This window comes from Lutra lutra, chromosome 16 (genome assembly GCF_902655055.1).
Source record: "Lutra lutra chromosome 16, mLutLut1.2, whole genome shotgun sequence".
Lineage (NCBI taxonomy): Eukaryota > Metazoa > Chordata > Mammalia > Carnivora > Mustelidae > Lutra > Lutra lutra.
Window position 1 is genome coordinate 21,566,478 of NC_062293.1, and position 53,565 is coordinate 21,620,042.

At 39.3% G+C, this 53,565-nt stretch overlaps 2 protein-coding genes across 6 annotated transcripts; both read left to right on the forward strand.

Moving 5' to 3' along the window:
• The first annotated feature begins 17,319 nt into the window (after nucleotides 1-17,319).
• Nucleotides 17,320-26,310, forward strand: KRT222 (keratin 222). Of its 4 annotated transcripts, none has more exons than XM_047705882.1 (6): nucleotides 17,320-17,497; nucleotides 20,774-20,902; nucleotides 21,630-21,850; nucleotides 23,383-23,459; nucleotides 23,637-23,772; nucleotides 24,166-26,309. In XM_047705882.1, the coding sequence occupies exons 1-6, from the start codon at nucleotides 17,402-17,404 to the stop codon at nucleotides 24,392-24,394; spliced, it is 888 nt and encodes a 295-aa protein (XP_047561838.1). In that variant the 5' UTR covers nucleotides 17,320-17,401; the 3' UTR covers nucleotides 24,395-26,309. The 4 variants fall into 4 exon arrangements, with proteins under 4 accessions (XP_047561838.1, XP_047561839.1, XP_047561840.1 ...); XM_047705883.1 differs by having other exon boundaries at nucleotides 17,398-17,579; nucleotides 24,166-26,310; XM_047705884.1 differs by having other exon boundaries at nucleotides 17,398-17,579; nucleotides 20,778-20,902; nucleotides 24,166-26,310.
• Nucleotides 26,311-31,898: 5,588 nt separating this feature from the next.
• SMARCE1 (SWI/SNF related, matrix associated, actin dependent regulator of chromatin, subfamily e, member 1) lies at nucleotides 31,899-51,714 on the forward strand. 2 transcript variants are annotated; one of them, XM_047707538.1, is made up of 11 exons: nucleotides 31,899-32,114; nucleotides 34,108-34,159; nucleotides 34,330-34,373; nucleotides 37,354-37,458; nucleotides 42,522-42,602; nucleotides 43,492-43,623; nucleotides 43,877-44,048; nucleotides 47,623-47,795; nucleotides 48,322-48,423; nucleotides 49,050-49,260; nucleotides 51,438-51,714. In XM_047707538.1, exons 2-11 carry the CDS (start codon nucleotides 34,153-34,155, stop codon nucleotides 51,644-51,646), a joined length of 1,236 nt encoding a protein of 411 aa, XP_047563494.1. In that variant the 5' UTR covers nucleotides 31,899-32,114; nucleotides 34,108-34,152; the 3' UTR covers nucleotides 51,647-51,714. The 2 variants fall into 2 exon arrangements, with proteins under 2 accessions (XP_047563494.1, XP_047563495.1); XM_047707539.1 differs by lacking the exon at nucleotides 31,899-32,114 and adding an exon at nucleotides 33,308-33,399.
• Nucleotides 51,715-53,565: the final 1,851 nt, after the last annotated feature.

Below are 53,565 nucleotides of genomic sequence, written 5' to 3' on the forward strand. Positions count from 1 at the left end.
GAGCTCCAGTATGTAACAGTCTCCTCCTGGGTGAATATGCCAAAAAACCAATTTGTCCTCACAGGTAATTTCATGATTTCACAACAATAGGTTTCCAAAATATTGAATTCCCTAATGAAATTTATTTTTAAAAGCTCTTGAAATTTTAAGATCTTCGTCTTCTTAATACTAACTCAGACAGGAGAGTGTTCATTGAATATACGAAAAATATCTAAAAGCAAAATTAACTGCACATATCCACCCCTATTTTGAAAATACTCCAGCCTCTGAATCAGTTAAGACACCGCAAATGTCAACATGAGCTCACTGTTAGAGAAACACTGGGCAGGCTCATTTCCAGAATGAGATCACTTGTTTCTATCTCCAGGTAGGTGGTAAGGTAGGACTCCTGTCTGAAAGCTTAAGAGAATTAATCTAGGTAAAATGTCTTCATGAAGATCCAACTACAATTTCCTTCAATATCAAGGCATATATATGTTGTGTTTTAATTAAGAAGATTTTACACATTTACACTTGAATAACAATGTTTTCCATTTTAAAAAATCAATTTTCAGGGCACCTGGGTGGCTCAGTTAGTTAAGCAACTACCTTTGGCTCAGGTCATGATCCTGGAGTCCTGGGATTGAGTCCCACATTGGGCTTCCAGCTCCACAGGGAGTCTGCTTCTCCCTCTGACCTTCTCCCCTCTCATGCTCTCTCTCTCTCTCTCTCACTCTCTCTCTCTCAAATAAATAAATAAAATCTTTTTAAAAAATCAATTTTCAGGGGTACCTGGGTGGCTCAGTCAGTTAAGTGTCTGCCTTTGGGTCAGGTCATAATCCCAGGGTCCTGGGATGGAGCTCCACGTCAGGCTCCCTGCTCAGAAGTGAGTCTGTTTCTTCTCTCCCTCTGCCCCTCTGCCCACTTGTGCACTCTCTCTCTCTCTCTTTCTCCCTCAAATAAATAAACAGAATCTTTTTTAAATACACACACACATACATAAATTTTCACTTGTACTCCCAAAAGACAAGATTATTTGTGATAGCATTTATCAAGTATCTGATGTTTCAGAAGCTGTGAGAGAGGAAACAGGATAGCAGTGGCATTTCTGTCTTCTGGGAAGCACACTTTAACCACAGGGAAGATTTTATTAAAGTAATAATGCATTAGCTAGTTGCTATATTTTGCATCAACCTGGGAGACTTGAGCCCCATTCCTAGGTTATCTCTAAACTCAGACTGTGAGCTTAGATAAGTCACTCTTCCAAATGCATCCATCTCTAGACCTCATTTTTCCTTTATCTATAAAACAGGGGAGTTGGTAATCCGTAAGGTACTTTCCAATTCTAAAATCTATGAAGCTAGGCAACTAAATTTTTAAAACAATAAAAAAAATCAAGGTGGTGAAATGAATTGTTATAGTGAACTAAAGTTAGGTCAGATTCACCCTAATTCAAGGGATTTGCTGAAAATTCTGTAATACACAAAATCCAATGTCAGGTTCTAAGGTAGGGTGTATCAACCTTGACATTCTAGACATTTGAGACTGGATAATTTGGGGGCAGGGGGTGGCTGCCTGTACAACTTTATCAGTTATAGTTTATAACTATATCATCTATAGGTTTTATCCACTAGATACCAGTAGCATCCCCCATCATCCTTTGTGACAACCAAAACATCTCCAAATGTTGCCACGTACCCAGAAGAGGAGCAAAGACATTCTTCTGAGAATCAATGCTCTCATACGCAATCAGCATTTTCATACTCCACAAAAGCAAGTGCTCACCACAGTTTGAAATGCTTGGCTTGGTACAAAACACAAAAGATGAAATACCCTCCTTTCTTCAAATCTGAAGACTTCACCCCCTTGGGGTCCCTGGGTAACACAGTCGGTTAAGCATCTAACTCTTGGTTTCCACTCAGGTCATGATCTCAGGATTTTGAGAACGAGCCCCTTGTTAGGCTCTGAGCTCAACAAGGAGTCTGCTGAGGTTTCACTCACCCTCTTTCTCCGCCCCTCCTTGGGTGCATGCCATCTCTCTCTCTCAAATAAATAAATAAATCTTAAAAAAAAAATTCACCTCCTTAAACATGGTATCCAAGTGGAAAAGTTATCTCTGTTTCACTTGAAAGAGGAAGGGCTAGAATAGAGGAGAAAAAATGGCTATGCATTGTGTCTTCTTTCTTACAACACGAATAGACACACTTTCTGATATTCATCTGCCTGAATAACTCTTTGTTTCATCTTTTGTCTGGGGAAAACCTCAAACTTCACTGTATCCTCAGAAAACATGCATGGAAGCCAGGCTGATGGAATCTGATGCCAACTAGCAGACTCAGCTTTCACAGACCCACATGTGGATACTGACCCTGGAGATACAGGTCCTCAAGTTCACAGGGAGGTAGAGAGCCAGAGTGCAGGCTGTCAGCAGGACATCAAGATGTGCCTGGAGAATGAAAAGGAGACCCACCACCACCTGCTCCAGGGACAGGGCTGGTAGGTGAGAAGCTGTGAGTTTGGTGAAGAAGAGGAGAAGGTGGAGCTGGGGGCCAGTATAGGAATCTGGTGGCTCCTATTTACGTTCTTAATTAAAAGCCACAGTATTATACCACAAGAGCTGAACAAACTTCATAAGGCCCATCCTGTACCATTTTTTTAAAGGTTTGATTTATTTCACACACAGAGAGAGAAATCACAAGTAGGCAGAGAGGCAGGCAGACAGAGAGGGGGAAGCAGGCTCTCCGCTAAGCAGAGAGTCCGATGCGGGACTCGATCCCAGGACCCCGAGATCATGTCCTGAGCCGAAGGCAGAGGCTTAACCCACTGAGTCACCCAGGCGCCCAACCATTTTTAATACCCCCCTCGCCAGCTCTATAAAAGTGGTGACCAAGGCTTTGATTTGCAAACCAACTCCCCTCCCCCACTTTCATGCATTTTGCCATCCCATAGAGGACACTCCAGAAATGTTTGCTCAACTGAATTCAAGTTTAGGGCAGCACTGTGGTTCTACTGTCCCTGCTCAGGAAACAAGAACATTATATCCAACATACTGTATGCTTAATAGTCATTCAGAGCCACGTAATTCAAAAACAGAATGAATAAAAACACAAAAAGTTAAAAGTCAATGTCTTCAACTCAGTCTTTTAAAACAGTCCTGGGTATTACAATTTTTATGACTATCTCAAACAATCAATGTAGAGTATAAGAGATTCTATTTTTCTTTTCAGTCATGAGTTTGAAACTGGATAAGAAAGGGGAAATAAAATCAAGGGTAAGTTCAATGAGAAAGATTTTCCGTTATCCTATTTCATTTTCTTTGAAGGAACAGTATATTCCAGGGCCAAGAGAATTGAGTTTTCATATGAATTTATCATTTATATTAAGCATTTACAGGCATCTGAAACCAAGGATCTGACTTGTGGAATAGTTTCAACTGAGATATTTATCAAAATAGTACTGTAATTTTTTTCTTGGAAATATACACCTATATAAATGATAATAAACGTCCTAGAAGCTTTCACTACATCATATTCAAATGCTTTCCTTTCAACATTGTTCAACTCAAAATGTGGGGAGATATTTTATTTTATTTTATTTTATCTTAATTTTTGAGAGAGAGAGAGAGCGATCATGCAGGTATGGGGGCAGAGGATGAGGGAGACAGGGAATCTTAAGCATGTTCCATACCCAGTGCAGATCCTGACATGATCCTGAGGTCATGACTGGAGCCAAAATCAAGAGACAAAACACTTAACTGACTGAGCCACCCAGACACCCATGGGGGGACATGTTAATGTACATTTACTTTGAAAGGTCAAAGAATATAAAGAAAGAAAGGAGACAGAATAGATAAAGATGCTTCACAGAAGACAAAATGTTATGAAACAAGGTTTAAGCTAATAGGTGAGTTGAAGACCATTTCTCAAACTGCAGATTTTGACCTGTTAGTAGATCTTTAAAAATATTAGGTCCCAGTCAGCATTTTTAAATGGAATGAAACAGAAAACAGTAAAGTCCATGTTAGCTATGAATGATAAATATTATTTTACAGAAGTTTTGTTTTAATTATATACATGTGCGTGTGTGTGTGTTGGTGTTGTGTTGTGTACTGATGTTACAGTATAAAATGCATTTCTTTTGTGGGTTGCCAAAATAAAGTTGGAAAGCTACCCTGTTGTTTTCGTTTGGGGATTTTGAGGGGTTTTTTTGCAACCTGTCTCTACCTCTATCTGTTCATCTTCCATACTGCTGCTAGAACCACCTCCTAAATTGGATCACATCATCAGGCACCGTTCCAAGCATTTCATACGTGTCAACTAATTCAGTTCTCACTATGGCCCTATGAGGTAGACTATTAGTATCCCCATTTTACAGATGAGGAAACTAAGACACAGAATAAGTTAAGTAAGTTGGCCAAGGCAGTCAGTAGGTTACCTTTCCAAGTTTCTGGCACAGGTCCCTCTGTAGATGAATCGACAGTCCAGAAAGAAAAAAGAGTATATGTAAATATATAAATAATAAAGCACTAACCATAATTCTGCTGGACTTTATATCAAATCCACTCCAAATTAGTGAAGCTTTAAAAAGTAAAGATTGAGGGGTACCTGGGTGGTTCAGTTGGTTAAGGTCTGACTTCAGCTTAGGTCACAATATCAGGGTCACAGTATCAAGCCCCTTATAGGGCTCCATGCTCGGTGAGGACTGTGCTTGTCCCTATTCCTCTACCCCTTCCCTGCTTGTGCTCTCTCCCTCTCTCTCAAAAAAATAAATAAAATCTTTTAAAAAAAGTAAAGATTGAAATCAATGAGATTTACATGCTTATCTTTCTATTCAGTAAGTAATCAGTGCCCAATAAAAGAGCTATCTCACTTTTGATTAAAGTAGAATGCTTTATCAATTTCCTTCAAATCCATGAATATAAAATTGATGTTTCATTTTCCATATTTTTTTCACAGAACCAACAAAAATATTCCAGTACAATTGTTGAAGAATTTGTTGATGGCCATCATTGTCTCATCACAAATAAAAGATGTTCACCAAAGACCAGTTTAAGAAGCATCATACAAATCAGCCAACAAGAAGTAAGACAAATCAAAGACCATTTAATCTTGGTCATGAATGTAGGATAAACAGTACAATGTTCAGTCAGACTGAAAGAGATGTGAAGACCATGATACACTCATACAATATTGATCTTTTAACAATAGGAACAAGAAATGTCACCAAGATATTTGGAGACCTTTTTTGGCTTATATACAAGAAAGTCATATGAACAGATTCACTTGATTTTGAAGTTTTTTTTGAATCTTTTTAAATTTTAAATCTTTGTGAATTTAACAAAAACGAGTACACCTCCAATTCAGGAGGTCTAATGTTGAGGTTTTCAATTCTGGTCTGAAGCAGTCAACTTGGGCCAAGTGCCTCGCTAAACACTCAAGATACTAAACAATAAGTATGCCCATCTAGAAGCTAACGTTCAATGGCATCAGAATATCACATAGCACCAAAATTAGTAGTACAGATGATAAGTGCCAAGGGAATTCATAGATGAGAGTTCAATAAGGGCCAGAGAGGCCAAGGAAAAGCTCACAAAGCTCTAAAGTTACCATAATATGACGACAGTCCATACTCATCAGTGAGCAAAAATTAAAAAGACAATATCAAGTGTTGACAAGGATGTGAAGCAATTAGAATATCCTGCAACTGGAATTCAATGTCTACTACTGATGGGAGTATAAATCAGTGCAAACACTTTGGAAAACAGTTGTTATTATCTACTACAGTTGAAGAAGATACACTATGAACCAAAAATGCCTTTAAGTAATTCATTCATTCATTCATTCATTCACCAAAATGAACCCTAAAAGATTAACAGTTAGGATTTCTCAAAGAGAGCTGAAAATGTTTCCCTAATTCTCAAACAATACTGATTTCAATGACCATCCCTTCCAAGGTATGCTCACTAGTTTTTCTGGCTACTTGGAGGAGTTTCAAAGGTAATGATTTTTGAGGGTAACTGAGCTTGTCATACCTGCATGTCAACCTATCACCAAATTTAATTTCATTTCAGGAGTCAGCAATGATAGATGTACTGAGCCACTGGTGAGATGAGATATTTGAAAAAAAAAAAAAAAAAAGCAATTAAGAAGGAGTTGAAGCTTAATGGATTAGTATAATGAATTTTTCCGAAGGCAACAGTGTGAAAATATTCATAAAAGGTGTGGCAGAATGTGGAATCACTGAAGGGCAACTATTCTGGCCCTACAACAGTTTTGTTTTTCATATAGACTGGACTAAATTTCAGAAAGTTCATTAATTTCCAAATGTAATTATTTAAGATTTAAGCCAAAAGACATCTTAAAATGTATTAAACTTTAATTTTTTTTTAACTGAATAGACCAGTGGCGTAAGAAGCCAAAGAAAAACAAACGTCAAATTGAGGGGCCAAAAAATGTAAAGGAAACAAAAAATATTCACTAATTTCAGAACACTTTGTACCACCAAGGAGTACAGTATTACAGAAGACTACAGTCTTTAAGAAGTCAGCAACTGTGTTCAGCACTAAATCAGAAAATGAATCATGCACATTTTTAAAAAATTTTTTAAAGATTTTATTTATTTGACAGAGAGAGATTACAAGCAGACAGACAGACAGACAGAGAGGGGCGGGGAAGCAGGCTCCTTGCTGAGCAGAGAGCCCAATGTGGGGCTGAATCCCAGGACCCTGAGATCATGACCTGAGCCAAAGGCAGAGGCTTAACCCACTGAGCCACCCAGGTGCCCCTGAATCATGCACATTTTTAATACCAGATTATTTTTAATAGATAGCTCCAAACTTATTGATTACTAAAAAATGTGAAGGTATAGTTAAAAGTAAAAAGGTAATATAACTAAACTATCAAAGTTATTGTATAGAATCATATAGTTGAAAAGAAGGGGTTTTGATTTACTCAATCTCTAGATTAACACTGAGAATTTATCAAAGAGAATAGGAAATGTTTCCCGAATTTTCCAACAGTGCTAACTTCAACGAACGTATCATTCAGAGCATGGTGGCTAGTTTTGTGGCTGCTTAGGGGGAGGTTTCAAAGATGATGACTTTCAAAGGTCAAAACTACCGATCCCAGCATTTTCTCTAAATGCATAAAATTATTCATGGAAATAGAAGTACAATTTTCACATAAAATTATATGATCTATAGAGATAATTATGTTGCATTAAACTGGGTAATTGCTGGGTATGCTGGATTAGTGTCTTTAATCTGAACACAGCCCACACCCAAGAGGAAAAGATTCTCATTCTATCCTAAATATACAACAGTAATCCCTAAGAGAGCAATGCTTCTCCTGGTTATACAATAAGAAATCCAAACAAACCTGAACCTTGCAATGAACATTTCTCACCATTTTTGAGAGAAGTTTAACAATCTTCAATTAATTTTTAAGACAAGATATAAAGTCAATAAAAGATTATCTACTCTGATATTCACTCATGTGTCAAAAGCATTAAATGAACATTAAGTCTAAAGGATTAATGGCAAAACACATTAAATTAGTGGGAGTTGGGGCAGGTTCCAAAGAAATATAAAACATGCACTGTGTGCCCTTGAGAATTTCACAGTTTAGTTAAGGAGAAAATAATTACCAAGCATTTTGAACCTCACTTAAAGATTATGGAGAAATAAAATTTTTATTAATCTATATATTTTAAATGCCATTCATTTAATAATCAAGGTTAGATAGTATCTTCTATCTGGGGAAATAAATTAAAAAAAAATTTTTATATGGCTAAAATTTCTTTTGCAAAATGTCTCTTTGTGAAAAGCCTGGATGTATCTCTTCTGAGACTCCATTTTTTTTGTGGGGTTGGGGGGGAGTGTTTGTTTTTATTTATTTAAATTTTGTCTATTTAAAATCAGTTAATTAACATATAGTATATTATTAATTTCAGAAGTATATTTCAGTGATTTATCAGTCTTTTTTTTAAGTTATTTATTTATTTACTTGACAGAGAGAGAGATACAGCAAGAGAGGGAACACAATCAGGGGGAGTAGGAGAGGGGAAAGCAGACTTCCCGCCTAGCAGGGAACCCAATGAGGGGCTCAATTCCAGGACCCTAGGATCATGACCTGAGCCGAAGGCAGACCCTTAACGACTGAGCCACCCAGGTACCCCTGATTTATCAGTCTTATATATTACCCAGTGCCCTCCTTAATGCCTATCACCCAGTTACTCCATCCACCTATCCCCCTTCCCATCCAGCAACCCTCAGTTTGTTTCCAATGATTGAGTCTCTTATGATTTGTCACCCTCTCTAATTTCATCTTGTTTTATTTTTCCCTCCCATCCCCTATGGTCCTCTTTCTTTCTTAAAATTCTTTTTTTTAATGAAATTTTTAAAAATATTTTTATTTATTTATTTGACAGAGAAAGAGAGATCACAAGTAGGCAAAGAGGCAGGCAGAGAGAGAGGGGGAAGCAGGCTCCCCGCTGAGCAGAGAGCCCAATGTGGGGCTCAATCCCAGTACCCTGAGATCATGACCTGAGCCGAAGGCAGAGGCTTAACCCTCCAAGCCACCTAGGTGCCCCTCTTTCTTAAAATTCTGCATATGAGTGATATCATATGATAATTGTCTTTCTCTGATTGATTTATTTTGTTTAACATAATACCCTCTAGTTCCAACCAGTCATTGCAAATGGCAAGATTTCATTGCTTTTGATATACTCCATTGTATATATATACAATATATTTTCTTTATTCATTCATCTGTAGATGGACATCTGGGCTCTTTCCACAGTTTGGCTGGTTGCAATATTATCCTATAGTTTTCTAAGATGGTATCACCGGGGAATCTCAGTATGTGGGATTTCCCTGTAGTATTTCTTCCAACTGAATCTACAATTACCTCAAAATAAAAAATTCAGTAAAAAAGTAAAAAGATCCTGAATAAATAAAAACATGTGTATTATCAACCATCAAACACTAGTCACAGAATACAATAAAAAGAAAAACAGACCAAACTATAGAGAAGAAAAATTCACAGCTGTATGCAGGGAAAGAGTTACGCAGAATTAGGAGACGCCTTTGGGAAACTGTGCAGAAGACCCATCAGGATGCTAGAAACTGCTGGGTACAGTGGAAAACCTGTGAGATGAGCCTAAGTTAAAACAAACAAACAAACAAACAAACAAAAAACCCTGTTAAAAATATTTTTAAGAGAAAAGAAGAAGATAACAGAGATTAATATTCAAGAAAGGATGGATCCAAGTGCAAGAGATTCAGTTGTTTAGAATAAACCAAGATGAGGGGAAAATAACTAAAAGCAGAATATCCAGAACACTAGAAGACAGCAGGGCCAACGCCATCAGTGAAAGAAGGGGAGTTTAGAAAAACCAGTATTTCAAAGACAGAAAGGGAAGCTAAGGGAACACCTGTCTAATTGGTGAGAAAATTGTACTCAGGGCCCAGCAAAGGTCTCTGTCCTAAGGATCAGAAAAGCAAAGCAAATAATGTAGCTCAGGTGGGACCAGTGGAAAGGTGCACAGTTTCAGCCTAAGAACTACACCATCTGGGCGCAGAGGCAGCACAGTGGGTTGAGCATCTGACTCTTGGTTTCAGCTCAGGTTGTGCTCTCAGGGTCGTGAGATCGAGCCCCACATCAGTCTTCACACTCAGCACAGAGTCTGCTTGAGATTCTCTTTCCCTCTGTTCCTCCTGCTCATGTACATGCTGTCTCTCTCTCTCTCTCTCTCTCCCTCTCCTTCTCTCTCAAATAAAAATAAATCTTATGGGTGCCTGGCTCAGTGGGTTAAACCTCTGCCTTCAGCTCAGGTCATGATCTCAGGGTTCGGAGATCCAGCCCCGAATCGGGCTCTCCGCTCAGCAGGGAGCCTGCTCCCCACCCCCCTCCTGCTTCTCTGTCTACTTGTGATCTCTGTCAAATAAATAAATAAAATCTTTTAAAAATTTAAAATAAATAAATCTTAAAAAGAAAAAAAAGAACTATACCTTCCAGTGTTGGAATTTAATGAAGGCACCTCCAGAAGAAAAGGTGATGGGGAAAAGAAAATTGAATTTCCCGAATAGTTTTGCTTAGTGCTTATAGTCTGTAAAGCTACCAGTATAACAGGAGCTGTATTTGCAATACATTGAAACTGGATGTAACGGGGATCTTCAATTTCCCTCACCCCCTGGTGGCACTCATTTTTGAGCATGAAACGTCTGCATGCCAGCACTGTGTGCTGCAGTGAACAAAGTAGGAAGAGGAAGGATTGTAGGAAGATACGAGAGGAGACAGGATCCAAAGGCAGAGTCCTCGACTGGAGAAATGGTCTGGCTTTTCATTCGTGGGTTGCAGCAGCAAAGAATGAAGTCAAGGGCAGACCTGTGTGTGTACCGTAGCCTGCTCACTTACTCTGTACGAAATGTATGTGCAAGATGTATTGTACGTACATATCCGTTGCACATGCACTTTGAAGCATGCTGAGAAAATGCTGACAGATATATTCCAACACAAATCTTTGTCTAATTATATTCCTAACTGACACATGAAACAAGATGAAACCATATCATGTGGAGGCATGCTCCTATGAGCAGGAAAACCAACAATGTAACAAAAAGGGGACAAACCAGGAAAGTAAAGGCCTGTCACATAACATGATTTTTCACAAGTACAACAACAACAACAAAAATATATCTTTATCTGCTGACTAATTATGCATCTTTATATAAAAATATATCTTTTTTTTTTTAAGATTTTTATTTATTTGACAGAGAGAGATCACAAGTAGGCAGAGAGGCAGGCAGAGAGAGAGGAAGGGAAGCAGGCTTCCTGCTGAGCAGCGAGCCCGATGCGGGACTCGATCCCAGGACTCTGGGATCATGACCTGAGCCGAAGGCAGCGGCTTAACCCACTGAGCCACCCAGGCGCCCTAAAAATATATCTTTATCTGCTGCCTAATTATGCATCTATAATCTTATTAAAATGCATGGTTGGTTAAAAAAAAAACAGGATCTTTAGCTACTGAAGAAATTACACTTAATAAATAAAATAATACCCCATCTCTATGGGATTCTCACCCAAATTAAAAGACCAGTTGGACTGATATGTCTTGTCTAAAGAAAAGAGGTTCTTATTTACAACTGCCTGGAGAAGAAATCCATTTAATATAAACATGTGTTGCATCAGTTCTATCTGGCATGCTTGTTAGAATAAAACCTGATCACGTCGATGCGTAGGATAAAACATTAAATGGACTAAGATTTGTGGCTCTTGTATACAACAAAATTAAGTACTTTTTAAAAGATTTTTTATTTATTTATTTGACAGAGATCACAAGTAGGCAGAGAGGCAGGTGGGGGGGCGGGGGGTGTTGGGAGCAGGCTCCCTGCTGAGCAGCGAACCCAATGTGGGGCTTGATCCCAGGACACTGGGATCACAACCTGAGCCAAAGGCAGAGGCTTTGACCCACTGAGCCACCCAGGCGCCCAAAATTAAGTACTTTAAAGGAGGCCCAAGTGCATACATATGTGCCCAAGGGGAATGCATAAAAATAAATTTGCCCATTATTTTCTTTTCCATGTATTTTTTTCCTCCTTAAAGTAAAAATCCAATCTTAAGTAGAAATGGGTCAGGGGAGATGTTATTTCCCACAAAGGTTAATGCAAATCTCTTCATATCACCCAGCAAAAATCCACCAAGATGGTAGGTGGGTGCATGCCTGACCCTTGGATTTACAAACACCAAAACGTGAGGTGTGTAATGTTCTTGAACTGCTTACCTATCTCCTGCTAGTTCCTCACTAGCCCAGCTCCCACCTCCTTGGAGCAAATAAGTGACTCTGTTCATTACCTTTGTGGAGAGTGAATAAAGCCATTTATAAAGTCTTCGATTGAAGAGGACTCAGGACTGAGTCAAAAGGTACAGAAGAAATATCATTCCTTCCACACACATTTTCTGTCAGCTGTCTCAGTGCCAGGCATACAGGATTCACAACCAGACAGACAGGTCTTGGAACCATCCTAGACTAGAACCCTCAAGAAGAGAAGAGCTTCTCTGGACCAGAGGGAGAGAGGAGAAAGGAGACAGGTGGGTCCCTGGGAGAGGAGCCCCAGGCCTTGCTTCTGAGTCCGAGCCCCTGCAAAGCAGTAAAACGGGAGGGAAGTTGGGGACTGGACTGCTTCTTGGATTGTGGCCCCGGGAAAAGGACGAAGGCCAAATAGGGCTGGGTTGAGCAGTGTGTCTGGGCAGATGGGGCCACAACCTACCCACTATTTCCCTGTCACTGGCACCTGGAAGCAGCAGAATGGTTCCCAGGCTCTCGGCCCAGAGCGGAGTCTGCAAGAGGGCAGGCAGCTGGAGGCAGTGAGGGCAAATGCAAATTAGAAAGGAGACCCCTATTGCTCCAGATAGAAAATAAGGGAAGACACACAAACTCCCCCTCTCTTAGAGCATTTACTTCAGAAACTGTATAACTGCAAATACTTTCTCTGTCTCTTTGAAATGTAAGTAAATCTTTTTAAAAGCGAAATGAGCCTTTGACCCATTTACCACCTGGAGGGTCTTGACCTGGAAGGTCTTCCTCAAGGACCTGGGAACAAAACAGTCCTGTCTGTTTCCGTGGGGAGGTAGGAGCCTCTCTCCAAACTACATCCTGTTATAAAGTGTATTTTTCCTTCATGTGAAGCCTCTTAGTGAACACAGATGGTCACCCCATAACCAGGGAAAGTCACCAAATTACCGGATGAATTATGTGTGACTAATGGTGCTGTCAAGTGTGGTGTCTCTCCCCCATCGATCGGATGGGGGCCCCCAGATGTGAGCCAACAATCAAGAGCTGGGGGTTGGGGGTGTGGCCAGTGCCAGGATTCACCTGAGGCAGAACAAAGGAGGTAGTTTATTGAAGGAAGGAAGCAGCAGTCAGGGCAGCAAAGGAAAGGGGGTCTGCAATGAGGCAGTGGGTGGGAGCTGTATTTAGAGGGGAAGGTGAGGAGGTATGGGGACTATGAAATTTTCCCTGCTTGTTGGTAACTGTGCCTGGTTGTAAGTAGCCCATTGGTAGGTTAGGGCCTACGGATCTTTTGAGGTGGGTTGTCTGATAGGCCTGTCTGTATTCAGCTCAGTGATGGGTGGTTGCCATGGACCCTTTCTAATTTCCATTGTTCAAGCCTGTTGCCTAAAAGCAGCTGCTACATCAAGTCCTCCTACTTGAGGACTAGCTATTGTTTATCTTGGGAATGGGGATGCATGGGTTGTATGCGGTTGGTACACAAAACGGTGAGATTTCATTCTGTTTTTTGCAATCTCAGTGGATTACCTGTACTGTGCCTCACATTCTGATTTAATGTTTATCCAATAATAAAAGTGTTTTCATTCTCTTCTCCCTTGGCAGAGAGGTTTTCTGGGTTGGGAGTTACTGTTTTTAATTGTTTCCCCCAACAATGTGAACAGGACAAACGGAAAGAACAGTCATTGACTTAGTGAACACAGACTTGGACGGACGGGATGACATCAAGGACCATCCTGACCAGCCCTGATCCCACCTACCGAAATTCCCTGAAATTTAAATGCAACATTCTGGAGAAAAGGCAGGAAACCCAATTGAGGAGATTCAAGTACTCATCCTCTACAGAATGGGAGCTCAAAGTAAAGATTAATTTGTTACAGAAAAATAATCAAGGCATAATGTCGTATCTACCTGACTCAGATCTGCACCAATCACAGCATGAATAAACCAGCCATTGCTGGTTTAACGACTAGTCTTACTACACCTGTACTAACGACCCATTTCGTCTGGGTGAAGCAGGATGGGGAAGGAGTAGAAGGAAACATTTGTAACACGTATAGCTATAATTGTCAAACTTTGCCACCTGTTAGACTCAGCCGCGGAATTTTAAAAATGCTGATTCCCAGGCAAAACATCCTGAGCTAATAACTCCAACTCTCTGGCAGGAGTTTGGAGCATCAGTATTTCTTAAAGTTCCCCAAGCGAGTTCATTGTACAGCAAGTTTGAGAACCAATGATTTTAAAACAGTACTTCTCAAACTTCAGTGTGCACACAAATCAACTAAGTATCTTGATAATACGAAGATTCTGATCTGGGATGTTAGGACGTGGCCTGAGAGCCTTACGTTTCTAACCAGCACCCACTCTAAGTAGCAAGGATTTAAAGACCTCTATTTTATGCCAGGGTTTTACTTCTGATTATTAAGACGTTAGCAGCTGTGCTGTGAAGGGTAGACTGGGGAGTCGGACTGCCTGGCCTTGAGTCTTGCCTCTGCTGTTGACTGGACTTCAGTGTCTTTATCTGTAAACTGAGGATGACGACAACAGTATCTACAATGTTAGAAGCCGTAGAAGTAGCATGAGAAGTGTATCATTAATCTCAATTCACAGATGAGGATCTTAGAGTTCAAAAAGCATCAGGACTTTACCCAAGCTCACCTTGTTAGTAACTGGCAGGAAGGGACTGAACCATTGGTCTTTTCCCACCATATCCTGCTGCTTAAGGGTCTGGATTGAATTGTCTCATTATCTTCCTGTCTTCCCTGTTTCTGATCACAGGATCCCTGAGGTACTAGGTGCAGAGAGTGCAAACCTGAGTCACCTCTGTCCCTGCCTCCCCTTCCTTTGTAAACAGCTGCCCCTTGTTAAAGCTCTAAGAGGTCATTTCCTCTCCCCTCTGCTCTATTCCTACAGCCTTACTCAGATTCAGCTTCCAGATTCCAGTTATCCTGAACTTCTAAAATAACTTTCCTTCTTGGGCACCTGGGTGGCTCAGTGGGTTAAGCCGCTGCCTTCGGCTCAGGTCATGATCTCAGGGTCCTGGGATTGAGTCCCACATCGGGCTCTCTGCTCAGCAGGAAGCCTGCTTCCCTCTCTCTCTCTCTCTCTCTGCCTGCCTCTCCATCTACTTGTGATCTCTCTCTGTCAAATAAATAAATAAAATCTTTAAAAAAAATAAATAAAAAAATAACTTTCCTTCTTTTTCATTAATACCGCTTCTCTCATAGGTGTCCCTACTCTGAAATCTTTGGCACTATTTCCAAATTAATCCGACCATGGGACTTCCCCTTCCATAAACCGGCAATGACTCCCGTTACTTGCCAAATAAAACCCCACCTTCATCACCTGCTTTTCCATCATCTGACCCCGACTACTTTTCTTTTTAACTGCTTCCTCTATAATGCCTTCTTCATCTTGTCTCCCCATAGAGACTATCAAAAATAAAGAGCGTAAAATAGCTCAGTAATATTTTAGTTTGATTCCAAGTTGAAATAATTATATCGTGGCTATATCAGGTTAAAGAAAAATATAATACTAAAATTCATTTCACTTGTTTCTGTTTATCTCTCTTTATTTGGCCACTAGAAAGTTTAAAATTCTAGTATGCGGATTGCATTTGTGGCTTACCTTACATTTCTATTGGAAAGTACTGCTTTAGGGTACAAAGGAAATATCTGGAGTCCTGCTTAAAATGCAGAGTGACAGGACCAGCCCTCTGTGAAATCTAGTTCAGCTTTCTGTATTTTCCACAGAGATGAGCAGGAGCTACGTAGTGACTGTAATTCCTTACTCTCTTGCTTCTCTTCCCACTACCAAGTGCCTGATTCTCTTCGTATTTCTCTGTTGCAGTAACTGAGAAAGGGGATCAGTTTGGTCTTGAAAATCATAAGTGACCCTCTTCAGTCAGAGCTTTTTTTTTTTTTTAAAGATTTTATTTATTTATTTGACAGACAGAGATCACAAGTAGGCAGAGGCAGGCAGAGAGAGAGAGGGGAAGAAGCAGGCTCCCCAGAGCAGAGAGCCCAATATGGGGGCTTGATCCCAGGATTCTGTGATCATGACCTGGGCCGAAGGCAGAGGCTTAACCCACTGAGCCACCCAGGTGCCCCTAGTCAGAGCTTTTGTACCAGGCTACCACATAGGTCTCTGCCTTATGGATTGGCTATCCTTCGGTCAAGGGTTCATCTCTAGACCAATCATTTGTGGCTGATGGGGAGGGTGGAGGAGGCATGGGTCAGGTTAAACAGAGGACAAGAATGACCCCTCTCTTCTCTGGAGGGTCAATGGATGGCCAGCTTTGTTTACAGGGGACTATAGGAATCCCCAGGACAGACTGGCCTGGCCAGCAGTGAATTAATTCAGAAATTAAAAGAACACAATGCACATTCAAAGGTCCTGTGAGCACTAGAGCCAAGGATTGATTATTTCCTGAACTACTCTTTAGATACAATTCCAGCCAAGCCACTCTACAAATAACGATGACGATAGATCTATTCTCCAAAATATTTCAGTCACTTCCAATAACCAGCTGGCCAGAGTAAGCAAGGAATTTAGGTGGGGAGAGAGAGAATGCAGAGGCCGATGGGGCAATATATGGGATACAGTGAGGCAGTCACTGTTCCAGTCCCAAAGATGCCATGACATAGCCCTAGGACCTTGGGCAAGACGCTCAACCCCCTCCGGCCTCAGGCTTGTCACCTTTTCAGACTACAAAGTGACAGGGATTGTGAAGTTTAGACGGAATGATAGACATAAAGATGCTTTTTAAAGGTAGGAGGGCTGTGCAAATGTTATATGAGTTGTCATTTACTATATGTTTACTAACAAAGGAGTAACCCCTACAGTGAGTCTTCCCCAGTGAAGACCCCCTGAACACAGACCATCTGGTTGTATTTCTTCAACTTTGTTAAAGTACTGGAAATGTTAACTCTCAGCTCTCACTGCCGCTTCCTCTGGGTATGCCTTCAGGAATCCACCTCAAGACATCAAACTGCGCCATGGGACTAGCAGCCACACAGTATGCATTTGAGAGAAATACAGTCAGTCCCATGGCTAATGACAACTGTCAGCTTCATCTGATGGTAGCTTTTCCCAATTCCTGTCCAAATATTCAAGATTTACAACATCTTCTAATGCCCCACCACAACATCTTTGTTTAAATAATCCAAATGGCAAGAAAAACGATAAAATAAAATTTTAGCTATCATGTTTTCAGCCCTCATTAATTGCATGCAGAATCTTGGGGGAAAACAAAATACAATTTTCTTCACCTTATTCCCCATTTCTTTACACCCAAGGTTAAGTGGACATCCCTACCCCCCACCCCCACCTCCACCCCTCAAATGCTCAATTTTACGGAGAACCAATTCAGGAATGCTGAGGAGGTTTTCCTTTTCCTGTTCCTTTATGGAGAGTCTGAGGCTTCTACTCTACCAAGGACAGCAGGAGAAAAGGATCTGCCTATTTGCATAACTAATTGGAAGCACGGGAATTATGGTGCTTCTGAAAAACGGAGCTCTGCGTCTTTAAGGCTCCGCGGAGCTGAGTCTCTGCTCGACGCAGACAGACCAGCTCTGCCGCAGCGACTCATCCTATCGATAAGGTTCACTTAGCCAAGGTGGAGGATGGGAAAAGAATGGAGCTGTCCCAGCTACTCAATGAGATCAGGGCAAACTATGAAAAGCTCCTCACGAGAAATCAGATAGAGACCGTGCTCTCAACAAGGATCCAGGTAATGATTTCATACAGACAGGCACCTTCCAGGATAAGGAGACAATCCCTGTCTATCCAATTCCTGTCCCGGCCTCTCTGAGGTACAGTATTTCCTTTTCAATGCAGCGTCTACTGGGGAAGGAATTTAGGTTTTACTGCGATGTGACTGGGACCACAGGGGGAAACGCTAGGATTATACTGTTATGTGGCCATTTGATTCGTGTCCATTGGTGATTTTTACATCAGTGGTGAGGTTCCTATCATTAACAAAACATGGGGCCAACGTGCAATAAAATGGGGCACTCTAACCTCTTTTAGCCATCCTTCAGGAAGGAGGCATTTCAGATACCCTTCGAAGATATTACAGAGTTATTTATAGAGAATGTTTCAATAACGTCTTTAAAATGGCAAGCTTTATGGTAACATGCATTAGCCTTGCTCACTTCGTAGAGATAAAACAAAGTAAAATATTTCTGAAAGGTTTCTGTCATCAGTTTTATACCAGATTGTTATAAATAGAAATTATCTAAGTATGTGAAGGTGGCATTCAGAAACAGTGATATAAATTGGGAGAATCAAAATCCCCCAAATTGATACTGACTTACAGATTTTGGCTTTTTTACTACAAGATGAGAAATGTTTATTTCCAGTACAAGTCATGAAATATTTAAGTATTAAAAAGAGGGAGAGCCCCGTTGAATAAAGGCTAAATCCTAATTTCATAGACTTACTTGGTTTTAAAGTGACAACACATTTAGCAATTAATTAAGATCTCAAACATTTAAATAAATGCACAAACAAATATTTTAGGAAGAAGATTTAAAAATTCAGGGTTGGTTTTTGGGCTTGGGTGTTGTTTTACCTATTGTATCTAAGTTCAAATTCTATTCCAGGCACCCAAATACAGCAAAGAGTGAACTTAAGAACAATCACCAAAAGTGAAAAAATATTTCTAGGAAATCATAGGACTTTATTTCATTAGCAATTCATTTTTGGTGACCATATAAATTTTACCTCTAGGTAATATTTTCATTCTTCACAAAGAATGATCAATATCCTAGATCAATCAAAGTCACTGGGATATTTAAGTATTGGAACAGTTCACTCACCTTTTGTAAAAAGAAAGGAAAAAATCACTAGATGATAATTTCTGAAAATTATAAACCAAATAAACATTTTATTTGGCCATGGTACCAATGAAAGTTATTTATTGTGTAAGTCACAATGCCAAAATTAGCAAATTAAAGGGAAAAGGCAAGGCTACAGTAAGTTTTGTTTAGGGTCTTTTTAACGTGTATCTACTTTAGAAGTTGTTTTTTTTTTCCAAAGAATTCAGAAAGTCAGAATAAATTCAGGGAAGCCTGATTCATTATTATAAAATAAAGAAACATAAGCTTTTTGTGATTTATTGTTGTAGAACAAACTACCCCCAAATTTACTGGATTAAAACAACCATGACATTCTCTCTCATGATTTTGTGGGTTGACTAGGTTCAGTGGGGGTGATTCTTCCGCTGTGCATGACATTGGCTGAGACTGTAATCATCTTGGGGCACAGCTGGGCTGGGACATCCAAAGTGGCCCACTCCCGTGTCTGGCGCCTCGGCAGGGGATTTTTGGAAGGCCAGCTCAGCCGAGACAATTGGGTCTGTTTCTCTCTCTCTGGGTCCCCTCAGGGTCTCTCTCCATCTGTCCTCTCTGCAGTCTCTCCAGCCCAGTATCCAAACTTCTTAACATGTTGGCCCAAGGCTTCCCAAAAGCACAGGAGTGCAAGCTGTCAGGGCTTCCTGAGGTTTAGGGCTATAGCTGGCGCTTCTGCCACATTCTGCTGGCTAAAGCAAGACAGAAGGGCCACCCAGATTTGGTAAGGAAGGGAACCACACAAGGACATGAATTTGGGGAGGTGTGGGTCATTGGGGACCATCTTCAGCATCTAGCTACCACATAAACATAGCTACTGTTTCCATACACAAAATCCAAAAGACCAGCCGATACAAGCATTCTTATGCTCTCCTATTTCCTACATTCTTGACATTCTCTTTTGTAGTTGTTTTGCTAAGTGTTACTGCTTAACTTTGCCAACTTAACACTAAGAAAAAGTGATACAACAAACCAAAAGAGATGTATGAATTTTGTTCTTTAATGCCTTGCCCTAAACTTTATTTGTGAACTTTCATTTACTGCAGTGCTTTCTTTTTTTTTAAGATTTTATTTATTTATTTGACAGACAGAGATCGCAAGTAGGCAGGGGGGTGGGGAGCAGGCTCCCTGCTGAGTAGAGAACTCCATGCCTGCTCGATCCCAGGACCCTGGGACCATGACCTGAGCTGAAGGCAGAGGCTTAACCCACTGAGCCACCCAGGCGCCCCAACAGTGCTTTAAAAAAAAAATCTATCGTACCATCAAATTAAAATTTGTTATTGCAAAATGCATTTTAATAAAAGCATTAATAAGTTGTAAATTTTGCTACAAAATACTACAATCAATTCCATACATTGCCCCTGCTGCTCTTGGGACCAAATGTTGAGAATTCTGTCAAAGGATACTTTCATTTGATTTGGACATCAGCATAAGAACATTCAAAGCCAAATATAACATATTCCACTTGTTATTTATTATGATGACATTTAGAAAACAATCTTTAAAGATGTAATTTTGGCTACTTCCCCAGATACCCAAGATTAACATGCTTTCCAAAAAGATCATTTAAATAAGGTAAATCGACTGTGGGTTCTCCTTCTACGGAAGTCATTTTAGAGCCTCTAATGCCTATGATAACCTAATTCTCTAAATTATTCATAATATAACTTCCCAGCAGTATTTAATCTCTGTCCATATGCCCAGTTCCAGAATTGATCGGTTTCAGATACATAACTTTATCTGCTTTTACAAAGCAGCCTACAAGAAAATACAGGGGGGAATAATAGCTAAGTTTCAATCCATCTTCCTCATAAGGCCATAAATAATAGAAAGTTAAGAATTAGAGGCCTCAAACTTAGATCCTCCAAAATGTTACTTTTCATTTAATAGAAGTATTTTTCTCTGCATTTCATAGATTGTCATATTAGGAAGAAATGCCTGAGGTTCATTTTATGTCTCAGAACACTGAAGCAATTCACTTGCTCCCACATCTGACTAATGAGTAACTAAGCCCTGGGACGCACTTTTGAAATTTAACAGTTTAAAGAAAAACTGATGAGGTACCTATGCTGTGTTTCTAGGATGACTTTTAAAGGTCTCATTTTCAAGAGCGCTCTTTGTTTCTGTTATTCTTGTGGCTGGTGGCTTTCTTAAAGCTAGAAGAAGATATGAGCAAAAAAATGGACAAAGATGAAGAGGCTTTAAAGGCAGCTCGAGCAGAACTCAAGGAAGCGCGACGCCAGTGGCACCACCTGCAAGTGGAAATTGAGTCTCTCCAGGCGGTGGTGAGAATGAGCTCAAAAGAGACTGGCCCATTGAGTCCCCAGACATTTGTTGATTAAGAGAGAAAGAGAGAAAGGAATAATGCCCATTACCTTACAGCAAGAAACTTGAAAAGCAAGGCCACAGAATTCTATCCCTGGTCCTAGTTCAACTAACCTCCCCCATCATGGCCATGGCTATTCTCAATTCGTTCAAGGTCTAGTTCATGGCTATAAAAAGGAAGTAATCCTTTCTTATCATCCTAGGGTTCTCTAATTGCTGCAGTGGGAGAATATAGCCTTTGTGGGGGAGGGGGCGGAGGGGAGAGGAGGGAGTCTTCTATCTCCAAGCCTAAAATTTCTAATAGTAAAAAATATTAAATACCTTCCTAAAATGCCTTTTCTAAGCAGCCTGCTCTGCTTTAACATTCAATATTCTATATTTCCAATTTTTAAAAAGCCAAATAAATTAGAGTGATAATAAGTCAGTCACACTGCAGATTTTTTTTTTTTTTTTTGGCTATAAGAATTATCACGGGATTCCTTTGAAATAGTAAGCTCTCTAGCTATCTAGATATAAATTTTTTTCATTTGAGTCCTCCACACAGTTGTAAGGAAGCATCTTTTGCCTAAGTGACGTACCATTACGGCAAACTTTGGAAGAACACGATAGAATGGAGACATTGTAAATCAGATCTCAGCAGCACATTTTGTTTCACTGATTTCACTGATGAAGGTCTATATAAAACAGGAAAGGGGCCTTGAAAACTCCCTACACGCCAGTGAGCAACATTACCAGATGCAGCTGCAAGATCTAGAGGCCGTGATTGAAGGACTAGAAAAAGAGCTGCAGGAAGTAAGGCGGGGCATTGAAAAGCAGCTTCAAGAGCACGAGATGCTTCTCAACACGAAGATGAGGCTAGAACAAGAAATCGCCACTTATCGCCGCCTCCTAGAAAAGGAAGAAATCAGGTACCTAATTCCATATACAGTCGTTAGCGGCAAGTGACCAGAAATACAGAACTTCTGTCTTTGTTGAGGTAGAGAAATTACGTCTAAAAAGCCATCATCAGCATGGCATGCTCCCTGGGTTCCTACAGCAAAATAGGATTAGTAGGCATTGTAGAGAATTTGTGGAAGAACTAGTTCCAGCCTCCCAAAATTATGAACAGAATGGCCAAAGTCAGGGACAGTAGCTACAACAAAGAGCCCTTCATGCCTATAGCAAAATGTAAATAATTCTCAATCACTACAAGAATGACCTTTCTGGACTTGCTCATTTTCCTTGTCCTACATCTCTTTTAGAATTAGTTAGTGTCTTCTATGGACCACCCACAAAGAAAGCTTCGAAAATGCACATATTACCACATTCCCCCCACCCAGGGCCCACTCCCACCACAGATCAAAAGCCAAAATTAATAATAATTTAGTTCTGAATACATGATTTAAAAGACTTCCAGATTCCTTGATAACAAAAGTATCAAAATATCACAAAAGAGGAATTCTTACTAATTCAGTTTCATAATCGGCAATCACTTAAAAGGTCACATGGCTTTGAGCACAGGACACCCTCCAATTTTCCATGTTCCCATAGAAAGAAACCCTTATTCTTGCTTGCTCCAGAATTCTGAGTCTTCTACAAAATTAGATGAAACTTCTTTAACCTATAATAAGTTTTGACATTTACTAAAGCTTTGAAAAACATGGATTGAATTCAAAATCTACCGCTTACTAGCTGAGTGACACCAGGCAAGTTACCAAACCTCTCTGTGCCTCAGTTTTTTCATCCATAAAATGGGAATGATACTACCCACCTCATAGGATTCCTGTGAGCATTGAATAGATTGTTTGTAAAGTGCTTAAAACGGTGGTATGTTAATATACACACACATATAATTTGTTGTTAAATAAAATAAGTGGTTGTGGATTTTATTTAATGCCTAATCATTGAAGATGTTGAAAAAGTGGTCTTTAATATTCCTTTAGTACAATTTTTAAAATGTTCACTATGCTATATTTAAGATATACAAGAAAATATCAAGAATATCATGAAGTTCATGTACACACTTCCCCCAGCTTGAGAAGTGAAAATATTTGTGGTATTGTTGAAGTCTCCCACCCCCACTCCAGGCACCTAACCCTATCCCAAACCCCCATTCTCTTTCTTAGTCTAACCTAGCTCCTGAATCTGATGCTTATTAGCCTTAAATATTCCTTTCTACTAATATGTATATATATCCCTGAACAAAATATGAAATTGCTTTGCCTATTATTTTAACCTTTATAAAATTAGCTACAAATTACCTTTCTTTTCCCACTCAGTGTTATACTAGAAGATTCATCCATAAAGAAACAGTGTACCCTTAGTTCATTTATTTTCATTGTTAGATAGAATTTCCATTGTATGAATACACTACATTTTATCCATTCTCTTCCTGGTGAGCATTTGTTTCAATTATATGCTAACAGTGTTGCTTCTATAATATAATTCTTTCCAATTTCAGATATTATGGTTGTATCCAAGGTGAGAAAAAAGAACAAAAACCTTCGACAAGTAGAGTTGGTTTTGTTTTACCTTCAGGTGAGTTTCTGATATAAGTAAACAAACTTAAAAAATAAAGTTCCATTTATAAGGATTATAACTAAATACTATAAAGTAGCAAAAACAAGTAATATTTGAATGAAGTTTGACATATGAATCAACTGTGACTAGCACTACAACACTGTGGTTTAACATTTCACGATAACACTTTCACAGCCATTATAAATGAAATATCTTTTTCAACGAAACTCCCACAAAAGTATGAGAACGAAAAAGTGGAAACAATGACCAAACAGGCAATACTAAATGGAAATATTGTGAAGGAGAGCACTGAGGCTCGTGGCACTATTCAGTAAGTAAAATAACTTTGACTAATAAGCACATGCAAACTTCAGTAATCTTTGCATGTTTTCAAACATAATTTTAATATGCTATTTTTAAAAATCTGACATGAGTAAATATATTTAAACAAAATTCAGATATAGGAGTACTCAATCCTTAATTCACCATTTTTCCAAAAATATAATCAAAACATGAAAATTCCATAGAATTTCTTGGAAATTAAACCTGTGTGATTTTTAAAGTGTAAATTATAAACTCCAATGTAAATTGTGAGTTATAATTCAAAATGTGTCAATTATGAATTACATAAATTTCTTGATTTCTTTTTCATATGGAATCCATATTACATATTTTTAATAGATCCATACTTCTTCACATGGAAAGGTTTATTGTATCATTTCAGGACAGAGAAAGTGGATGAAGTTATTAAAGAATGGGAAGGCTCCTTCTTTAAAGATAACCCTCGATTAAGGAAAAAATCGGTTTCTCTTCGATTTGATCTTCATTTAGCAGCCACTGATGATGGGTGTTTACAGACTAAGCAGGATAATCTACCAGATATAGAAGTCAGGCTTATCATGAGAAGATCATGCAGTATCCCCTCTATCAAACCTCCATCAGCAGCTAATTAATCTGACAGTACTTGACTGGATTTGAAAATGACATTAGGGTGGACCATGGTGGCCCATGCTGACTGCCTTCTATCCCAAAATGTAAGTTATTAAGTATGTATGCAATGATTAATGTGTGATTCTCTTCAGAAAACAAACAGGAAGGGACACAATTTCTCTGAATCTAATTATGGATGCATTCTTTGAAGAGGAGGAGCTTCAAAATAAAATCAGAAATTCAGTATGGTTTCTATTTTGTTTACTCCAAATAGTGTTCTTTTCCTCTCGAAATTTTATCAGAGACTATAAGCATTAAGGTGGCTTGGTTAAAAGTCTTTGAAATTTCACTCAGTGGCTGAGTATTCTAAGGAAAAGGAACAAACTGTTTAGGTATGATTGTATTATATTAAGAATCATACTGACTTATTCATCATTATTCCATGACTGGTTATAGCTAAAAAGATTTTTCTACTTAAAAAAGAAAGCAATCGTAAACAAACTTTTAAAGAGGACTCACTAGTCACATATAAAAAAAAAATTTTTTTTTTTTTGAGACAATCATTTGCATACTTAGAAAAATATCAGAGCTACTTTCCACAAGCACTTCCAAACAAACTATAGAACACACCCCTGGCTAATCTGATGATTAAATAAATTTAAATTAATCTTCATCCAAAAGCTTTTTGTAATATGATCTGATTTCCAAAGAGTTACTTTATTCAAGGAACTTTAAGGTTGTGTCCTCCCCCACAAAAAAATCAGAAGGCCAGTGGCACAAACAAAAGATGAAAATCTTGTTGCTACCATTACTAGAATAGAGTTCTCTAATCTCACCATCCCAACTTTTCCTTCTGTAAAATTAAATGTGACTAATTTGAATATTCAATGTGAGCATTAGGTAAGATACTAGGTAAAAGTATTATAAATATTTCTTGCAATCATTTATGTGAGTTAAGAGAACAATATTGTTATGTAAGTGATGAGTATTTGCAGGATTTCCGTTTTTAAATTGTTCAAACTGTAATAAATACGGACAGAAAATCTATTTGTGAATAAGCCAAGTATTGTTGCAAAGTTTTTTAAACAACTTAATTTGTTTAATACAGGCATATTTATTTATTTTAAGACCTTAAATAATAAATACCTGTTTTAAAACATTAGAAATTTATAGGCTATCACTTTTTTTCTAAGCAAAAAAAAAAAAAAATGTTGAGTACAACTTACCATACTTTTTCCCAGCTAAAGTATCATCAAAGGGCTACCGCTCAGTTAGCATTTTCCTTACCAGTCTTTGCAATCTCTCTCGCTCTCATTTCACTCAGAACAAAATATATATTTTAACCAGGAGAAAATTATGTTAAATCATCTTTAACATAATACAGGGATATACAATTTTAAAATTTTCTTTTTCAATTACCTTTAGGTTCCTTTCAGCCTCTCTTATTCCATTTAGCAAAAGGGATGATTTTGTTTTGTCAAGGATACAATAGCATGTTAAATGCTTATTCTTGTGTAAGCATCTGTCCTAAAATACATCTTATACAGTGTTTTCATTCAATATTAGTTAAATGCTATGCTACTACTAACTTCATTAATGCTTTGAAAAATGCAATCATATAAACTATTGTACTAAAGTTACTGTACTAAGCAACAGTAATCATAATAAAACAATATCTAGTATAATCTACATGCAGTGTTCAGAACAGTACTGGGCATCATGAATGTAATTGCTTGTTATAGTAATTCCGCTATGCAGCTCTTGTGTGTATAACATGTACACTTTAAAATACAGTACTTGAATTTATTTAAAAAAATTATTTGTTTTGGGGCATTTTAAATCGGGATATGAATTTACCAAAGTAAATGATACCACTACAATAAAAAAAAAAAAAACCTGAAACATGAACTCCAAAGCTGCATTTTATTTGAGTTTGATACATTGTATTGTGTTTAATTGTTCCAATATTGTTAGTTCCCTTGGGGAATAAAACTGCAAACATAGGGTGCCTGGGTGGCTCAGTGGTTAAAGCCTCTGCCTTCAGCTCAGGTCATGATCTCAGGGTCCTAGGATCGAGTCCTGCATCGGGCTCTCTGCTCAGCAGGGAGCCTGCCTCCTCCTCCTGTCTTTCTCTGCCTGCCTCTCTACCTACTTGTGATCTGTCAAAAAAAAAAAAAAACTGCAACCATAGACAGATAATAGTTTTTGTACTTTTTTTGCAAAAGAAAAGTTAAGAATGGTACAGTTTAATAAATGGTATATTCTAATTAAGAGAATCAAAACAATCCCATAACCCTGGGAAAAGTATAATAGCCATAATTTGCTAAGTGTTTATTCCGCTCCTGGCACTGTCCTGAGCAAGCTCATACATGTTCTCTAATCCTGACAACTGGGCTACAAGATTCTATCCTCATTGCATGGATGAGTAGAAATTAATATTCTTCATTCTGATTTTTGTGTATGTTAACATACAAATACGAAAGCAAAGAGTAATTCCAGTTACTAACAATTTTATAGGATCCTAGCCCGGGTGCAGTCACTACTTCCCTGTGTGAGCAGGAAGGAATCATCAGAGTCCCCCTGGGCCTCAATTTCACACTTGAAAACAATAGGAAATGCGGTGCTTGGTAATATTTCTACCCTGCCTACATCACAGAGTTGTTTGAAATAATATACACATGAAAATATTTGATAAAGCACTACTCAAATATACGGCACCATTTGAATGAAAATTGTCATTGGGAATTTGTGAGAACAATCATAGCTGACGATGATTAATAGTTCAAAACACAACAGTAAAGAAAATTTTCAGATTCTTCCATTGCTGCCAGACGAATTATCTTTTCCCAGGGAGTTGCCTAATTGGAACTGTTCTATCACAATAGTTTTGAAAGTACAAAAACGTTCTCTGAAAAAAAAAATGCTTAAATTTAATTTGAAAGTTTCAAGTGGAAACGTATTATGGGACATGGGCCAAAATTAAACTTTAGTTAAATAACACGTATACACACATTATTCAAATGTGTGTACACATAAAATCAAAGTGTGTGCACAGAGAATTTACTTCTGTGTCTATAAATTAGGGCCAGCATGGACCCACAGATTGTTAACAGATGGACATACTACAGATACATTTTTTTTTAAGATTTTATTTATTTGACAGAGAGAGACAGACCAAGAGAGGGAACACAAGCAGGGGAAGTGGGAGAGGGAGAAGCAGGCTTCCCGCCGAGCAGGGAACCCGATGCAGGGCTCGATCCCAAGATGCTGGAAGGCAGATAGATGCTTAATGACTGAGCCAGATGCCCCTACAGATACAGATTTTAAAGGAAGGTATACATGCAATCAGTACAGGCCTTTTCCTGTTTCCCTCATCCACTTAGACCCTAGGCCAAGACTGGCAAACTTGCTCTGTAAAAGCCCACATAGCAAATATTGTAGGCTTTCCACGACATACGATCCCTGTAAAAACTATACAACTCTGTCCTTGTAGCTGAAAGCAAGTATAAATGATATGGAAATACATAGGCATGGTTGTGTCCTAATTATAAAAACAGGAGGCAGCTAGATTGGGTCTGCAGCAGTTCCAATCCCCGGTGTTTGCTCATACCTGCCCTAGACCCTCAAATAAGGTCTGTGGATGCTAGACGCTACCCCAGATTCTCCAGGACCATTGTGTTTTCATCCTTTCCCACACCATGTGTCAAAGCGCATGTCCCAAATCCCCAAGGCATTTTGCAGGCAACTCGGAAATTTATGCAAGCAAACCATACTTTGTCAAATTCTATAAAACACTGTGAATTACTCTATCCTGTAAATCTACTGGGCTTCAATGTCTCACAAATATTTCTAGCGATAGAAACTGAATACCCATGACTTCTGCTTTCACAGAAACAGCTGAGAAAATTAACCTATTTCACCCTTTTGCCTATAATCAGGCTTTTATAAGCTTTTTGGCCCAGGGAGAACTCTATCATCCCTTTCCTTATTTTAAGGGGGAAAAAATCCATTTAAGGGGCACTTGGTTGGTACAGTGAGCTAAGTGTCTAACTTTTGATTTCAGCTCAGGTCATGATCTCGGAGTCCTGGGATGGAGCCCAGCCTCAAGCTCTGTGCTTAGCACAGAGTCTGCTTGAAATTCTCTCTTCTCCCTCTGCTCCTCCTGCTCAATATCTCTCTCTAAAATAAATGAACAAATCTTAAAAAAAAAAAAAAGAAAGAAAAGAAAGAAAGAGAAAAAAATCCATTTAAAATAGCTTCATTAAAAATACTACAAACTACATGGTTCAGTGGTTGGTTCAAAATCTTTTTGCTGTCACAGATCTCTGAAAAATCTGTTGAACTACTTTTTGAGAAGCACAAAAAATTGTACACAATTTTAGGGCCTAGTCATGGACTACCTAAGTATCCAAGGACTGCAGGCTTTTCCTCGTTGTCTCCCATTTCTCCTTTTCCTTCTTCCTTTCCAGCCACGGTTCTCTTTCTACCCCACATTCTGTCTCCTTCCTCAGCTTTTTCCCACAGTACTATGGAAAGAAATCAAAGAGACCTGGGCTTAAATTCAACTTAATCACTCACTAGTTCTGGCTTCCCTGTTTGGGGCGGGGGGCGGGGGGGGAAGAACCTCAGAAAAGTACAGGTAAGTGTCAGAGAGGAAAGCAGGCCAAGTTTCTGGGTCTTGCTGCCAGAAAGAAAACTAAACTACTTGGGTCTAAGACTAGGCTTCTATGAGGGCTCCTAACAACCTTTATAGTTATAATAGTTTAAACAGTCATAATTAATGATACATCTCATATTTTCTAGGAATAATCACCATTCCAAAAGTCTGTCCTCTCATTCCCATACATATCCCAATACATACAAGATCATACCTGAGTTTGCTTACGGGGGGGGCGGGGGGGGGAGACACCACAACTCAGTGTAAACAGAGTCTATCTTGCTGAATATTTTTCTCTTCAGTCTTATTTTCTTCAGGACTAGGGAACAGACTCTTTTCCCATTATATTTTGTCTGTATTCTTCCTTTCTTAATTTTACAACTCTGTGGGAGTGGGAAAAGAGCCAAGCAGAGAAAATGAGATACCCATTGATTCATTCAGCAAATACTGAGCACCTGGACGTACCATATACTGTTCCAGATGTGAAAAGTCCCCACCCTCAAGAAGCCTTTATTCCGATGGGAAGAAAAAGACAACAAAATAAAATCTATAACAAATATAGTACGTTAGGTGATGATAGGAGCTATAGGAGAAAAACGAAGCAAAGACCATGGAGAGAGCTGGAAAATGAGCTGCAATTCTAAAAAGGTTTGAGAAGACCCACTGAGAAGATGGCATTTAAATAAAGATGAGGAGGTGGGAAAGTGCATCAGTGTCGCTGTCCCAATCAGCTCCCCTCCTTTCTTTTTCCACCATTTTTGTGCCATCCCTTTCTCACTACAGTGTAATATCTAGCACCTGCCGAGGACTGCCTGGAGATGACACAATGGAGCACCTGCCCCAGCATTGCATTTGCCCAATCCCCCACCATAACCCCAAGTGCAGGGAAGAACCCAGGCAGGAGGTGCTGGACGAGACCAGAGAAAGAAGGTACTGAGATCCTTGCTGAGGCTCCATGTATCTTACATTAGCCTTTTATAGGTCTCAGATGCTTTTTTTTTTTTTTAATTTATTTGACAGATCACAAGTAGGCAGAGAGGCAGGCAGAGAGAGACAGGAGGAGGCAGGCTCCCTGCTGAGCAGAGAGCCCAATGCGGGACTCGATCCCAGGACCCTGAGATCATGACCTGAGCCGAAGGCAGCGGCTTAACCCACTGAGCCACCCAGGCGCCCAGGTCTCAGATGCTTTTATACTAAAAATGCAATTTCAAGTACAGTTGACCCTTGAACAACATGGGTTTGAACAGTGCAGGTCCACTTGCACATGGATTTTTTTCCCCAATAAATACATTGGAAAATTTTTTTGGAGATTTGCAACAATTCGAAAAATGTTCCAGAGGAACTGTATAGCCTAGAAATGCCAAAAAAAATTTAAGACAAAGTTAAGTATTACTGTAAGAACACAGTACATAACACATCTAAGGTACCAAGTATGTGTTAACCTACCACTTATGTTATCAGCAAGGCTTCCAATCAAAAGTAGACTATTAGTAGGTAAGTTTGGGAGGCATCAAAAGTTACAGCTGGATTTTCAACCAGGGGAGGTCCCCAACCCACCCCTCCTATTCCCCCCTGTTCAAGGTCAACTGTATATTAACTCAAGTACCACTCAGACTACCTATTACCCTTTGATGACCTCTCTTTCAGTCTTCCCCTTCAATTTCACCAACCCCTATTTATGAGTATAAAAATATTGAAAGCAGAATTACAGAAAATGTCACTTATACCTGGCTGTGCAGACTTCTGGAGATGCCCCGGTCCCTTCTGGCACACAGAAAAGCACCTAAGAGCACCCCAAGAATCCAATCAGTCACCAAATGTCAACAGTGTTTTTTAAAAATTACAGATCCTTCTCCCCTCACAGTGGCCCATAGCACAGGCCAGATGTTAATACAGCCAAGGAAGGGGTAGTACTGGTAAACTAATGTACTCATGATTTAGTGGGAAGAACCTTGGACTAGACTAGAAAGCTGTCTCTGTTCCCATTTACTGAACATCTGACAATGAATCAAGCCCTAAGTAGGCACTGGCAATAGAAAGATGGTCAATGCAGATTAACTGAACCTTTTCTTTCAAGACCCACTGTAATGGGTCTTGAAATGTCCTGTAATGCGCTGTAGCGCGCGGGAGATGACAAACGCAGTTCAATACAATAGATCAGGTATAGAGTACAGCGAAGTTACCAAAGAACCGTGGGAGTTCAGAGGAAGGACTATGGGGGAAAGTTCCAGGAGGGCACCACAGTGAGAATCTGAGCAGGATCCGGAAGGACAGATAAGCTGAAAGTGGGGATGAGCCAGGGCAGCGCCGGGCAGAGACTAGTGGCACTCCCCGCGCGGCAAGGGCGCACAGCCTTGGCCGAGGGGATTTCCATCTCTGGGCCCCGGCTCAGAAACCTGGCACTTACAACACACGCGCGTTTGGAAAAACTAAAAAGGTCCGTGTTGCTTTTGGTCAAGGTTTCATGCCTGGCCGTTAAGGCAGGAAGCCCCGCGAGGCGCGCGTGGGAACGGAAACTGCGCGAACCCGTTCGCCCTCGCCTCCATCCTTCGCTTGCTGAAGTATATACTCTTTCACCGACAGAAAGAGCAAGGAAGAACCCGGAAAAAACCACCACCACCCGCCGGCGCAGCGGAGGCCCGGCCGCCGCGGCCGCAGTGGTTCCGAGCCCCTCCACCTGGAGAGACCCCGCCGTCTTCCGGCCCCGCGCGTGGAAGCCGAGGCCAGCGCCTGCCGCCACGCCACCTGCAGCCGCTCCGACCCCGCGCGGCGGCCGTCCCGGCCTCTCCCGCCGCCGGGCCCCTCCGCCCACTCCGCCGTGACGAATCGGCGCCCGGCCTGGAGAGTGCCCACATTCGTGGGGTTTTGTAGAACGTGTGGGGCCTGAAAAAAATCCCTGACCAGACGAAGCATCACCGCGTCCTCACCTGGAGCTTTATTTTTTCAAAAAGAGTCGGGGGAGGGCTGGAAAGCAATTAAGAAGAGTGTGGAAAGTGCGAGTGCGGACGCTCCGGACGCGAGGGGCGGGGCGTGCGCGGGACAAAGGGAAACGAGGCCGGAGCTGCGGGCGCTTTTTCTGCCCGCGGGTGAGTGCTTCCGACTGGGCCCGAGCGGGTCGGGAGGGTGGCGAGTTGTGGTGTCCCGGCTTGACTGGACCTCGAGTTCCCGGGGGCTGCTGGGGTTCAGGCTGGGCCGCGGGCCCAGAGCTGGGGGCCGGTTGCGGCCTCCTTGAGGCCTAGCGGAGCGGGGTTCGGGAGTCCCGTCTGGGGCCCCTCCCCGGCGGCAAGATTTGCCCCTTCCACTAACCCCGCGAAATGGGTCAGAGCACCCATGCATTCCTCTTTAGTGGAGTTGTTAGTGAAGTGCATTCAGCACAACAACCTGAAGGAAGCGACCTCAGGGGAACCCCTTGGGGCAAGCCAAGTCCGTGGTCCATCCCCCCCTCCTCCCCCCCAGGAAGGTGGTTTTCCTTTGGTTCGGCAGCGACCGAGGACACACGGTGTGGCTTCGAGTGGAGAGCGGAGAGCGAAAGCTCGGAAACAGTCTGGCCTGGGTTTGAAACCCAGCTCTGGCACTTCCTGGCTGTGTGGCTTTAGACAAGTTACTTAAACTCGCCGCTGAGGCTCCCATTTTTCTTGTGTAAAGTACGGATATCAATGCATGTCTCGAAGGGTAGTTGTGACCATGAACCGAGATAAGTGATAAGCCTGCCCCGTAGAAAGTCTTCAACAAGTATCTAGTATTTTATGCCAGGCGCCAGGGATGGGTCCAGTGGCAGACAAATAAATGTACAAACCCACCCTTAGAATTTATCGTAGCAGACGACAGCAGTAATTTTGAAGTATTAACAATAGTGTGATGTACCGGGGAGCTTTGGCAGTTGTTATCAGCGCTCCCCACAGCGAGGCCTACTTGTTGTTGACAGCCACACCCCCACCCCCACCCTCACCCCCATGTTGAGCAGGAAGGAGATCACCAGAGTCCATGGTTTCTGCCCGGTTCTTACCGAAAGAGGGAGAGACCCATGTTGGGCCGTTCAAAAAATACTTCTTTTCACACAGTCCTCTGATTCCTTCTGTTCCAGGGAATTCCCTTAAAATGTAGAAGAGAAGCAAAAGCATCATGTTTGTTTCACCTAATGTTTGATGAAAGTACTCCAGTAGTCATAGAAGTTATTTGCTCTTTTTCTAAAATGTTTGTCTCTTTGTACACATTGTGTGTGATGTATATCGATGTAAGAAACAAACTCACGCCTTCATGTTCTTGTTCAGAGCTGGTAATACTAGGACCAAATGTAAGCATTGAGCTAGGTGCTGGGACTGCGATAATGAATGAGATGGCCTCTGTTCTACAGTTTAGCCATATTAACAGGTATAATACAATGTAATGAACAATATTATCGATTTAGGTGAATTGGATAGGAGTATAGAGAAGGAAGCAGTTTGTTCTCCCCAAGTAATTTATCACGAAATCTCCATTGAGATATATATTTTGAAATGGGCTGTGAAGGATTAATAAATTTTTAAGGTAGAGGCTCAGAAGTTATTCCCAGGAGATACAAAGCTATTTACCACTCTAAGAGAATGTGAAGCTCTTTATCAACCAGTTACCCTTTGCACTGCCTCCAGAAATAAAATGCTGGCTTGTTTTAATAGAAGTTGTTACTCTAAGAGGAAAGTAGAGCTGCTGTTGATCAGTGAGCTGTTAGTATCTGGTAGGCCTTGTTGGGGTGGGCCCTGGTAATACATCACATTCTGTTGTCATATTTTTATCAGTTTAAATGTTTACATGGCATTAGCAGAATGTTTTCCATGCAGGAGGTGGCAAGAAAAAACTTGAAAGTACACGTCTAATATTACTTTTAATATCCCCAGTAATTTGTTTTAGTCGTTTAATTCTGATGAACCAAATGACCGATAAGATTTAGTAAAATATGCAAAGGATTTGATTACTAGAAGATAGTGTAATTTTACTAAGAAATACCAACTAAACTACCCTATTCTTTAGGAAAACATCTCTTATGCTTGCTGAGTTTTGATTCTCTTTTTTTTTCTTTTTTTTTTCTTTTTTTTATTTTAGTGTCTCAGATTCATTCTTAAGGAACTGAGAACTTAATCTTCCAAAATGTCAAGTAAGTTTCATTTTTTATATTTATCTATTAATAAGAGACTAATGCCCTAGCAAATGGGAATTCCAAAATACTCTCATTTTTTTTTCTTCAAAACAGGACCATTGGTAGTTTTGTTGCATAGTATTATATCTCAGTTGTTTACAAGAAGTTATTTATTTTCTTTCAAACAGAAAGACCATCTTATGCCCCACCTCCCACCCCAGCTCCTGCAACAGTAAGTTTTAATTTTCTTGTTAATGTAATAGCCAAGTCTGGCCTTGATACAAAAACCCAGATGTCTTCCAGTGACAGTCACTCAATCATCACAGCAACAGGATGAAAAATTCAGCCAAAAAACAGCACTTCCTACTAAATAAAATAACTCTCTGCATCTTACCTTGAACCAACCCCAACATTTAAAGAAACATACTGCTGAAATTCCAACCTCCTCTGCTTAGTTCTCTTTTTTAAATGGGAAATAAATGATAAGCTTAACATCTCTTTCTAGTTAATCTCTGTAAGAGTCTTAAAAGTTGATATTGAGTGAATGCTCAGTCTGGCATTTGTTATTTTTAAACCTAACCTTCAGCTGGTTACACTTTCTCTCCTTGTTTATATATAATTTTCATATTAAACAGTAAAGCTTCCAGTACCATAATAACACTCATTGTAAATTTTTATTTTTCAAGCTGTTTAAGTAAGGATTTCATTATCTGTGGGTCAGATCCTGCCTATTGAATATGTTTTCAAGTTTCTAAATAATACTTGTGAACTAGGTTTTTCATCAAGCAAGTTCTGGCCCAGCTTGGACAGCATGTAAAATAATCATCCAATCCACAAAACAGATATAACCGGAACTATTCAGGCCTTGCTGAAACGGATTCCTTGTTGTTTTTTGGGTTTTCTTTTTTTTTTTTTTTTTTTTTTTGTCTTTAAAAAAAACACTGTTAACATTGACCATGGCCTACAAAAGCAGTTCTTTAATAGCTGTTAGCCCTCCTTCCTGACCCCTTATCCCCAAAATTGCAGGCTAGCCTACTAATTAGGTCCTTCTGTAATTTTTTTTCTCCACTAGATGACTGCTCTTACTTACTAACCCTCAGATGTATGCTTTAGTTACCTTTATCAACAATTTGTTTCTCCTTAGTAAGATACTTCTTAAAAGAGATACTGTATCTCATGTTCTCATTTCAACTTATGTAACATACAGTTTCTAAAGTTACTTCCAGTAGATCTTAAAGTCCTGTGTTTGGTTTGTTTTCTTTCTTAAATCAAAGAACATTTCTTAATGACCATCTCCTTGGCCCTCTGCTAGTGGCTATACAGGTGGAGTTGAACAGTTGAGATTCCTGACCTCAAAGAGCTAACCATGTACTTCAGTTTTGGAAATGGTATAATTGTAATGTTTTAGTTTTGATTTTTTTTTTTAATTCCCGTAATTTTATTACATTTTGCCTCATAATGTTGAACAGTGATTTTCATTCTTTATGCAACCTTTGAAGATGTCATTTTGACGTATATACGGCCTCTGACAGTGTATAATCTCTGGAAGACAAACTTGATTTTTTGGGATAATAAAAATAGCTCAAAAACCAAGTGTCCCCTTATGACTTCTCAAATGTAGAAAGGGATTTTTTTTTTGGCCTTTCTTTAGTCCTATTTCTGTACTATTGTAATTTCACATTGACACATAAAATAAAGAAGACTAGGGATTAGGACATCCAACAGAATGGATATCAAATGAATTACCTTCCTTCCTTTTTTTTTTCCATTCTACCATCACCACCACCACCACCACCACCACCACCACCACCACCACCACCCAATGTACCACTCCAAGTAATATACACTTCTCTTGTGCCTTTGATACTTCATCTGTGTTTTGCCTACTTAAATATGCCTAATTTGCGTCTTTTATAACTATACAGACTAGAATTGATCAGTTGTTCTCTTCTTCTAAAGAGTTTCAAATGTAATATCTGCTTGAATATCTTTCTTTTGGACACGGATATGTGCAGCGGCATGTTGTAGAAAATTGTGTTCATAACAGCCACAGCTTAGTTGGGATGTGTTAAGTGTATTTTACATTCTACAATTGAGGGTTCATATTGTTAATTGCATGTTAAAATTAAATTAGTTGTTTTGGTTGAGTTTCATTAGATAAAATTCCCTACTTTTGGTTTCTCTTTGCTATATCCTTTTTATGCATTATACCTTTATTCTCATGAACATTGGATGTCATTGTATTAACCATGAGGGGCACTGCTATATTAAGAGCCCATTTGTGATTACATCAACACATAATTCATGAATCCAAAAATTCCATTTCTGCAATGAGCAGTTGTGTTTTGAAAGGGTCAAAGGTATCGAAACTAGATGAAAAAAAGAAAGTTCAAGTCTGTAAACTAGGAAAGTAGTTCACATTAAAATTAAATGGCAGAAAGTGTTCATGATTGACCTATGGAAGATGGATCAAAGAAGAGATGGAAGAGAAAGCCTAAAAAAAATGAATGACTGGGTTTAAAAGATCAGATAGCACCCCCGAATGAAATCCATGCATTTCTTACAAGTCTTTGTTTTGAAATCATGTATGTGACACCCATTGAATCCCACATAATGTTCTTTTCTACTGACTACTCTGGCTTCCTGATTTGAGTACCTTTTCATTTTTCACATTATATAGAAGGATTTAAAATTGTCTCTGACACGATCCATTTCTTGTTTTTATTTGTTCTTAGTAGATAAGTACATTGGCGGCATCTGCATAACTGTCAAGTAAATCACATTTTGTTTTGCATGTACAGTGTTTCAGACTTCTAGTGTATCACATGTCAGGCCTTCCTATCTCAGACACCTGTTGCTAAGTTGTTATATCATATTATTGACCATAAAGTAATCCGGAGTGTTTGAGACACTTCGGTATATTGCTTATTCCGAAAAAACAAGCACACACACTCACTCTGACGACAAACACGACTTGCCCCTACAAAGAGAAAGAAAGGGAAGAAAGGAGAAAAAAAACAAAAAAAAAAAACAAAAAAAAACCACTTGCAGACTGGTTTCTCAATGAAAGATAAAGAACAATTACAACACATCATTGCTTGTTTAAATTCAGGTTGCTTTTGCATGCCATATGCAGATCATTTTTCATTTCTGTGTTTTCCTCGTTTGAGCTCATTTCTCATTCGTGTTTTTGTCTCATTTGTTTCCATCAGCAAATGCCCAGCACACCAGGGTTTGTGGGATACAATCCATACAGTCATCTCGCCTACAACAACTACAGGCTGGGAGGGAACCCGGGCACCAACAGCCGGGTCACGGTAGGAGAATCAACTACTACAGCATCCGGCAAACAACTGGATTTGACCAGAAATGCCTCCAGAGTTAGGTCCTTTTGAATCAGCAGCACAGCCATTTAAAAAAAACATTTTTTAACCTGGCTTTTTGACTACATTCATTGTACGATCTTAAACTGGAAAAAAAAAAAAAACAAAAAAAACAAAAAAAAAAACAAAAAAAAAAAAACAAAAAACAAAAGAACAGTGAAATCTGGATATGTATATAGAAGAAAAGAAGAATCCATTCTGTTTGGGGGTTGGTAGAACTAAAGCCCTGGGCACTTACCGCTTATACTATATGTAGATAAACCTAGAGTTTCTTATGGTTAAAATACTTTTTTTGAGATAAAGAGTATCTTTCATTTAAGGTAATTGGCATCAGGCTCAAGAACTTAGTTTCTGAATAAAAGCCCGGCTTATGGACCTGGGCTTTTTTCGGCTGGCCTACCAGTTTGAACTGCTACACATAATTATTTGTCTTTTGGATTTAATATTCGACTTTCTGAGATTCATTTCTCTCCAGTTAAAAAGAGATTTAATATAACTTCAAAGAATTATAGAATGCAAGTTGAATGAAATTAATTTGACATGCCAGACTAGATAGTGACAACTAAAAGTGTACTTATAATCTGTAGGACAGGGGTATGATTTCTGAAACTGAGGATGTTTCATTTAGATGATCAACCTAAGACACCCAAAATTGGGTGATGTATTTCAGATATTTATCTTAGAATCATCTTAAACTGCATTCAAGGAAGCTTGAGTAGCAAAGAAATAAATGTAAAAATGACTTACCAAAAGTAAATAAAAATAAATCCAAAAGCCAAATACCTACATATGTCGGAATGTGGCATTGGTGAGAATTTATTCAACCCAGAATGGCTGTAAACTTTTTAATACTTGGTTTTTGTTTGCTATATTCATAAATAATTAATGTGACTTCAAAAGAGCCCTCTCACCCTGTAGTCAAGCTAGAGCAAAAAGCTTATAACTATCAAACTATATGTCTATCTTGGTAAGCATATTGCTTAGCTTGATAGTTTTTGTTTGTCTAAATTTTTCATTGTTTCTGCATAATTTGTACTTCATAAGCATATCAAGTTTTATGTGCCATGCATATTTCATGGTATCTGAAAAGAATTTTGGCAAAGTGTGTGTATGTATGCATTTCACAATGCATACAATTTTTATGTACATCGGTATGTGTTTTTCCCTGGCCTAAATGTGTTTCAGAAGTGTTATGGGTGGCAAGGTTATCCAATGATAAAGAACATTTTAATTTTAAACAAGGAGCAGAATCAATTTTGGATCATTCATGTTAATGCAGAAAATTATTCATGAGGAGTGAACAAGAGAATGATTACATTTTAATAGCTCTATACAGTCAGCTCTTGATTATCTACATGAATGGAATAGAAATGGTGATAACTGTATTATTAGAATCATTTGTGTTTCAGTTTGTATAAGCATTTTGTTCCTAACTTGGATGTATCTGTGGGAATTCTCTGTTAATAGAGATCATTCAATAGGAAAAGGAAAGGTCATCCACTGTCTCAGGGCTAGAGTCAATTACCTGTTCCTCCTCGTTTCCTCTTGGGGATGTTCGAACCTAGCATTTGGAGTTGGCACTAGCTTTGGGGTGGATTAGTACAGGAGGGTTGTTGGGCATGGAAAATTTGCCGTTTGGGTTCTTTGTGTTAGTTTTTTTGGTATTATTGTCCTCAGCACCAGACTGAAGTGTAATAAAACTGCTGTCTAGACTTAACCTGAAGGGACCTAGAAACTGAAGGCTTTTAGCCTCTCTTAATCCCAGCCTCTTCAACTTTTAGGTCACTGAATTGCTGTCTAAGAAAATCAGTTATGCCTAAAGTTTTACACAACTTTTTTTTATATATCTAACTGAAGCTTTGTTAGGACTTAATGGATATGATTTTGACCATTATAGAAGTATTTTATTTTAAGATGACCCTGATAATGTGTTACCTTTTTTATTCCTTTAGGCTCCTATGTGGTTTCACTGTTTGCAAATAGCCTTAAGTCAGCGATGTGAAAGAAATGAAAGAATGAGTCTGTGAAACCCTATCTGGTAGCTTCCGATAGGCTCTGTAGAACATCTGGTTTCCCTCATGACTCTAGTACACTTGAATAATTGTGAGACTTTTTACAGCGTGTTGAAATTTTTGGAGTGCCTGTGATAGCCATGAGATGGAATTCATTCCTAGTCAGTCCTTTCAGATGGTGGTTAACATTCTCCTAAGTACAGGTGTGAAAACAGTTTGAGACGAGATGTTAAAAATGGCTTATTTTTGTGCTAATGGAAAGTCCATTCTAGAAGTAAACTCTACCAGAGAAAAGGAAGAATTAGAAGAAACAACAACAAAATCTCTTGAGCGGCCAAAATGAATCTCACAGAATCATGATCTTTATTCATAGGCGATTCCAGGAATTACTGTTATATAAGCACAGTTTTAACTTAGCTAAGCATAGTTTTTACATTCCCCCAACTCATTGCCAGTTAGAAGCAGAAAATTATAAAGAGGGACAATTGCTGCTAGAGGTAGCTTTCCTGATAGAAACAAGGAAAGAAAGAAACTGCTAAGAAAGGAGACATTCCCTCCAAAGGTGTAACCACTTGGCCATTTAGTCAGGGGCCCAGCAGCTCTCACTCCTTAAGTCAGAGGAGTACAGGAAAGCAGGGGTTGTTTCTGATGGACTCTTATCAAAATAAGGTTAAAGTGTCTTGAGGGCAAATTGCCTTTTTTTTTTTTTTTTTTTTTTTTTGTAAAGAGTAATGTTTAAAACATGGTAGAAAGATGTCTGCTGAGCTGATAAATAAGTTAGGAATGTTTAGTCATATAAATCTTTAGTGTCCTGAAAACCAGCTAGAATTTAACTTTGTGGTTATTGTTTGGGTTTGGTTTGGTTTGGTTTGTATTTATAAATTGCCTAATCAATGAAATAGAGCCTTGTTTCATTCAAATGAAAATATAACCTCAATATGTAGACATTTTGGGTACCTACCTTTGGAAGAAAGAATAAGCAAATCTATTAATGTTATCAAATGTGGTTTTTTTGGAAAGTAGAGCTTATATTACTATGATTCGTTTTTGAAGTGTTTTAAGTCAATATATTTAAAACATAGACATTTTAGAGTTCTTTATCTCTTTAAAGAAAATTTGTTAGTGGTGATATACCAACTTCAATTATTGGCACAATTCCAACTTTATTTGTAACCCACTTCATGGAATTCTGAAGGTTTGTGTTGGATATAAATTGGAAATGCTTTCTAGTAACTTTACATGTGAAAAATCAGACCTTTGTGTATCTTGCTCTGAACCCATGATGTAAAGTTAGCCTCGTAGGAGTTCCCTTACCCCTCCTTGAAAGAGCTACAGACCTTGAGACCGATCTTGTCTTGTCTTATTGGCTGTTCATATGATTGCTGTTGATAGAGGCTATCCCTTCTGGCTTACCTCACGCCATTGCCCAGTGCTGGCTTAAAAAAAAAACAACCAGGGTCTGTCTGCGTAGGCGCCAGCGTGAGGTATGGGAGGAGTGGAAAGAAGAGAGGAAATACTGCTTCAGAGGTGATACGCTTTCTAACAATCTCATGTAAGAAGAAGCAGAGTTACCGAAAGTATGTAAGGATGGAGAGAGACCCTTGTCCTAGGAGGAGGAAGCATTGTTTGAAAGCAGTGGAATTGGGCAGACACACTAATCTCAGACATTAGTGTGCATTAAAAAATAAGGTTATAATTGGTGTCCCAACCCAGAAAGGAGGAGTTGGTCTAGAGTTTTACCACAGCAGCAACTGAAGGGCAAGGGAACAAAATATCTCTTAGTCTCCTTATGAGGATTTGCCAGTCCCTGTCCTTTGATAATTAGAGCGAAGCCAGCACCTCTTCCCTCTAGCCTGGCAAGAAGAATCAGTATCCGTTGTCTCCTAGAAACTGGGGGGAAATAAATGGGATTCAGCCATGATGAATTTATTCTGGGTCCTTGATCAAAGGTAGTCATATATGTTAAGCTGAAACTAAGCTCAGAAATAGGCGCTTGTGGATCGCAGTTATCTGGGGCATCCACTAGACGCTGCCTGCTCTCTTTTACCTAGCTATTAGCCCATAGAAAGAACCGGTCTCTCATCTTTTTCTTTGCCTTTGTTTTCCCTCTATTCCACCTTTTTCTTTACTTTTTAAAAAATATTTTTAGTCTTCCCTCCTCCTTGTGTTTTCATTTTTTTTCTCCCCACTAAACCAGAATTTTTAATCAATATAAGGCCTCAAAAATAACCCAATTGGGCCCTGTGTCTGCAATTTCTCTGCCCCTGGGTAAACTCATCCACTCCCACTTTATTATTAGGACTGAGGACAAGAAAAGGCATGACTTTAGTTTATAATTCTTGATCCCCTTTATAGAAAGCCACTAGATACGGACCTAGAACCTTAAGAAAAATAAAATCTCCAGTCCTGATAAAGGAAATAAGGTATTTTGTTTTCTGTTTTGAACCTAGAAGGTAGTTTTTGTAGGGTTGTTGTTTATGTAGGGGTGTGGTGCATTCCTGGAGTAGTATAAGTAGATACAAAGACCCTTGCAGACAGTGTGAGAGTGGTAAGTGCCGAAGGAGCCCAGACTCCAGCAGATAATCAAGTGTTGACTGTATGTGTAATGGTAAATTAAGCACAATTAAAGGGTGCTAGGTTATGTCCTAAACGTGGGACATGTGATATGTAACCATATATTTTCAGTGTATGGATTATTACGTAATACTTTATTTATTCTTACAGCCAGGTTGTCAAAGCAGTAGCAAAAATCTGCTAAGTAAAATATTTTAAAATAATGTACCTAAAGTCATTTTCTTTATTTTCTTTTGATGTGAACATTTCTGAATTTGCAGTGATAGCTATTTTCAGTGGAGAAAATATAAGAATCTTGTATCCATGGACGAGTAGAAGAAAGGCGCATTAGAATTTTTTAAGGGATTCTCTTTTCGTTTTGCTGGTGAATTACTTGCAATTGAATAATGAATGTATTTAACTCTTTTGTAGGCATCCTCTGGTATTACGATTCCAAAACCCCCAAAGCCACCAGATAAGCCGCTGATGCCCTACATGAGGTACAGCAGAAAGGTAGGTGCCAGGAGCCAGAGGGAGGAAGGACTACTCTCTTTGCTGCTTCGCTTTACATCAGATTTCATAATGGCACAGCCAGGGTTTCTGTGTAGAGTCAGAGGAAAGGATAAGGAATTGCAGTTTTTAAAGAACTTGGTTCTGATTTCAGAATTCCGAAACTAAAATCCAGCAAGAAGAACATGATTAAATAAACCGTTTAAGTCCATTAGACAGTGTTATGTAGCCCTTTGGAGAAATTCAGTGACATGAGAAAAATGTGAAGTGAAAAAAGGCATATAGAACTACATATATTATCTTATTTTTTATAAGAACAATAGCAACAGTATGTAGTTTGAAGAAGAAAAAAGCCTAGAAGGCAGTGGTTATCTCTACAGAGTAAGCTCCTGGTGATTTTCATTTTCTTTACACTTTTGAATTTTCCCTTGTGGTTTGGTTTGGTGATGAACCTGTATTCTCTTAAAGTAACAAAGAGAGCCAGTATCTTTATTAATAGTAAGAGCTTTGAGCTGTTTTCACCACTATTTAGAAATTTGGGGTCACACTTATTATACATGTATTTGATGATATGGTCTGTTGTGTTATGCAGATTAACCACTTTCCTTCTAAATTCTATGAACTTTTAGAGAGACAGAGACTGTGTTATTGGGTTATCTCATCTTAACCCCCCAGTGATTGGAGATGTCTTGAGATCTGCCATGGATTAATCCAGCAAAAGAAATGAGATTGGCCAGCTATTGATAATCGTTGCAGTGGGCTGATGAGAACATGGGGATTTGATACTATTCCTTCTGCCTTTGTTTATATTTAAAAGTTTCTCTATAAAAAGTATTTTTAAAGTTCTGCATTTTTAGGCATCCATACTGAAATTTCATGTTTCATTTTTAAGGTCTGGGACCAAGTAAAAGCTTCCAACCCTGACCTAAAGTTGTGGGAGATTGGCAAGATTATTGGTGGCATGTGGCGAGATCTCACTGATGAAGAAAAACAAGAATATTTAAACGAATACGAAGCAGAAAAGGTAGAATGGGGACCTCAGTGGGGTGGAGATGATGTAAAATGCATAAACATTTGCTTGTTCTCTGTGAAAGAAACAAAAGATCTAATCAGCTGAGGCTGTACTGTCTCTGCTGGGTCAAGTCACTTTCTCTAGGCTTCAGATTCCTTGTCTGTAAAAAGGAGATAATTCTGCCTTTTGATATTCAAATGAGATAAAGCCATCCGTATAACCTGCAATATGTTAATTACAAAACTGAAAAATATTTGAATTTCAGATAGAGTACAATGAATCTATGAAGGCCTATCATAATTCCCCCGCATACCTTGCTTACATAAATGCAAAAAGTCGTGCAGAAGCTGCTTTAGAGGAAGAAAGTCGACAGAGACAGTCTCGCATGGAGAAAGGAGAGCCGTACATGAGCATCCAGCCTGCTGAAGATCCAGACGGTAAAAAAACCAAAAATGGGGTTTTGTTTATGCGTTCTCTGAGAACTTAAAATACAAGCAATCGCCAAATTAATGTCCTACCCTAAATAAATGGAAAATAAAGCATATAAGTGCCATTTCAATATTTTGATTACTTAATCTTAAGATCTGCATGTGAAGTTTCCATTAAAAAAAAGATACATCCTTGTTAATGCAGAAAATAGCAAAACCTATTTATTATTTATCAGAATCTTTATGCTCAGAATGCAGGAAAGGTTTTTGAGTCACAATCAGAATTTTGCCTCAACTGCTTTTAAAAAGCTCATGCTTTCTGGTTACATCCTGTTTTCCTATTGATTCCTTAAACTTGTTGAATTAAAGGCTCTCCAGGGAGAAAGTTAACGAGTGGGGAGAAGCATTGTGAAATTGTTTTCCAGTTAATTCAGAAATCCAGCGTGGCCTGTGATAACACGTGAGGGTGCACACATGCACACTTTATACACACACACACAAATACATGTACACACTGTACACACTGTACACACAAACAGCAGAGCTTCCTGATTGGCTTTCCATGACTCGTTTGCAGGTATACAGACTACATCCTTGGTCTGTGCAGCCAGGCAGGGTCTGAAGCTGCAAGGAGCCTCAGAACTAGCCCCCTGCATCAGGGGCCATACTCCTCTACGAGTCACACCTGCTGTATAAATCACATTTTCTCATGTGCTGCCATGATGTGGAAAGGGCTAGAGGCTCCCGCTACAAGCAACAATACATCAAGAAAATAAGACCCCATTTCAGAGTAGGAGTATAAAGAGAAGGCTTGTAAGAACTTGAAAGATACTGTGGAGAATGGAAGCAATAATGCCACCTAAAAACATGAATAAACATGTACCCCATAGGAGAGGGAGGAAATATGTTTTAAAAAAGAATGGACTAAGATACTGACAAATACTCTCATAAATACAGAAGAGAATAGAATAATGTATATAATAAGAGAATGTGGATTAGAAACCATACTGAGTGTTAAGGACATGCTAGCAAACACAGGCCAGAATTACTCAGATTGGATGATTAATGCAAGAAAAACATACAGAACTAACAAATAGAAGATCCAGTCTACGAAAAACTGGAAGGATGAGAGATGAATAGAAGAGTATCACCAAAGATTAGCAACATGGAAGCCACAAGTAGAAGCAGTTAAAAGTTTTCTTTAGGTGAGAGGGGACAGTGAACTGAGCAGGACTTCAGAGATTCACTCAGCAACAGTTTTCAGAAAAAGGTCCTCTTCTCTGTTCCTCAGACTTCAGCCCATTATGTTTTAGAAAGTTTAAGATAAGAACTGAAAGCTGCTGGTAAGAAAGGACAGGTGAAAATGAAGATGCCAGGATAAGAGTGACTTCAGACCTTGGACTTTATGCCTCGGAAATAGAAGAGGAAAGTTTGCGAGGTGGGGATTAGCATCAGTCCAAGAGAAGGCCTGTGAGCCTTCTCACAGTAGTGAGAGTAGTGGCTGCCTGCTGCTATTCTAGAGAAGGCTTATGCAGCTTCCACATAAGACAGCGAAAGGTTTTTTAAATGACATTTTAGAGAATGAGGTAAAATGAAGAGCTGGTGAATTTGAAAATAACTAGAAAATATAAGCCCACCCCCCAAAAGTCAGACAACTCTAAGGGTAAGAAAAGACAAGCCCAGATTGCTAAGACTTGATTTCCCCTACCAGAGTTCAGCACTGGAACCATATAAATGAAAGAGGAAAGCAAAAAACAAAAAAGCATATACAGTTCAGATAGAGATAGCATGAATATACCATGTATAATCTTAAGTGTGAATATGAAAAACTTAAAAAAAATAAGGTCACGATTTTTTTTTATTAAAAATTATTATATTTATTTGACAGAGAGATCACAAGTAGGCAAAGAGGCAGGCAGAGAGAGGGGGAAGCAGGCTCCCCACTGAGCAGAGAACCCGATATGGGGCTCAATCCTAGGACCCTGAGATCATGACCTGAGCTGAAGGCAGAGGCTTAACCCACTGAGCCACCCAGGCACCCCCAGAATTTTTTTTTAATGGTATCCTATATTCCAGTAATTTTAATTTCAGAAGTATATTAAAGAAACTACTTGAAAGGAGACAAAAAGTAGTTTGTAGCTGTGGTGTTTATGATGATGAGCATTTTGGGAACTACTTAATTACCAAATAATAAGGGAGGTGCTAAACTGACACACTAGTACAATTTGGGCCTCAAGCAAAGTTTCCTAAAGTGTGGTCCCTCCACTTCTGCTGGGACACTAAGATGATTAGGTGGTTCAGAGAGGAACTTTTATTTTTTTTTAACTTTTTAAATTTTTAAAATTTTTTTTTTTTTAAGATTTTTTATTATTTGAGAGAGAGAGCAAGCGAGAGGGAACACCAGTGGGGGCAGAGGAGCAGAGGGAGAGGGAGAGGGAGCTCCCCACTGAGCAAGGAGCCTGATGTGGGACTTGATCCCAGGACCCTGGGATCATGACCCAAGCCAAACGCAGACGCTTAACGACTGAGCCACCGGAGCGCCCAGGAACTTTTATTTTAATGTGTATTGTTTAAGAGGAAGCTTTTTTTAAAAAGTGAGTTAATTTAAGTGACTATATTAAATAAATGATAGTATGGCTTTTTAGCAGATATGTCCAAAACTGTGGAGGTGATAAGGCAGAGGTTGAAATGAAGGAAACACTATTGCATAGCTATTAAAAATAAGCATATAAACCAGATCCATGCCATATGTATATGAACTTGGGGGAGTGAAAACAGCATAGTATCTTTACGCACTGAAAACTATGTACATGTATAGATTGACAAAAATTAAAAGTAAAATTTGGTAGTAAATATTCTTTTTCTATAAAATTGCCTTAGGGCTTTAATGGGTTTTTTTAATCAAATAAAATGTATGTGGTGGTCTGGGACACAGTATTGCTAGAGATAATGTTCTGTCTGCAGTGGGCATTTTCATTGTATTACTTTAGTATTAAAGTAATACTAATACTAAATACTTTAAATATACTTTAGTATTAAAGTAATACAGTGACAAAGACACTGCTCAGTTCCTGTGTTGTCATCAGGTGTAAATGCCTTAAATTACCACCAAGAGAGTGAACCTTTCAGCAGCATTGCAGTCTCCCTGTAACATGCAGTCTTCCCATTGATGGATTTCCAGGCCAGAAGATACATGGTTTTTATCACATTTGTGTTTCATTCAAGACCTTCTCAGACAGAGTGAGAATAACCAGTACCCTGGCCAATGAACACATTATGTCCTCCTCAAGATTTTTATCGAATGACTTCCCCAGTGTTCCCATGATGCCCTTAAGACCCCTTTGTGATTGTTTTTGTTTTAAAGATTTGGTTGATTGATTGATTGGTTGGTTGATTTCTTTGAGAGAGAGCATTGGCGGGGTACAGAGAGAGGGGGAGAAACAGACTCCTCCCTGAGCAGGGAAGGTCCCGCTTGTTAGACCAGTGAGGACCAAGACTCCTTGGTGTTCAGGTGTTAACATTGTCACTCTCTCCTGTTTATGGTTGCTGGCAACTTTATTTCCAAACATCTTGTTTATGCCAGATTATGATGATGGCTTTTCAATGAAGCATACAGCCACCGCCCGTTTCCAGAGAAACCACCGCCTCATCAGTGAAATCCTCAGTGAGAGTGTGGTGCCAGATGTTCGGTCAGTTGTCACAACAGCTAGAATGCAGGTCCTCAAACGACAAGTCCAATCCTTAATGGTTCATCAGGTAAAGACACAAAGCATTTGTTATAATAAATTGGGGCTGTCACGGAGCCCCAGTGGCATAATTCTATACTGTGCATCAGTCTGTGAGCTAAATATTTCTGTGTTCAGTCTAACCTGTTCCTGATTCAGGGCAGAGGCTTGAAGAAGTAGAGGTTTCCCGGAGATTTAATAAGTTTGTCATTAAAACTGTAATATAGACTCTTGTGATAGAAAGTTTGCACATTAAGAATTTTTAAGATATCTTCTCAACCTTTATTGCTTAACTAAATATTTTTTCCTGAAGAAATTCCTGAAGGAGTGTTCTTTGACATATACTTGTTAATTGTAGTCACTCCTTTATGCTGCATTTTATGTTTTTAAAATCTTAGCTAGACACATTGTGCAGTAAGTGATTTAATTTAAAAATTCAAAAACCTTTGTCACACTGTGAGAAAGTATGGACCATTAAGAAATGTCCATTAAAAAATTGTATTTTGCTTTCAAGAAAATAATTGAGTAGTAATAAAGCCTAATCATATGTCTTTCAGCGAAAACTAGAAGCTGAACTTCTTCAAATAGAGGAGCGACACCAGGAAAAGAAGAGGAAATTCCTGGAAAGCACAGATTCATTTAACAATGAACTTAAAAGGGTATTAATTCAATGTGTTCACTGTACTTCTTATCACTGTGACTTTGTTCTTGTTCCTTTCTCCAAAATAGTGTTTTTATTGAATGTTGTTCACTTTCAAATAGGGTGAACTTTGCTCTAATGGTAAGGTCTTTGCTTTGTGAAATTAGTCCCATTTTCTGACAAAATTTCAGTAGGTTTAAGATATCATATAGTATCCACACATGTACTAACTAGCCTGTAGTCCCTAGAATCCCTGGGCGTTTTAATTTAAATGCATGCAGTCATGAGTTGTTTCATTTTATTGAGACTTATTCTTTAAATGTAGCTTATAGTGTACACTTTGTGTTAAAACAAGTAGATCCTGTGTTTGGTAGCTTGAAATAGGAACTGGAAGCCTTCTATGTAAATCCAGTGCTTTCAGCATTGCCTCACCAACCATTCCGTGCCACTTGCTGGTACATGGCCACTACAGCAACTTTCCTTTCCTGTAGACACAGGAGTTTCAGAGAAGACCTAGAATCGCTACCCTCCCCCACCCATATATATGTATATAGTTCATAACCAAGAAAACCCACTCATGAAATAATTTCTCTGGTTCAGAGGTCATAAGAACAGTACTAAGTTTTCTTTCTTTCTGACTACTAGTTGTGCGGTTTAAAAGTAGAAGTGGATATGGAAAAAATTGCTGCTGAAATTGCACAGGCAGAGGAGCAGGCTCGAAAAAGGCAGGAGGAAAGAGAGAAAGAGGCAGCAGAGCAAGCTGAACGCAGTCAGAGCAGCATGGTTCCTGAGGAAGAGCAAGCTGCGAGTAAGACCGAAGAGAAGAAGGACGACGAGAGCATCCCGATGGAGACAGGTAACCTGCCCGCTGACCGCAAAGTCAGTGTCAAGGGCTATTCTCTATCTGATCTACGCATCTCCTTCCAAATCCTAACATAAAATGTTAATGTCCGTACAAACAGCGGTGAGGCATTGGTCTTTAGTCTGGCTATTTGAGGTCTTGGTTATTTGTCCAGATTGAGTCATGTCACTTTCCGGGTTAAGTGTATAGAGTGTAGTGATAGGAATGGTTGAGAATATGGGCCCTGGAGTCAGACATACCTGGCTCTAATACTCTTTCACAACTTGCTAGCATAGGAGTGGATAAATTACTTAATCTGTTTCCTCACTTTTAGGTGCTCTAGTACTAGCCTCTGAGAGTTCCAGAGGAAAAATGAGGAAATGTACATAAAATCACTTAATATTGGATTTATAAAATCACTTTGGACTGGATTTCACATGATATTGGCACTCAGTGTTTTAACCTTTATTGCTAAAATGTAATATGTGGTTGTTGCTTTTAGGATCAAGCATCTTTGGTGTCCTAGGACAGGGTTGGGCAAGGAAAACCTGCAGGCCAAATCCTGTCCTGCCACCTGCTTTCATAAAGAAACTTTGGTTGGAACACAGCCTTACCTGTGTGTTTACGTATTATCTGTGGCTACTTTGGGGCTACCATAGTGTAGTTGAGTCGGTGCAGAGACACCTGGACCACAAAACCCAAAATCTTTACTATCTAGCCTTTATGGGGAAGGTTGGTTGATACCATCCAAGAGAAGTTCTTACTTCCAGGCAGACTGATTTTCCTGGTTAAAAGCATTCCTCAAGACACAAAATAACATGTAAAACTTTCATAAAATACCAATTAAACCGATTATTTGAAATTTTGAGATTACTTCACCTTCTGGCACTATTTTGACCCTGCCCAGTGCCCTGTGTAAGCAGGAGTAAGTTAAAAGTGTTCTAGGAAGTACAGCCAAAGGCTCCCTGGACCATCACTGCAAGCAAGGGGAGGGACAGTAGTCATACTTGGCATTCAACTGACAACTTCCAGTTTGACATCAGGAAAACATTTAATGGAATATAGGTCACTTTACCAGATGTTACTACAGTATTTCATTCAGCAGATTAGCATTTCAGATAGTCAGATTTTAAGTTTCATTATCTGAGCCTTTTTCTGTTTTTTGTGAACATATTTTTTATCTTAACAAATTTGGAGCATTAGTATATTTTTGTGGTTAAAGCAGGAGCTTGAGAATTAGGGTAAGGAGCATGATTCTTTGCTCATTTTGCAACTAGACAGAACACTCTGTCCTTTGCCTCTGTTCTGTCATTTATGAGTAGAGCATGCCTATGGGTCTTCACTCAGATTTTATCCTTTTAGCTAAAGGAAAAAACAAAATTGAGACTATTAGAGCAGAAACCCTCAGGTTCTTAATTTCTTACAGAAAACAGCCCAGCATTATATTGAACAATGTACCTAAAATATTGCCCTTATATCATTTCCATACCTGCTTTCTCACTAATTAAATCCAAAGCACAGAACAACTTTATGTCCAATAGAAAGAAAATGTAAGTCCCTGTGTAATTGTAAATTTTCTAACATTTTTTAAAGTAAAGGAGAACAAATGAATTAATAATAATATATTTAGCAGCACCTGGGTGGCTCAGTCAGTTAAGCGTCTGCCTTCAGCTCAGGTCATGGTCCCAGGGCCCTGGGATCGAGCCCCACATCAGGCTCCCTTCTCAGCGGAGAGCCTGTTTCTCCCTCTCCCACTCCCCCTATCTATCAGTCAAATAAAACCTTAAAAAATAATTATTTATTTATTTATTTAACCCAGTATGTCTTAAACAATATCTCAATATGTAATCAACATTTTTAAGGATTAACTTTTCCATTCATTTTCATACTAAATCTTCAAAATCTGATGTGTGTTTTTTACCTGTAGCACATCTAAATTTAGAAGCTAAATTTTCAACAGAAATACTTGGTCTGTATTTAGCTTTTGTAAATTTACAGCCAAGAAGTACATTTTCAAACCTGAATTGTTTCAAAGGTGCTAACAGTTCCTCAGTCCCCCTAGCTCGTTCCGGTGCTTAATATCATGTGCGGTGAGTGGCTACCACGTTAGACGGCATAGCTCGAGACTGTCGGCATAATTAGAAGAATAAACTTTTGTCTTGGAACTGACAGTGACACATGTGTGATTACAGAGGAGACACACCTTGAAGAAGCAACGGAAAGCCAACAGAATGGTGAAGAAGGCACATCTACTCCTGAGGACAAGGAGAGCGGGCAGGAGGGGGTGGACAGTATGGCTGAGGAAGGGACCAGTGATAGTAACACTGGCTCGGAGAGCAACAGTGCCACGGTGGAGGAGCCGCCAACAGACCCCGCCCCGGAAGACGAGAAGAAAGAATAAATGTTGCCTTGTTTTATGTGTTCTAAATACTTTTTTAAATGAAAAAAAAAATGTTTTTTGAGTTTTAATGGTGTTATGTGGTTTGTGTATTAATATTTTTCTTGTCCATATCACACCACCAAAGGCTTTTGGACCATTTAGCATCACAAGCCAAATGGCAGTCACCTTTCCTGAGCCATTGTGAAGATGGTTCTTTCCTTTGGGTCTTATTTCTAGCCCTCAACTACTGAAAACCTCAGAATTTAAATTAATTGAGAAAATGCCCACCTCTTTTAGAGAGTTATCCTTTGATGCTGCACAATCTACTCTTACAAATGCCTTCCTACAGCTCACTGGGGTGCTTACCAGAGCTATAGCTTTAAACCTCCCAGTCCCCGTCAGCAGCTTCCCGAAAGTCCCCATTCCTCTATACTTCCACAAAGAGTAGCTTCTTGAAAACATAATCATGTATGAGTATATATTTGTTCACTTACCTTTTTTATTTTTAATCAGTGTCGCATACCAAGAGTTGTGTTAAGGAGTTGATTGCAACTAAGCTTGGATCGTACTGATCCAGAAATAGTCTCCATAGTTCGAATAGTTACCAACTTACGAAGTAGTCATTAAAATGAACATGACATATACACATTATGTACACGGCTTTTTGTTATAATTCATATTGGGTGTGTTCTGATAAATTCATCCTTACTGTACAGAAAAAAAGAAGTACTTTTTTACCAAGTTTTCCAAAGACAGAATAGGTCACAAAGCTTAAGGAGTTGAATATTCTCGCAGTAGACTAGACAACTTCAAAACTATTAGCCCATTCCAGATGGAAAACAGTGGGAATTCAGTTCGTCCCTTTGAAACTGTTCTACAATAATCAAAACTCAAAACCTCAAGGCTCAGCATCCCATAGATCAGAGCCTACCTTTTTGATAAACTCTTAGTAAAGCCTTGGAGATTAGAAGCAAGGTAGTTTGTGACCCGTATGCTTCCCAAAACCTAGAATAGATTTTTACTGAATAGTGGTGTATCTGGTGATATGTTTCTTAAAGGTCCAAATGTAATAAATAAGTGGAAAAAAAGTCTCTGTGTTTTTATCACTATTTTTATGCAAAGCAAGTGTATTTATTTTGTTACTATAACGCAGGGACAGCAGGGAGCGGGTTCCCAAAGCCATTACAGATTTGCATCCTCAGGTAGGGCCCTTGGCTCACCCAACAACGTCTATAAACCGATGGAGCATTCAAGTTCAAGACATTCGGGAAAATCAGTTTCCTTATAGTCACATCACGTATCAAGGTTGGCCTTTAACTCCAAAAGTAAAAAGGAAATATGTTTCTACATTTAAATTACCTTTGAAGAAGTAGATAAATAAAACGTAAGCCCTCTGCTTACATGCAGAAAACCTCACAAGGGCATGACTTCATTTATAGTGACTTTTACAATTCACCACTGTTGAACTTGAGCTCACAACACACAGTGCCTATGGCTGACTGCACTTGTTCAGCCCCTTGAGAATGAGAGGAGGAAAGGAAGCTTCAGACGGTGGAAACAACCCTCCATCTCGGTTTTTCTAAACAGCACGGGATCTTTCTCTTGTTTGTGAGTTGAAGAACTAACCAAATAGATGAGCTTCTGGGTGTTGGACATTGTAGGGCTAAGAATTTAGCCATCTACCCAACAGATTAGATAGCTCCGTTGGTGCATTCCCCCTCAAAATGGGGCAGAGAGGTTGTTGAGTACGTGTGTAGAGAGAGTGCCAGAGCAGCATCGGGTTGTTTTCTGTGGTATTGAAGTCCCTGAGACGATGAAGTGGCGCCTTTGCCAGGCCAGAGAGGGCACCAGGGAACGCACATCCGCTCAGCCTGCCCACAAGCATGCTAGGGCAACCGGCTGGAGGATGAATTTAATCAGATATGATTTGACTGCTTTTA

What these genes read in the sequence shown, in the direction of transcription:
- KRT222 (XM_047705882.1), top strand. Translation starts at nt 17,402, where the DNA reads ATGGAGCTGTCCCAGCTACTCAATGAGATCAGGGCAAACTATGAAAAG. An exon ending in TGCTCTCAACAAGGATCCAG is followed by an intron (nt 17,498 to 20,773) that starts GTAATGATTTCA and finishes GCTTTCTTAAAG; the next exon opens with CTAGAAGAAGATATGAGCAA. An exon ending in CTAGAAAAGGAAGAAATCAG is followed by an intron (nt 21,851 to 23,382) that starts GTACCTAATTCC and finishes TTCCAATTTCAG; the next exon opens with ATATTATGGTTGTATCCAAG.
- SMARCE1 (XM_047707538.1), top strand. An exon ending in CCACCCCAGCTCCTGCAACA is followed by an intron (nt 34,374 to 37,353) that starts GTAAGTTTTAAT and finishes TGTTTCCATCAG; the next exon opens with CAAATGCCCAGCACACCAGG. An exon ending in ACATGAGGTACAGCAGAAAG is followed by an intron (nt 42,603 to 43,491) that starts GTAGGTGCCAGG and finishes TTCATTTTTAAG; the next exon opens with GTCTGGGACCAAGTAAAAGC.